This window comes from Zingiber officinale, chromosome 6B (assembly GCF_018446385.1).
Source record: "Zingiber officinale cultivar Zhangliang chromosome 6B, Zo_v1.1, whole genome shotgun sequence".
NCBI lineage: Eukaryota > Viridiplantae > Streptophyta > Magnoliopsida > Zingiberales > Zingiberaceae > Zingiber > Zingiber officinale.
Genome location: NC_055996.1, coordinates 1,571,918 through 1,644,006, shown reverse-complemented (window position 1 = coordinate 1,644,006; position 72,089 = coordinate 1,571,918). Strand labels below are relative to the sequence as shown.

At 38.2% G+C, this 72,089-nt stretch overlaps 3 protein-coding genes and 1 pseudogene across 3 annotated transcripts; 3 read left to right on the top strand and 1 right to left on the bottom strand.

Moving 5' to 3' along the window:
- The first annotated feature begins 23,885 nt into the window (after positions 1–23,885).
- On the top strand, positions 23,886–27,912 carry LOC121991673 (annotated as a pseudogene).
- Positions 27,913–28,496: 584 nt separating this feature from the next.
- LOC121991672 (eukaryotic peptide chain release factor GTP-binding subunit ERF3A-like) lies at positions 28,497–44,520 on the top strand. Its single transcript, XM_042545667.1, has 16 exons — positions 28,497–28,803; positions 30,024–30,077; positions 30,578–30,679; positions 30,807–30,918; positions 34,381–34,426; positions 34,600–34,671; positions 38,759–38,821; positions 38,904–39,058; positions 39,134–39,198; positions 40,857–41,007; positions 41,902–42,007; positions 42,094–42,229; positions 43,423–43,487; positions 43,566–43,754; positions 43,828–43,900; positions 43,980–44,520. Exons 1-16 carry the CDS (start codon positions 28,647–28,649, stop codon positions 44,042–44,044), a joined length of 1,611 nt encoding a protein of 536 aa, XP_042401601.1. The 5' UTR covers positions 28,497–28,646; the 3' UTR covers positions 44,045–44,520.
- Positions 44,521–45,888: 1,368 nt separating this feature from the next.
- LOC121991671 (formate--tetrahydrofolate ligase-like) lies at positions 45,889–65,998 on the top strand. Its single transcript, XM_042545666.1, has 5 exons — positions 45,889–46,304; positions 46,394–46,543; positions 63,445–64,620; positions 65,245–65,391; positions 65,549–65,998. Exons 1-5 carry the CDS (start codon positions 46,017–46,019, stop codon positions 65,822–65,824), a joined length of 2,037 nt encoding a protein of 678 aa, XP_042401600.1. The 5' UTR covers positions 45,889–46,016; the 3' UTR covers positions 65,825–65,998.
- Positions 65,999–68,132: 2,134 nt separating this feature from the next.
- LOC121989863 (protein indeterminate-domain 16-like) lies at positions 68,133–70,059 on the bottom strand. The gene is made up of 3 exons (XM_042544172.1): positions 69,670–70,059; positions 69,170–69,584; positions 68,133–69,076 (listed from the first exon to the last, which is right to left on the bottom strand). Exons 1-3 carry the CDS (start codon positions 69,767–69,769, stop codon positions 68,362–68,364), a joined length of 1,230 nt encoding a protein of 409 aa, XP_042400106.1. The 5' UTR covers positions 69,770–70,059; the 3' UTR covers positions 68,133–68,361.
- Positions 70,060–72,089: the final 2,030 nt, after the last annotated feature.

The window sequence follows — 72,089 nt, the reverse complement described above, 5'->3', positions numbered from 1 at the left end:
CTTGGTGTTGTGGCCGGTCATCCTCCCTCCCTCTCTTCCTCTTTGTGGTGGCCGAAATCTATCTCTTGCTTGGAGCTCTTGTGGTGGCTGGATACTACTTGGAGAAGAAGAAGAAGAAGGAGAGAAAGCTTGCATCCCTTGGAGCTTAGTTGGTGTTATTCTTCATCCTTGGTGAAGCTTTTGTTTTGGCCGAACCTAGCAAGGAGGAGAAGAAGGTGTGTTGGTGATTTCTCATCTCGGAAGATCGTTGCCCACACAACGTCCGAGGTTAGAAGAGGAATACGGTAGAAGATCAAGAGGTCTTTCTAAAAGGTATAACTAGTAATTTTTCCTTTCCGCATCATACTAGTTATTTTTGGAAATAAATACCAAATACAAGAGGCTTACGATTCTAGTATTTCGAATATGTTTTTCGATGTTGTGTTCTTTTATTTTTTTCTTTTCCTTGTGATTTGATTGTTCTTTTCGGTTAACCTAAAGTTATTTTAAGAAATTAAATATTAGTTTTCCTTAAAAGGTTTTGTCTAGTCGGTGGTGGTTGCTCCCATATCCAAGAAGGTCATGTGCCTCGTCACGTCAGTACTGGGAACCAATTTTGGAAATTAATATTTAATGGAATTAATAACTTAGGTGATTTGGATCAAACGTGTAAAGTTCCGCAGGAGATCCAAGTCAAAACCTAAAAGAATAAATAGATTAAGTTTTGGATCAAACGTGTTAAGTTCCGCAGGCGATCCAAAATTTAATTTAAAAGAACACATGGTAGCTAGGAAAAGGTTCAGACCTTTGTACTAAATTTTTGTGCAGTGGAACCTCTAGGTTTTCCGAGTAGCAACCAACATATACTACATATCCTTATGCTTTTCTTTCATATTAAATTTATTGTCATATCCTTGATCTCTTACATTGTCAATCTTAAGTTCGAGAATGCTCAAAATATTTAAGCTCTATAAACAGCCCAAGCTCAGAAGTTGCAAGAACTTTCAAAAATCCAATCCAAAATTCTTCGATCGCTACTCATTTTCTAAATCATCCACACATCTAATGACTAATGACAAGGGACATCTGTTCCTCGTGACTTGCATCTGGAGTGCAATCAAGTATCACAGTGAAATACTTTAGTGTGTATTTTTTGCAACAATTGAAATTCTTACTTCAGTCGTCAATATCTTTATCTCCTCCCTCTCTTTAGCATGTGAAAGTTTGATGAATCTATTGATTTCTTCTTCCTTATTTAGCGTTTTGTTGAATATGTTCATTTATTTTCTACATAATCACGTTTAAAACTAAAATAAGATTTTTTTTTTTTGATACAAATTAAGATATAGCTTATATTATCAACTACTACTTGCGGGCTTCTTAAAATGGGCTCATGAACATATTATACTTTTTTTTTTAATGATTTTGGTACCCTAAAATTTTTGGGACCTGAGGCACTTGCCTCACTTATTACACTACAGGTCTGGGCCTAGGCAGAGGTAAATTATGAAAATTTCATTCATCACAGTAACTCTTTGAATAGGTTAAGTGACTTATTGCAATACACATGTTGAAGTTCTTCTTTAACTATGTGACTTTATTGCAATAATATCCTATATATAAGTATCAACTACAAATCTACGTTATTATTTTCTTATCGTTATCCAAGCAAAAGAGTGATATCATTTATTCCAAATGGTTTAGTATCGTCGGCTCCACGATAAAATACAAATAAATAAATTAATTAAGGAGAATATATTACCCTAACATAGCTGCCCAAAAAGGGCACACACCCAACCCAACGAGGATTTTTTTTTGTTATCATTTTCATTGTTAGAGTGGCAATTTCCCAAAAGACGCACTTCAAGTATGGTTTTACCCAAAAGGTACATCCAAGTTTTTGAATTCTCAAAAGGCGCACAAGGTGCATCCAAGTTTTTACCTTTCTGATAACTGTTGACTTTTTTTTATTTCCTTCCTTCCATTTAATCTCTTCTCTTTTCTCTCTTTTAATCTGTCAATGCATGTAATATCTTTCTTCATTTCCGTTTCCTCTAAAAATAATTATTTAATTTTTAATCGGCATTCTAAATTTGTTTATTTTTTAAAAACTTTAATAAAAAATTTAACAAATATCGAAAATATTTTTTCCTATTTTTTAATACCTAATTATAAAATAATAATAAAATAAAATTATTAAAGCTCATTTTATTAATAAAAATAATAAAAAAAATGAAATAAAAAATCCTTTGGTGTTGGTATTCAGAAACCAGTACTATAGCTTAAATACTAACATCGTTGTGGTACTGATTTCTGAAAACCAACACTACAATGTTCTGAAAGTTTTAACTCATTTTGAGCATTATTGGAAGAGCCTTAAAATAATAAACGAGAACTTATTTGGATTCAGGTTTACCTAATAAATCCATAGGAGTAAGAATGAGTTTGATCAGATCTCTCTAAGTTCATCACTGGGTTTTGACCAAAATCCATTAATGTCTAGAGGACTCGGATTTCTGAAAACTTGAAATAAGATGGAAAATGTGAGTGTGCAGAAGTGAGATAAGATGAGAAATCTTGCTCCTGAGTCTCCTACACGAAGTTATAGACTTGTACCAATTAGCACAAAGTCTGAAACCTTCTAAACCTTCCGAACAATGTTGGGAATTTTTTACGATGATAACAGAGGGCACTCTTGAACTCTAGAGAACTATAAAACCTACAGGAGTTGGAATGAGTCTGATCAGAACTCTCTAAATCCATCAAAGAATTTTGACCGAAACTTATCGACGGACCTAGATGACTTGGATTTCTGAAATGTTACAATGAGATGGAAGTATGGAGTATGTAGAAGGTATATATGGTATCCAATCTTGGTCCTAATACACATAAGCGAAGTTATGATCGGTGCCAACTAACGCAGACTATGATGTTGGTTTCTAAATATCAGCACCATAGTGGTATTGGTCTTTAGAAACTAGCACCGCAATGTTGGTTCCGATCACACTATGATATTGGTTTTTGAAGACCAACACCACAGTGGTGTTGGTCTTCAGAAATCTATACCACAATGTTGGTTGTGGGTGAAACATATGAGAAGGGTAGAAGGGCATTGCTTGTGTTGGGACCTTGATCACCGATTAGAGGGGATAAATAAATGGTCACCTACTTCATTTATTTTCCTGTACTAGTTAGCACGACGGAAATACAACTAAATAAATATGAAAGCTAGCCCTAGATACAAGAAGAAAGAAAACAAACTCTAACATATTTGTTGCCGTGGTTCACAGATGATGCTCCTGTTGGATCGAGTCGCACGTGAGAGGGGAGATGAATCACGTGGTTTTGAAAACTTGTTCTTTTTGAATTTTAAAAGATAAGTACGCAGGGGAAAACTAAGAACTCGAATAAAAAATCAAGGAGACAGAATACGAATGCAAGCGATTTTATTTGCTTCGGAGCCTTCGGCGACTCCTACTCCAAGATTCAGGTCCTGTAGACCTATCGATGAGTAATTCACTAAAATACCTCTTCCGGTACCCTAGAAGAGGAAATTGAGTACAAGAAATTTTAGTACAAGTACAACACACTGTATTTGTCCTTTTGTAGTAATTAAGTACAAAAATTAAAGTTACCAAACACTTTTCAGAAGACGGTCAGCTCAAGTTTGGTGTTTGGACAACTTCTTGCAGTAGATGAGCGTAGCATCGTTATAGCAGAGTTGTAGCAGGAAGTAGGAGTATTCGGAGCCTCAATCGGATGCGTAGGAGCTTGTATATCAATTTTTTTAGAAGCTTGGGCAAGACTGCCTTATAAAGGGCATGGAAGGTGCCTTCCATAGCCATTGAAGGAGCCTTCAACGTAATAAATTTGATTCCGACTTCGTTGCACTTTATCCATGACGAGGTCCAAAATTTATCCCTTGGAAGGTGCCTTCAAGCCATTAAAGGCATCTTCCATGAACAATCTGAAGGCACCTTCCAATGCTTGAAGGCGCCTTCAAATACTGTTCATCCGAAGACTTTTTACTCAATTTGCCTTACAAGTTGTGTTAGTCCAAAACTAAAATATCTAACCTGTAAAATAAAGTTAGCACAGTGATAATACGAAGTAGTATTTAGTTCTTGTCATCTTAGGACTAGGAACTAGTCAAGGTCTCAGATTATGGATTCAAAATGGACCTAAACTGGACCAACGCCTACTGTCCCTCAATCGGAGCACGTCCTCATAGAGTCACTCTCCTCCAGTGACTTATCTTTACTTACCAACTTACAGTCGGTTAACTAACTTCTTGACCTACCAGGTCTTCGTGCTAATTGTCTGGTCTGCAGACCCAACTGGACTTCTACCGATTATCTGGTCTTGCAGACCCAACCAGACTTCTTGACAGATATCCGGTCGGCCTGTTGACCTATCTAGACTTCGCACAAACTATCTTGTCCCGTGGACTTAACTGGATTTATACCTGGTGTCTGGTCCTTCATACCATCAATTCCTATACACTTGGTAAAGTAATCAGGTCACGAAAACACCTAACTTAATTCACTTGTCATTCATCAAAATCTGAGTTAGACCATTAGTGCAAACTACACCAATAGCTCCTACTCCACGGCTGTCTGTACGGTGGGCGATCCCTCAATCCATCGGTGGATTAGTCCCTGAAACTCCAGCTAGCTCAATTCTCTTTATCAATGGAGAAACCTCACCACAAACTTGATCAAGAACTCTTAGATTGCTCTGAGCTATGAAGACTCTATTAGGGGTTAACTTCCTCTAATTTCGTCATCAAAGATAGTCAATCTAAGTTCCATTATATAGAGTTTACGAGAAAATACTCAAGCTGTGTTTTCGTCACAAGTTGACTGTCATACTTATCAGTCAACTAACATTTGTGAAATTTGACTATTACAATCTAACGGTTTGATCCTAGTCAATTGCTCATCATGGATTAATCGACTGGTCTTTATGGGCTAAGCGAACAGAAGTATTCTGTTTACTTCTAGTCAACTGTCCAATCGACTAAACCAGTTGATTAGTAACTTTACCAATCAACTACACCAATCGGCTAATAACTTTATCAGTCGACTAGTAACCCCATAATCTTTGGAATTTCATTCCAAATTTACTAATTCTCAACCACCAATCGACTGAGACATATACCAGCTGACTAGCTAGTAAACTTTAACTTAGGATTTTACCCCCGAGTACAATCACTCATGCACCCATCCTCGCCCGCACAACCTTGACATTGCCTTCTAGTCTCCTCCATCAGCCTTGCATCCCTCGGATGCTTCCTCATCTTTCACGTCTTGCTTTGAAGTAGGCCTACAAATGAATCAAGTTGCCTTGTGAGCTTTTCAAGCCGGCTCTAAAAATATTCGATTCGTATTCGAATTTATCGAATTCGAGCCAAACTCGAACATGTTCGAACTTTTTTCGAGCAGAACTCGAGCCCAAATTATATTGTTCAAGCTACTCATGAACCTTAATATTTATTAATATAAGTTAAATATATATTAAATAAATAAATTTCAAGCCTTTTGAACCTATTTTCGAGCAATAATTCGAATAGTTCGCGAACATGTTCGAATATTTCGAGTCAAACTCGAACCTAAGCCCTAATTCGAACCGAACTCGAACCAAACATTTTCAATTTTTCGAGCTTTGAATCGAGCTCGAACTCAAATATACATATTTCGTAAAAGAGATAAAACAGAATTATCAAAATTGACCGGATCAAATTATCAAATCAAATCATATTAGTATTTGGATTATTCTAATAATTCTGTTGATCCGGTAGCAAAGGAGAGGTTCCATACGGATAGAGGTTAAGGACACGTGGAGGTCAGTGTCGAGACGATCGATGTAAAAGGTGAGCCGAGCCGAGCGGCCGTAGTTGAAGGCCTACGAAGCGGGAGGTCACCTTTCCGAGCGGCCGCGGTAAAAGGTCAGGTCGGCAAGGAGATAACTCGGCTAAGGCTAAGGTTCGAGTTTCCGACGCTCAGGGATTCACATATGATAGTTGACTGGGCCGAGCGACCGCTCAGCTGGGTCGTAGGCTAACATAGGCATTATTCAGCCGAGCATATGAGCGAGCGGCCCACTTGCTCGGCCCGACCAAGTATGGCCGAGTGTCTCTCCCACTCGGTCTGATAAAAGACAGAAGGTGCAGAAGAGTACAAAGGGGATGGCCAGAGATATCCTTTTCGAGATATGTGTCATCGACAGACAGCATGGTCGGCGGCTGAACCACACAGAAGATCGTACAGTGAAGTTTCCACCGTCATGTCAGAGATATGCTCGGACAGTTGCGGTATGACGTCAGGCGTGCTTTTCTGACACATCCATTTTGAGGTATGTTTGGGGAAGCGCTCACGCATCGAGGAGCGTGCATGCGCCTCCCCGGGGGCCTATATAAGGACCTCCAGACTTCGACGGAGGTATGCAATCAGATACATTGTAGCTACAATTCTCCTTATTTCGCCTCATCTTTCTTCTCGCCTGACTTGAGCATCGGAGGGTCGTCACCGGGAACCCCTTCCCGGCCTGGCTTTGTTGCAGGTTCACCGGAGGTCCACGTCATCCCTGCGTACATGCGGAGTCAGCAGAGAGCGCCACATCCCTAGCTTCCATCAACTCATAGCTTGGACAGGATCATCTGTTATAATTATTCTCAGAATTATTCTTAGAATAATTCTGTTATTTATTAATTAGTTATTGACCAAGTTTTTTTGAACATTATATATTGTATTGTTCTTAGTACAAATATCAATGAACAATATATTTTATTGCTCTCATATTATTTCTTGCTCTCTCCCTATTCTTCCTCTTACATGGTATCAGAGTCATCTCTTTTTTATCTTCCCTCAATTTCTTGAGGCGGAGATCGTATAAACGGCTAATTTAAAAAAAAAAAAATCCCTCAAGCCTCTTCTTTTCTCCTACGTATTTTATTTTTTTTATTCTTCTCTATTTTTCAGAACAAACGAAAAATACTTATTTTTCTTCCGCTGCCAACCCCATTGCTTCTCTTTCCTCTGCCTTAATCTCTATTTTTTTCGTCTATGTGGTTTTTTATCCACTACCACCGGACAAGTTATTTTTTACTTTAGATGTCGAATACTCGACGACATCAAAGAGGCCAAAAGTAAAGTTTAGACCGATGTCAGATTTGTCACATCGTTGGTCATACTGAAAATATATGCCCTAAAAGACTTGATTGGTCTAGGGTAAAATATCAAATTTGTCTTGGAATTGGACATTTTGGTATTCAATGTCCTAGTTCATTTGATTCAAATTTCATTGGTGGTCCTACAACCTCAAGACAACCATCAATTTAACAAGTATATCCTAAAGTTCTTTCGTCTGTGCCTACTTATGGTAAAACCTTAGAGTTTTCATCTACTGATTGGTATATTGATATTGGAGCAACTTATCATGTCATATCAAATTATAATATCCTTACAGACGTAATACCATATTATGGCTTAGATTCGGTGCAAGTAGGCGATGGTTCAGGTTTGCAAATTACTAATCTTGGAAACACATATGTTCATTTATCTAATCGAGCTTTTCACATGCGCAATGTCTTTCATGTTCCATCTATCACTAAAAATTTACTTTCTACACGTCAGTTTTGTCTTGATAAAAATGTCATTTTTGAGTTTCATCATAATCATTATCTTATAAAGGATAGAGGAACAAATGCTATTGTGTTTTATGGGAGAATCAAAAATGGCCTCTATTATCTTCAGAGTTCTTCAATCAAAGCTTTTGTTGGTGAACGCACAAATAAACCAACTTGGCATGTACGACTTAGTCATCATTCCCTTCGTATTGTTCAGTCAATCATCAATAGGTATGGTTTACCTACTTCTATTACCTCCTCTCCATCTTATTCATGTAGGGCCTACATGGAATCTAAAAGTCATAAGATACCTTTTTCTTCATCTGATCATGTTAATTTTCCACTTAAATAATCCATTCTGATGTTTGGGGCCCTGTACCTATTTTGTCTAATCAAGGTTTTCAATATTATGTTACATTCATTGATCATTTTAGCAAATATACTTGACTCTATCCTATGAGAAGGAAATCTGATTTATTTGATATATTCTTTAATTTTTAAATTCAAGTAGAACGATCTTTTAATCGTAAAATACTCTCTTTTCATTCTGATTGGGGAAGTGAATATCAAGCTCTCCATCGTCATCTTATCTCTTGTGGAATTGTTCATCGAGTTTTTTGTCCTCACACTCCAGAACAAAATGGCTCTGCTGAGAGAAAACATAGACATATAGTTAAAACTGCCTTAGCTCTTCTTCATCATACATCGGTTCCGTGCAAATTTTGGGATGAAGCTGTTAGCACTGCAGTATATTTCATAAATTGACTTCCTACTCCATTGCTCAATCATAAATATCCTTTTGAAAAACTTTATAATCAAACCCCTGATTACACTTTCCTTCGAATTTTTGATTGCGCATGTTATCCATGGTTACGCCCTTATTCTAACACATAAACTTGACTCTCGTTCACTACAATGTGTTTTTCTTGGTTATAGCAATTTGCACCATGGTTATCGTTGCTTGCATATACCAACAGGACGAATTTATATTTCACGACATGTTACTTTTGATGAGTCTCTATTCTCTTTTTCGGTAGCATCTTCAATCTCTCCTCCGGATACAAGTGGCACTTTCTTAATGCCACCTAATATTATCACAAGTGATGGCATCCTAGGTCCTGCTCCGGAGCTCTCTAATAACTCTCCTATACCATCAGAATCACCTCAGGTTGCTGCTCCAATCTTAGAAGCTTCACCGATCGAAGATAATATGCTCTCTGGTTCCTCGGATAATGCAAGTCCGTCATCTACATCATCATGTCAGCCTACTTCCTCGTCGTCATCAACAAGTGATTCAGATGATAATGCTCCTCGTCGCATGCTTCCCATTAGTGATATTTATGAGTGTTGCCCACCAAATGCAACTCAATATCCCCTTCCACGAGCTCTAGAGGTCTCTTCAAAATCTATTGAACCAACCTGTTTTACACAAGCAAACAAGGATCCAAACTGGCGTAGTGCAATGGCTACAGAATTTGATGCACTTCTTCGCAATGGAATATGGACTCTAGTTCTGCGCACTCCCTCAATGAATGTTGTGGGCTCTAAATGGGTATTTTGTCTTAAGCATCGAGCTTATGGTTCTCTTGAAAAATACAAAGCTCGACTTGTAGCTAAATGATTTAGTCAACAACCAGGTATTGACTTTAATGATACTTTTAGCCCAGTCATCAAAATTACATCTGTTAGACTATTATTATCAATAGCTGTTAGTTCTAATTGGCTTGTATGACAATTGGATATTTCAAATGCATTTTTCCATGGTCATCTTGAGGAAACTGTATTTATGGAGCAACCACCTGGGTTCATTCATCCACAATTTCCATCTCATGTTTGCCAACTCAAGAAATCCTTATATGGTCTTTGACAAGCTCCTCGTGCATGGTTTCATCGACTATCTAATTGGTTACAAGCTCAAGGATTTTGTGGATCAAAGACTGACTCGTCTCTATTTCACAAATATAATGATGGAAATATAATATTTTTTCTTATTTATGTGGATGACATTCTGATAACCGGCAATGATCACAAGGGTATCACAACTTTATTAAGTCTTCTCAATCAAGAATTTCCTACTCGAGATTTGGGTATTGTTCATTTTTTTCTTGGTATTGAGCTTATTCCACATGAGGATGACTATCTTCTCTCTCAGAGCAAATACATTACTGGACTTTTTCAAATAGCCAAAATGGATGGAGCACGTCCGGTCTCTACACCAATTGCTGTAAACAACTTTCCAACTTTATCCTCTCCTGCTCTATTTGATCCACAGATTTATCGAAGTATTGTTGGGGCCTTACAATATGCCACTATCACACGCCCTGATATTACTTTTGCAGTAAATCGTGCTTGTCAATTCATGCATGCTCCAACTGAACAAAATTGGGATAATGTAAAAAGAATATTTCGTTATCTCAAAGTTACTATTCTACATGGTCTTCTTTTATATCGCCAATCATCTCGAGATTTACATGCATATAGTGATACGGATTGGGCAAGTTCTCCTGAAGATAGACGCTCTACTAGTGGATATGCAATATTTCTTGGACAAAATCTTATCTCATGGAATTCGAAAAAGCAACCTAAGGTATCTAGTTCAAGCACTGAGGCAGAATATAAAGTTATAGCAAATACAACATTAGAAATTATTTGGCTTCAATCACTTCTCTCTGAACTTCATCTTGCATCAAATATTGCATCAAAAATTTGGTGCGACAATATTGGAGCAACATATCTTATAGCAAATTCAATCTTTCATGCTCGTACAAAACATGTGGAAATTGATTTTCATTTTGTTCGTGAACGTGTGGCAACTCAGCAGTTATCCGTCTCTTATATTTTTGCTGAAGATCAAATCGCTGACATCTTTACTAAGCCACTATCCAGACAACGTTTCAACAAGTTAACAAACAAACTCAACATCAGAGATCTCCCGTTGAGTTTGTCGGGGGGTAAAAGAGATAAAACAGAATTATCAAAATTGACTGGATCAAATTACCAAATCAAATCATATTAGTATTTGGATTATTCTAATAATTCTGTTATAATTATTCTCAGAATTATTCTTAGAATAATTCTGTTATTTATTAATTAGTTATTGACCAAGAACTTTTTGAACATTATATATTGTATTGTCCTTAGGACAAATATCAATGAACAATAGATTTTATTGCTCTCATATTATTTCTTGCTCTCTCCCTATTCTTCCTCTTACATTTCGAGCCGAATTCGGCCTTCAATTTTTCTACATATTCGATTCGATTCTTTTACACCCCTACTTTCAAGAGCTTCCTTCGGTCTTATCCTTGTTGTCGAGTCCTCCTTTGCCAGCACAACCTTGACCTTACATTCTAGTCATCTCCTTTAGTCTTGCGTCCCTCGTAGAGCCATCAATTTGGGTTGGGCCAGTCGGGTTGGCCTGCCCCACCGAATAATTTAAATAAGTTGGGTTGAAAATTTATCAACCCATCATCTGGCGGGCCTAAATGCGTTAGCCCGCGCGAGTCGCAAGTCCGAGCGGGCCAACCCACGGTGGGCTCGGGTTGGCCCCCGGGCATGACAAAAATATCAATAACTATTTCTAAATATATTAGGACTTATAAATATTAATTAACGGTGAGAAGTCAACTGCCGAGTTAATACATTCTCTTTCTAACTCTCTAGTCTCTTCTCCTATTATTAATCTACTAACTACTGTAGTGATAATTATAAAACATAAATAGTACTTAAAACTTAAAACCCTATTTCTATTTTCACAATTTCACTTGACGCTTCGCCTTTGTTCGCCTTGACACCGACTGATCGACACCACCTTCCACCTACCTCTCACTCCCAGAGTCATAGCCTCGCACACACCTGCGGGCCTGCGGCCTGCCTCATCAGCGGTCGCTGGCCAGTGTCTCCCCGTGGTTGTGAAGAAGAACGACATTCCGCCTCACACATGTCTGCCTTAGTGTCTCCTCGAGTCCCCAACTCCCCGTAGGCACATGAAACCGGCAGAGACACAGAGTGCAAACAAACTGAAAGATGGCAGTCCAACTCCGATAGACGACAAGCTTGAATCCACTAATTCAGCAATCGCTAATCTCCCAACTCGAATCCCACAAGTTTGGTAGCCTCTAAGTTTCATTTGAGGTAAGATTTTTTGCTTCTTTTCCTAATTTCGTTCTATTTCCCACTAGTTTCATACTTTCGTAGTCCCTACTCAGCTACTCCCTAATGTTTAGCATTGTTATGCAATACCAGATTACTAGTTTTCTCTTTTAATACTCAACATATCTTGTGTCATTGTGTGTTTTGACTTTGGATTGATTTATTCTGCATTTGTTCTGCAATCAATAGGGTTAATATAAAAACTAAATTTAGGTTATTTTTCTATTGACATTTAGAGTTCTTGTTTGATTGATTTTATCAGAAACTAAATTTATTTATTCTATTTCAGATTGATTTTGAAATGGACTATAATTCTCAAAAGCAAACTATTATTTTAGATGATGAATTAGAAAGTGCTAAGCATGATGACAATGGGTCAATTAAAAGGTCTAAAGAAACTTCTGATATTTGAGAGTATTTTAAGAAAATGAAAGGGATTGATAGTATAGATAAAGCTGAATGTATTTGATGTAAAAAATAGTATAAGTGTGGGGGTAAACAATATGAAACTTCTACGTTGTGGCACCATCTTAAAATTTGCGACAAATTAAAGTTTCATGATGTACGACAAATGGTTCTTGATCAAGATGGAAAGATACGATCTAAGAAAATAAATCAAAAGTTTTCACGTGAGCTACTGGTTTGTGCAATCATTAGACATGATTTACCATTTTCATTTGTTCAGTATGATGGTATTAGAGCTTGGATGAAGTACATAAATCCTGATGTTGCTTGCATTTCTAGAAATACTCTTGTTTCTGATATTAACTGAATCTACTTGAAGGAAAAAAGAAAAGCTTAAGTGTATTTTATCTACAGTTCATAATAGAGTTTATTTTACTTCAGATTTGTGGACGGCGTGCACTAGTGAGGGTTATATTTGCTTGACTACCCATTTTGTTGATGATGACTGGAAATTGAATAGTAAAATACTTAGTTTTTCTCATATGCCCCCTCCACACTCAGGAGTTGAATTAGCTGCAAAATTGTTTGAATATTTGAAGGAATGGAGGATTGACAAAAAGGTTTTCTCTTTGACATTGGATAATGCATCTAGTAATTATAACATGCAAGTTCATTTGAAAGAGTAACTCTCTTTGCATGATAGTTTATTGTGTGACGATGAATTTTTTCATATTCGTTGTTCTGCTCATATATTGAATCTCATTGTGCAAGAAGGTTTGAAAGTGGCTATTGTTGCTTTGAATAAAATTAGAGAGTCGGTCAAGTATGTTAAAGGTTCAGAGGCTAGGATGAAAAAGTTTGGAGAATGTGTGCAAGCAGTTGGTAACATTGATACTAGTATTGGCTTGCGATTAGATGTGTCTACTCGTTGGAACTCAACATATTAATGCTGGATAGTGCCATCAAATATAAAAAAGCTTTTGCTTCTCTTCAATTCAATGACAAGAATTATAAATATTGTTCTTCAAGTGAAGAGTGGAAAAGAGGAGAGAAAATATGTGAGTTCCTTGAGCCATTTTATGACACTACTAATTTGATCTCTAGTTCTTCTTATTCTACATCAAATTTGTATTTTATGCAAGTTTGGAAGATTGAAGTTTTGTTAAAGGAAAACTTATCAAATGAAGATGAGGTGATAAGTTGTATGTGTAAAAGAATGATGGAGAAGTTTGACAAGTATTGGACTCAATATAGCACGATGCTTGCATTTGGAGCTATTCTTGACCCACGAATAAAACTTTCAATGTTGGAGTTTTTTTATTCAAAGGTTGAAAATGATTCTCTTAAATGCAAAAAGAAGATAGATCTTGTGAAGACAAAATTGTGTAAGGTTTTTGACCAGTATTCTGATACTAATCAAACAAGTTCTTCACAACCACAATCTTCTACCACACATACACATTCACAAAGTGTTGGAGTTAAAGGAAAGAACAAAAGAATTTTTTATGTAAGCACTCTAATATTTTTTTTCTTGTATTCTCTATTTTTTTTGTCACTACTATTCCAATTAATGTAGGAAATGATGGCATATGAGAGCCAAACAATTACAAGTGCTGGAAAATCTCAATTGGATCTCTATTTGGAGGAGCCAAAACTTGAATTTGCATATTATCAAGATTTGGATATTTTGGAGCATTGGAAGAATCAAAAGCAACGATATCCAACTCTTGCACTAATGTCATGTGATGTTTTAGTTATTCCTATAACTACTGTTGCATAAGAATCGGCTTTTTCCATTGGTGCTCGTGTGCTTACCAAGTATAGAAGTTGCACACTTCATGAAAAAGTACAAGCTCTTATTTGCACTCGCAATTGATTACATGGCTATGCTATTGGTAATTTTGTATTTTTTAGTTATGTTCTTGACTTAGTTGATATATTAGTTTATTGTTATTTTATTTTTTTAACTATCTTCATCTTTGTGTATTTTATATGCAGATAAAGATAATGAAGACAATGCAAGTTTCAAAACATCATTATCTATACAAGAATCAAATACTCTAGAAGAGGATATCGATTAAGAAAAAGGAGATAAAAAAGAAGATTTTGATATGGATGATGTTATTGATGAAATTTAAAAAATCTTATATTATTTGTTTAGGTCCCTCCATTCCGAGAGTATTAGAGATATTGAACTTTCCATTTCAATTTTATTTTATGTTTTTAATTATTGTGTAGTACTGGTGTCATGGTGTGTTTGGTACTTTGGTTATTGGTACTTAATCTCTTAAGTCTTAACTTTTAATTATTATGTGTTAGTGTTATGGTGTGTTTGGTTCTTTGGTTATTGCTATGTAACATATTAAATCTTAACTTTTAATATTTACGTGTTATAGTTTAAGTCTTGTAGTCATTGAAGAATGAAGAATCTGGTTCTGAATATGGAGTCTTCTTTGGAAATTTTGAATTTGGAAACATGTGATTTGGTGTTTTTCATGTTGATCGATTTTTTTTCATCTTTATCTTGATCGGTGGTTAGTATTTAGTATCAATCTAGTCCTTTTTGCAATTTAATTTTCTAAATAAACTAAAAATAGAATGAAACATCAATAAGAAATAAAATTAAGCAAAGTTACTAACAGTGTGCGGTGGGTGCTCACTGCTCAGACCACAAACCAAGGAGTCACCGAGTTAGGAGATTGCACCAAGTTCAAGGGAAATATGAATACCCCTCACTGCTGCTGTGTTGCAAGTGAACTCCGACCATGGTGGACCTGTTCCCAGAGTCCCAAGGGTCCCTTACAACCAGCAGATTGCTAACTGCTGTAAGGGAGGAGTGGATGCATCCTATGGCTAGGATCTTGCCGTTGCACTCAGACTCAGTAAGCTTATCTATTAAGAGTGATCATTTTTCATTGATCGGTTGTTTTTTATTTGTTTTATAGGCCCACGAGTTAGTCCGCCTAATCCGTAATCCGCCTTGAGTTGGGTCGGGTTGGAGATTTTATAGTCTGCCGGGATTGTGGGTCGGCCCACCCCACCCCGTCAAATGTTGGGTTTTTGGTGGGTTGGCCCGCCCCGCTCGGATTAGCCCGTTTGATAGCTCTAATCCCTCAAATGCTTCCCCATCCTTCACGTATTACCTTCAAAAGCTTCCTTCGACCTTATTTTTATTGTCGGGTCTTTCTTTACCAAGTTACACTTGGATTTACAGGGTCAAGCCTCAAGCTTGGATTTACACCACCAAGATCCCCATGCTTGGACTTCACCTTTGTCAATATCACACTTGGACTTTCCTTTGCACTTATCACCTGCACATTCAATAGCGCATATTAAATATGGATGCAAACCCTAACTTAAACCCTTTGTCTAAATATAAAAATCTAAGGGTACACTAATTGTTCCAACAGCTTGAGCATTACTTGTTCCCCTAAATGGAATCCTTGTAAATTAGGTAGGAATAGTAAAAGGATATCCATAGTTGTGCAAAAAATCCACGTACTGAGCATCATTTGCCACACCCAAATGCCACGCCCTTATACACTTAGAAACTCTCATTAAGTGAATCCTGATTGTGATTACTAATTGTAGGCATATTTTTGTTGTGATTGTATAAATAAGATATGGCAGGAGCTCTTTGACCATGTTGTTTTTAGTTACGAAAGTAAAACTCATTCATATTTCAACGAGTTAAAATGTAACCTTACAAGTTCTTTTGTTAGGTTTGCAACTGCAAATGCACGCTCTGATGGTCATCTTTTGCTTTGTGGAGGAAGGGAAGCTAGTAGTGTGGTGAGTGAAACATTTTAGATTTCAATTGACTTACTATATTACATGCAAAATTATGTTTTATTCTTTCATTGGTTTTCTTGTGTAGCACTATAGGGGAATCTATATTACAATTTGTTTGATGAAATGTATTGACACTAAAATAATAATTAGTTGATGTTTCTCTAAAGTACAGAAATTTTGGTGTGACCATTTTTCTACCCTTCTGACATGCTTCGCTCACAACCAACACTGTGATGTTGGTCCTTAAAGACTAACACTAATATGATGCTAATTTTTGAAAATCAATACCAACATCTGTTCTAGTTGACATGTGACTATAATTTTATCTAAGTGTCTTACGACAAATATTGGGCACCATATATACCTTCTATACATTAACACTTCTCATCTCATTATAAGTTTTCGAAAATCTAAGTTCCCTAGGTTCATTAATGGATTTCAATCAAAACTTATTGATGGACATAGAGATCTCCAATCGATCTTATTCAACTCATGAAGGTTTTTGCAGTACCCAAGAGTCCAAATGTGCCCTCTATTATCATCGTAAATGATTCTCAACATTGCTCAAAAGGTTTAGAAAGTTTCAGACGTTGTGCCAATTGACACGGGTTTGTAACTTCGTGTAGGAGACTTAAGGCTAGGATTTCTCACCATATATGTCTTCAGTATACTCCACACTTTCATTTCATTGCAAATTTTCGGAAATCCAAGTCCCCTAGTTCATTAATAAGTTTCGATCAAAACTTATTAATGAACTTAGAGAGCTCTGATCGGGCTCATTCCAACTTATGGAGTTTATGCAGTGTCTAGGAGTTTAAATATGCCATCAATTATCATCATAAAGGATTTCCAACATTGGTCAAAAGGTTTAGAAAGTTTTAAACTTTTGTGTCAATTGACACGGGCCTATAACTTCGTGTAGGATACTCAAGACTAGGATTTCTCACCTATATTCCTTCTACATACTCTACACTTCTATCTCATTATAAAATTTTAGAAATTTAAGTCCTCTAGGTCCATCAATAAGTTTTGATCAAAACCTACTGATGGACCTAGAAAACACTAATCCGACTCATTATAACTCCTATGAATTTGTTAGGGGAACCTGAATCCAAATAAGTCCTCGTATACTTTTTTAAATCCCTCACAATAGTGCTCAAAAAGATTTAAAGCCTTCAGAATACTGTAGTATTGGTTTCTAAAGGCAAGCACCACTGTGATGTTGATTTCTAAAGAATAGCACCATTGTTTCGCTAGTCTTCGGAAACCAGTACCATAATGTATGATCAGAACCTACATTGTGATGTTGATCTTTCAAAATTAACACCATAACAAGTGAAACTAGTACTAAAGTAATTTTTATTTTATTTTTAATTATTTTTTATAAATAAAATTAGTTCATGTTATTCATTTTAATTTTAATTTATATGCTTTTATAATTATATATTAAAAAATAATTTTAATATTTTATTAACCTCAAAATAAATAAATGTAGAGGATAATATAATTTAAAGGAAAATAGAGAAAGAAAATATATTATACATAAAGGAGATAAGAAATAGAAGAGAATAAGTGTTACTATGTAAATAAAGAAAAAAAAAATAGAAGAAAAAGATTATTACAGGTAAAAGACGTATGCTACTTTATTATTTATCAAATGATGTATTTTTTATAGTACTTTTTTCATTCTATCCTTTTGATAATTTTTTTATAAATTTTATATGTTATCTTTCTCTTTCTTCTCTTTCCTCCCATGCAACGTTTCTTCTGTTTTCTCTCCTTTTTTTTTTTTTTTTCTCTTTTGTATGTTGATTCTTCTAAAAATATTTTAACACATCTGAGAAGCCGAAATAAATAATGGATAGCATACTTCAGCTCCTTATAATTCTAGAAATCCACATGAACTGAAATGGGTGCAATCAGAGCTCTTTAGGTTCATCAGTAGGTTTTGATTGAAATCCACTAATGTACCTAGAGAGCTCCGATTGTATCCATTTCAGTTCCTGTGGATTTTCTGGAGTTGCAATGAGTTCAAATATGCTATCCATTGTTTATTTCAGCTTTTTAGAAGTATTAAAATGTAATAAGGAAGAATCGTCAAAATTCTCCACGTTAGGCCTGATATGGAATCATATCGGACCCAATGTGACCCTGATATAGAATAATATCAGGCCCAACGTGGAGAATTTTGGCGATTCTTCTTTATTACATTTTAACACCTTTGAGAAGCTGAAATAAATAATGGATAACATATTTGAACTTCTTGCAACTTCAGAAATACACAAGAACTAAAATGGGTACAATCAGAACTCTGTAGGTCCATATCGGTGGGTTTTGGTTAAAATCCACTGATGGACCTAGAGAGCTCTGATTACACTCATTTCAGTTCTTGTGGATTTCTGAGGTTGTGGAGTTCAAATATGTTATCCATTGTTTATTTTAACTTCTCAGAGGTGTTAAAATGTAATAAGGAAGAATCATCAAAATTCTCCACGTTGGACCTAGTATCATTCGATATCGGCCCAATGTGGAGAATTTTGGTGATTATTCCTTATTACATTTTTAACATCTCTGAAAATTTAAATAAACAATGAATAACATATTTGAACTCTTTGCAATCTTATAAATCCACAGAAATTGAAATGGATACAATTGAAACTCTCTATGTCCATCAGTGGGTTTTGGTCGAAACTCACTGATGAACCTAGAGAGCTCCGATTGCATCTATTTCAATTTTTTTGGATTTATGGGGTTGCAAGAAAATCAAATATGCTATCAATTGTTTATTTTGACTTCTCAGATATGTTAAAATATTTTTAGAATAATCGACGTGCAAAGGAGAGAAAAGAGAAAAACGTTGCCAGCATAGGAGGAAAGAAAAGAGAGAGAAATGAGAGAAAATATAAAGAAAAGTAATCAGGAGAGTAGAATGAAAAAAATATATAAAAAAATATATCTTTTGATAAATAATAAAGTAATACGTGTCTTTTGATAAATTTAAAAATCTGAATATGACTTTTGGTAAATTATCGAAAGGAAAGGGAAGAAAAAATCAATAATTATCTAGAGGTAAAATTGAAATTAAATGTACATTTTAGATATTTTTAAATTTTAGATGCATCTTTTAGAAAATTACCGTGGAGAGTTGGAATTAAGAGTGAGTAAATTAGGGGTGGAAAAATCTTTAAATACAGTCGCTCTTCGGATTTGACAAATCTGTATAATTATTTATTTTGTTAATGAAATTATATCGTACTATCCGAATACTATAATAAAATAGGAGAATGTTCTATAAAAATCCGAATCGTCATTGCACCTGTAGTTTTAAAATTATAAAAATCAGAAAAAAAAAAATGCAATTTATTATTATTATATTAAAAGAAACACTTTTACAAACTATCAAAACAAAACTCCATCTATAAATTAATTAAAATTATTGTTTCGATTAAAATTGCATTACCTTAAAGCTATTTTGACCCAAACTAGTTTACAATTATTTAGACCAAAATTATTCTAACTTTTAAGTTATTTTGATTTAGCTATCAAAATTACTCCAAGACAATTTTAATTTAGCATCATTTTGATTAAATTTAGATTAAAATAGTATCACCTTAGAGTTGCTCTAAAATGATATTGATGCGGTGATGAGGAGCTCCATCCTGTTATCATGGTGGAGATCAATGGAGGTCAAAGTTAAGATGATCAACGGATGAACGATTTTGGCCTATCGGGCAAGGCATATTCCGACCAGGGGTTAAGCATCAACCCACCGTCTCCGACGCAGAGTAATCAAATCGACGCTCAAGGGACGCACAGAAGCCGAGCCAAGCGACTCCTCTGCTCGGCCTAGCAACAGACTCAACATCAGCCGAGTACGCGGGCATTGAGCTGCCGGCCGAATGACTATCTCGCTCGACCAAGTAATAGAGCATTTGGACAGTGGGCTTCCGACCGAGCGGCTATCCCGCTCGGCCCAGCAACGGACGACACTTGGACAAGGGGCTTTCAGCCGAGCAACTATCTCGTTCGGTGCAGCAGCAGACATAAGGATATCAGAATCCTAACCAAGAGGTCATTCCGCTCGGCAAAGCAACAGACATAGCGGGATATCCCTCAGATATCCTTTTAGGAGCTAGCGTCGTTGACAGGCGGTGTGATCAGACAGAGGATCGTACGACGGAAGCTTCCACTGTCACTTTAGAGATATGCTCGACCCGTTAAGGTACTGCACGTCAGGGACACTTTACTGACATGTTCCTTCAGGAAAAGTTTGGGATAGCGTGTCCACTTTAAGAAGTGTGCACACACGCTACAGGAGCCCTATATAAAGGGAGGTCCAGGCATCGGTGGAGGTATGTTTTTCTCGTAATTTCTACTGTTGCGCTACAGTTCTCACTATTTCTTGCCCCACCGGAGACTGATTTGAGTGTCAGAAGACTATCGTCGTGACCCCTTCCCTGGCTTGGCACTGACGTTACTTGTGTTGCAGGCGGAAGCGAAGTCCATCAAAGGTTAGTAAGAGCACCACGTCCTCAACATCGGTTTCTCCGACTTTCGGACAGGATCAGATATGATTTTATACAAAATATTTTAGACAATACATTATAAATAAATCATTATTTTGATAAATTTTAAAATAGGAGTGTCCTTCGAAGATATGGAAAAGAGGATATTTTCTTTAAATTTGTTACTTTATAAAAAATGTAACCTTAAGGATTTTATTAAGCTGTTTTTAATTATTTATATTGTTAAATACTATAATATGATGATTTTAAAGTCTAATAGAATAAAATTATATATTTTCCATATTACAATTTTTTTTTATCATCTATATAAGTTTTTTAATTAGCTCGGTAAAATCGTATGGAAAGTGATTGATAAAAAAAAATATAGAAAAGTTAATTACTTAACCTTTGATTTGTATCATTTAGCGGAAAAAAGAATTTTAAAAATTGAAACAGTTTAAAAACATGATAACTTAATTCCTAGTTTACCTCACGCTTAACTTTCTTCTGAGATTATATATATCTTCTTTAAAATGTTACACTAATTGAAAATCTTCATTTTACCAATATGAAATTATGAATTAAATATAAAATATAATTTTAATTCTATTTCTACGACTATATATAAATATATATATATTCAATTAATGAATCATCCGACAATTATATCTGAACTTAACCAGGAGCACCCTCATATAGATACAGTATATCATTTATATAATAATTTTGTGTTTCATTGGGACGGTGTGATGATTAAAACATGAAATATTATTATATGAGATTTTGGGGGTGAAACTCAACGTGTCCAAATATACCTTCCCCCTAGGCCGGATCCTCTGGACTAAAAGCGATCCAAAGAATCTCCTCTCTCTTCTCTTTATATCTTATCATTTGTACTAATGATTAGTAATCATCTATGATTTAATTTTTTTCATGTTCATCTAAAAATAAGTTAACAGAAGTACTAAGAGTGAACAAATCACCTTTAGTCGCATTATTTCATATTGACATATGCAGAAAATAAATCACAGATAGATGACTATTAATCTTTCGAACCGTGACTAACACATGAAGTGGTGGATTTGTACAGGATAGCAATGGAGTGGGAAGAATTATGACTTTTTTCAAAAAGCCTAACTCCAAAAAATTATGAAGATTTATCTATAATCAAGTTATATTTTGAGATTTTTTTAATACTAGGTATTGAGATCTTATGACTTGGTTAATCTAAAGTGGACGATTCGGTCACACATTACTAAGTAAATTCATAAAGCATGGTAACTCCTGATGTTAAGTTTAATTTCATTAATAATTCAATTATCATAGATGTGTCCTACATAAAAATAAATTATAATTATTTGAGGAATACATCATATCTCTTATTACCATATTAAATCCCACCCTAGCGCCTCTCACAAATGTCCTACACTAATGAGAGAGAGTAAATCAAGAAATTAAAGCAAGCCATTACATGAGAGGATATTCATAGCAATTTTTTCGATAATCAACCTTACTCAATTTTGCAAACTTATATTTTAAATGTTGATGAACTAGGATTTGTCCATCTATATATAAATAATTTATATATTAAACAACATAATAGAACTAGTAGTAGAGTCATTAATTTAGATTGAGTCCGTCGAGTTGGCCTGTAGACTAAATAATTTAAGTACGTTGGATTAAAATTTTATCAATCCATTTAAAGGCGAGCCAAGTGGATTGACATGCCTGAGTCTGCGACTCACAAGAGTTAGCTTGCAATGGGTTTGGGTTGACTTGCGGGTTGAGAATTTTATTTTTCAATTCCTTAAAACTAAAATGAAAAATTCAATGGGCTCATGAGTTTGTCCCACTTAATCAGTAACTCAAACTTAAAATTTTTAATCTTTTATATAGTTGGGTCGCATTACCCTCAACTTGCTTTGGGATGAGTTGAGAATTTTCCAACTCACTAGGATGACGGACGGGTCGGCTTGTCCCGCCATGGGTTGGCCCTCCCCGTCACGGGCTGGCTTGCCCCGGCTACTAAATAATTTAAGCATGTTGGGTTGAAATTTTATCAACCCATTTAAAGGTGCATCTAGGTAAATTGACCTACTTGGCTTCGTGACTCGCATGGGTTGGCCTGTGATGAGTTTGGGTTGGCCTGCAAGTTGAGAATTTTTTTTTCTCCGAGACTTAAAACTAAAGTGGAAAATTCAATGAGCTCATGAGTTTGATGTTGGTGCAATGGAGATCGACAGGAGGGGGTGAATTACTTACAGAAATAAAACAACCTCTTTCTCGTTATTTGGACTTTGATTAGTAAACACAATTAAATAAAAAAATAAATTAAACTACTAAAATAAAGAAGAGGCGAGGATTTACTTAGTTAAAACTTAGGTGGTTGTTAATCCAAAGCAGATGAAAGCTCACTAAAATTCTCCTTTGTTGAAGATAAAAAAGTCTATTACACTCTTTGATAGCTCAGAAAGATACTAGGAAATAAATACAAAAGTTGCTATTGAATTCATACCTCTATAGGTCTTTTTATTGCTCCTGAAAGCAAGTAGTCGTTGCTTGGAGGCGCCTCTAAAGAGTTTCAGGTCGCCTCCAAGAGAATAGAGTTTTATCCACAACTAAACGATCGCTGCTAACAGATTTGCTTGATTGAAGGCATCTTTAATGAGTTTGAAGGCGTCTTCGTACTGTTCATGGAAGGTACTTCCCATGAAACAGATCATCCTTACATGCAAAGGCGCGAGGGCACCTCTAAGCCTCTTAGAGGCGTATTCAATAAAGCATATCAGTCTTTTAGCTGATCTTCTTTGCATAAGTGATGCTCCGGTTAACTGAAGTTGAGCTCATCTGAACTCAACTCCAACCTTCTCTTCGAGTAGACTTCCTCTTTAGCTTTTCGTCCCTCGAATGTCGCACACATCATTCTCATCCACAGGTGTACTCTTTTGTAGCATCTCGTCCCTCGGATGCACCGAGTCTGTCGACTTCTTTCTCGTGCCATCCTTTCGTTAGCTACGTATTCTACTTGACTTTTTGTGTTATTAAGTTCCTATATACTTAAACACAAGGATCAAATATAAAAAAATCAAACTTAACTAGGTTGACCACATTAAAATTATCACGAGATATTTATATTTGACTAACCTAATCCATAACCTAAATTTAAAATTTTTAATCTTTTATATATATATATTTTGTAATGGGCTCGTTAGTGGGGTCACATTATCCACAATCCGCCTCCTTGTGATGGATTGGGTATTCTATGAAACCGTTCGCATAAGAGCAGTGGATTCACACAATATCTCAACCGTCCATCTAAATCCTTCGTTATCTCTCTCTCCTTTCCAACCGCTCGATCCTTTCTGTTAACCGGTGTTTAACGTCCCCGATCAAGCTCCTGATCTCAGTTTCTAGGGTTACATAAACCAACCCATACTGCGCCGAACGAACAGCGGAGGCGAATTCATCACTTCCATTTCCTCAAAAAATGGCGACCCGGATGAGTAAGAAGAGAAAGGTCTAACCCAAGATGCCTCCTTTCCTAACGGATTTTTTCGCCGTGTCTCAGTTTCTTCGGTGTCGTCTCGGTGTCGCAGTTTGTGGCGGATGGGGTGTTCTTTGCGGAGTTGAACGAGGTCCTGACGAGAGAACTGGCGGAGGATGGATAGTCGGGCGTGGAGGTCAGAGTTACGCCAATGCCGACCGAAATCATCATTCGGGCAACTCGTACCCAGAATGTTCTTGGTTAGTCGTGAGATAAGTTTTAAATGTAATTCTCCTGTTTTGTTTGTTCTGAATGCTATTTGCCTGTCTGTTTGGCTGGTATAGGTGAAAAGTGTAGGAGAATTAGGGAACTGTTGTGCAGAAACGATTCAAGTTTCCTGAGAATGGGGTCGAGCTATATGCTGCGAAGGTGAACAATAGAGGGCTTTGTGCCATTGCTCAGGCGGAGTCAGTCCGTTACAACCTTCTTGGAGGACTTGCTGTTAGGAGGTTTGGATTATTTCCACACTTTTTTTTTTGTCACAGAAAGCTTCATTTTTTTTTTTTGGGTCAATTTTGCTAATTCTTGTATTCCATTTCATTCTTTCAAATTTATTTATCAAGTCTTAATTGTTTGACTATTTATAGTTATATTACACTGGATTTTTTTTGTGGTTTGTTATGGTGTGAGGTGTGATTTCACTTATTTGACAGAAAATTTGACCATTTCATTCAATTATTTTATAGCTTGCTCATAATGATCATGGTTTTAGCCTCACAAATTCTCACCCCTTGCATGATTATTGTCATCCATAAAACAAATAGGCCAATCAGTATCATATTTGTGTTGGAAGATGACGAAATATAGTTTTCCTTGGAGCAATTAGGTGCTATGTGTTTTTTTTAAATCTAATGGCTTAACCTCCTTGGTATATTCTTATAAATTTATTTCTAATTAATGTTTTGTATGTTTGCTTCTTCTATCTGAGTTACTGATTTCCAATTGAGCAAACCTGCACTTGTTTCTTTGTAACCACTGATGACTCGCCAAAGGTAATGAAGTAGGCTACTTTACCTACTTTGTGTAGTAAGATGACCCATGAATGGTTGTTGAGAGTGTAACACTTTTTGGTTCTAGCTTGGTTGTATTTTTTCCTCCTCCATTTTGTATTAAGATGAAAATTCTAGCCTGATACGTCTATCAGAGGAAGTTTATAAAGATATGAACACATTCCTCTTAAGTGCAAAAGCTTTTGAGTTAAGTGGTCACTCAAACATTTACTCCATGTCAAAATGAAATAATGTTTTCTCTCTTATTGATTGAACAATGAACACTACTATGTTTTCTTGATTTATTTTAGTTTTGCCTCCTTTTCTTTATTTTATTATTTTGTTCTTGAGCATTGTTGCTTATAGTGCTGCTAGGCATCATATTGTCTAATGGTTTGTTTTTATGCTCATACAATGAATTAGGAGTTTGTCAGGCTTCTTGTATATTATATATACTCGGAGTTTGGAATATGCTCGAACATTTTATTACAATGTAATGGTGTTTCTGTAGTTCTGCTATCAAATAAATTCCCTTAGATTCGTTTTAGTCTGACTTATTTAGTTTTTGAGTTTGTTACCTTAACAGCATTATCTCATTCATGGAGTGGTTAGTTGTGCTCCTAGTTAACTGACAGATTTTTTCTGCCAATGCTTATGGTCAAAGATGTATTCTTTCTTGAAATGGTCATCTCTCTAACTTAATCTATAAGACAATTGTTATCATTCATTCAAGAAGATATTTGTTCTGGCTTTTCTATCTTTGAATTTCCCTTCCACCGTCATGTCAATCTAACAAGGAAAGAAGTAATTTCTAGTTAGATTTAAGTTAATTTGCATTTGTAGTTGCAGCTGAATGGTGATGAGTCATCATGAAAAAAATTTATGGTCATTGGTTTTTCTGCACCTGATACTACAGCTGTTATCTCTCATCAGTTCTTGTGACTCTGTTCTTTGCTGATGTCATAGTTTCCATAAAAAATGACTTTATAATTTTTTTTAATCTTTATACATCATTTCCTTAATATCTCAGTATTTTTCAATTACCATAACTTCCCTATTTTGTTCTTCATGACATTGAACTATGAATATGGGTTACTTTTTAACTTGAGACAATTAGTTGTATCATGTACTTCAGCAATTAGATATCTGTCTTTTGCAAGGTTTAAAATTTCGACCCGTGCCGAGGTTTCGGTCTCAGATCGGAACAATACGGTTTCGGTATCGTATTGTACCGTGCCGATACAGTTTCGGTATTTTTTTATTTATCTATAGTAATTATAAGATAAATATGTTTATGGTGTATATAAAAATAAATTGTATATTGATTTTTTATAAGTTCTCAATTATTGAATAATTTAATATTACTAGAAAAATAATTAAAAATAGTTTTATTTAAATAGAATTGATATATCAATAATTTAAATTAAAATGAAAGTATCTATAATAATAATAATAATAATAATAATAAGTATATAAATTAATACAAGATATTACTTTATATTAATAATAATTATATAAATTAATTATTTATTCATTTAATTAATTATTAATTAAATAATATATATTTTAAATAGCAAAAAAATATCAAGTAAAAAAATTTAAAAAAATATCAGAATATAAATATAATTTATTAGAATTCTTTTAAAAAAAATAGAATTTTAATTTTTTTTAGAATTTTTAATTTTTTTTTAAAATTTAAATGAAATTTAAAATAATAAAGAAAATATTAGAATATAAATAAGAATTATTATATTTTTAAAAAATTTTAAATTAAATTTACAATATTAATTTTTTTCAGAATATTAATTAATAAAATTTATTTTAATTTTAAATATATTTTTATATATTTTATTAAGATAATTTAATTAGAGTTTATAAAAGCCTCTTCGAAATAATCCACGTCCTCCTTAGGAATTATTTAATTTAATTAATTAAATAAAATAAATAAATATTAAAAAAAAGAAAAAAAATCGCGCGTACGCGAGATCGCCTGCGATCATCGCGGCCGATCCCGCGGGCGGTGTTCGGCAACGCCGGAAGGGTCGCCGGAAGAGTCCGGCGACGCCGGCAGGGTCGCCGGAAGCTTTCGGCGACGCTTTTGGTGTCCCGCGTCTCCTCCGGCGCCGATGGAGGCGTCCCGCGTCTCCTCCAGCGCTGTCGAGACGGGGACGCCTCCCGTGCCGGTTTCGGCCGCCCGGCGGAACGGTAAAAATCGCCCGTGCCGGGCGGCACGGAACGACATTTCATACACTGGTCTTATGTTTCCTTTTCTTTTGATTCAGGGCCTGCTATGGTGTCCTGGGGTTTGTCATGGAAAGTGGCGCAAAGGGTCGTCTCAGCTATATACTCTGGAAATTTTAATTGATATCGAGATCTATTGCAGGTCATTGTAAGTGGAAAACTTAGGGCACAGCGTGCTAAATCTATGAAATTCAAGGATGGGTACATGATTTCTTCTGGGCAGCCAGTCAAGGAGTATATCGACTCGGCGGTTAGGCATGTTCTCCTTGGACAGGTTATCTTCTCCCTGCTTTTGCTTAACCATGACATTTGGTTATTTTGAAGTTCATTCTAAATTTCTTTACATCCTTCTCGGGTATGTCAAAGATATGCTGAAATTTTCTCCCCTGCCTAGGGTGTTCTTGGAATCAAGGTGAAGATTATGCTGGATTGGGATCCAAAGGGAAAGCAAGGTCCTACCACACCTCTTCCAGATATTGTTACCATTCATCCCCTGAAGGATGAAGAAGAATATGCTAAGCCATCACTTGCGTTGGCTCCAGAGATACCCGTGTTATGATGACTTTCATCATAGTTGTTTGTATCCTATGTGTGTGACTTGTATTTTTGACTCAAAAACTTATTGGCATATTTTTTGAGATTGGATTGGATTGGATTGACAAGTATTACAAGCTTACATATGGATGAGTCATGATTCATGGATGTTTGTGTATTTATTCGATTCCTTCAAGCACAGATTTTTGATCTTGACAATAGTCAAGAGTCATCCAAAGACCAAGATCTTGTCAATACACAGGGAGTTTCAAAATGGTTTACCAGACCACTGAAGAGGAATTAGAGTCTGTGCCAACTTCTTTACAAGGTGAGCTTTCCATTAACAATGATGCCAATTAGTTTAACAAGGTGAACTTTCCATTAACACTGATTCATTCGATAAGGAAAATGGCCAAGTAATAATTCAATTGAAGAGAAAAATGGTGAAGTTTCGTGTTGTTTCCTTTTAATATTTATGAGGTGAAACATAATTTATAAATCTTTTATACATTTATTTTTTTAAATTGATATCAAATATTCAGTTTATCTTGATTAATCTCGATGTCACATAAGTTTTTTTTTTTGAATAAATCAAAAAGTAATCAATCCGGGTGTGAATGACTAATTAAGCTAATATTTTAAAGTCAAATAAGAGAAATTTAACGGCTAATATTTTTTTTCCTTATTTTTTTATAGAAAAAAAATGAAACTTGTTGATACTCGTACCAAATGCCCCGGTTGTTCTGTCGCAAAGCGACCCCTTGGTTTTTTATCTTGCTCCAGCGCCGCAATATCACGTTTTACTCCCTCCGACTCTTTCCGGGTAGAAAAAACCCTAGCGATCGGAGCGGCGCAGACGAAGAAGTTACCCAGAAGCGATGGAGGACGAATCGCGAGTGGAGGACCTTCCTCACCAGCCTTCCGTCGTTGACGACGGTGTCACCGAGGATTGGAGTAAGGAGGAGGATGATCCTGTGGCAGAGGACCACCCTCCCTCAGCTGCCGCCACTGACCTGGCAGATCCTCAATCTCAAGGTGCCTTCTTTTGCTCTACATCCTGAATCTTAAGTTTGACATCAAATTCCTCAATATATTGGATCTCGCACGGCTTCCACCCGATGTTTTGGTTTCTCGCACTCTGACGTGCCAGCGGAAAACTTCTGAAATATGTTGGGAGTACAGGAATTAACAATTTTGTAAATAAAGACGGGTCTTTTTAAAACATTGTTCTGGCAACATGTGATCTATGCAAAGGTTCGTTTTTATTTAGTTTGAAACGGACGAAAATATTCATAAAACATGGAGACGAAGATCAGGGAAATGAGCTGAAAGGAAGAGAGAAATAAGAGAATTGAGACAGAAGTAGTTTGTTGCTACTCCTGTTTGCTGGTTTGAAGTGACAAATTAATTTGAGTTGCAAGTGGATAATAGATTTCTCAAATATAAACAACTCTAGATTTAAACTACCCCTTGGTTAATGAAATATACAAGCAGTGCGTAATTTGTGTTTGAAGTACAGAAGTCATCAAACAATAAGTAGTAAAAGCGGTAATGTGAAAAGACGCACCTAAACTATTGTAGCAAAAGGTGATTATGCTCACCTAGGTGCCCCTAATAGTCCGTTCCCAGGTTATGTGAAAGGAGATAAATCACTAGTTCCGCTTATAGTCAACCACCAAAAGACGCACCTAAACTTGATAACATATTAAGTGACATCAGAAGGTCCAACTATGCCTACTTAACGATTGCCCCTCTTACCTGATTTTGCAGTCTCTTCGTTTCCTGTCAAGTCTCATGTGGAACTAAACCGTGGCATCACTTTTTGATTAAATCATATGTGCATGCAGAGCATCTTAAGAATCTATAGTTCATAGGTTGGACTTGTATGTTTTAAGTGGTTGATAAAATACATAGTAATGATGGTAAATAGATTGTCCACTGAAAGCCTATCTGAAGTTGTTATATTTACCTAATTTAATGTTCTCCAGTCTTATGTAAATGCCCTTTTCAAATGATTTAGAGTAGTTATGCATGCCAATTAGTTTTTTGTTTGGTGACTAATTTTTGTTACATATATACAAGAACTGGTTTATACTTTTATTTTCATCCGCTTTTCATTAGAGTATAAGGCAGTTATGATTTGACTTTAAGCAGGACAACTTGTGTAATCTTTTCAAACTGCATTGCTTGTGCTTAGTATTCGTGCAAACTTGTGCATTTTCTGATATCAGATTTTTTTTTTTTTGTTTTCGTAGACACAACAGCAGAAATTCAGACCGTTATTCAGTCATTACAGCTGGAAACGGGAGGTAAAGTGTTTCATTATTTGTTTTATTCTATTTTGCAAAAAGGTCATACGCTGATCCCGGGTGCCCCCACACGGCTGGCCCATAGCCATTCGTAGAGAGGTAAATCAGGAAATTAAGCAGGTCACCACGTGGGAGGGTAGGCTTGCTTTATTCTATTGTATACAAGTTAGGTTGCATCGTAGACGAGCCACAAGCAAGACTTCAAATTCATCAATGCAAATTATTTATTTTGTATAAGTTATCTTTATAGTGATCTATAGTGAAGGCCTAAGTTATCCTCTTTTTGTTTGCTTTAGAAAAAAAAATTCTTCCTTGTATCTTTACTTGGTTTCTAAGTTTGCCGTCACAGTAATTGTTTTAATTAATCTGTTAATTATTTTTTCGTATTCTTCTTAGCCCTTCAACTAACTATTATTCTTATATTCATTGCACCTTAACAATGGTACCATTTTATTGTACTGTTTATTTTAACTCCCAGCTTATTATTTCCTGAATGACAGTGAAAGATAAGAAGGCGACTACAGATGAGGAAGCTGAAGAACTTGACGACAAAGAAGAAAACAAGAAGAGACACTTAAATGTTGTGTTCATTGGTCATGTTGGTATGTTTACATAAGTTGCATTAGTCCTCCTGTAAGTTGAGTATAAGATACATAAAGTTATCATGATTTAATAACAATGCTAATTATTTATGTTGTTTTCTCCCAAATTCTTTATCAATGAATTCAGATGCTGGTAAATCAACAGCTGGTGGTCAAATTCTTTTACTCAGTGGTCAAGTTGATGAACGAGCAATTCAGAAGTATGAAAAAGAGGCCAAGGATAAAAATCGAGACAGTTGGTATGTGAATGACTCTCTAAATCACCATTTACTATTTAATTTTGAGATACTGTTATGATACATATGTAGTAACATCTTCAATACACCAGAACAATTACTGCAGTGGTATGATAAATATTCATCATGTTGATCTATCATTCAGTCAAATATTGCTATAAGTTTTCTTTTGCAATTTCTTGAAGTTGTATGAAATTGTTTTGACAATCTGCTGCTATTTTCAAGTTGGTTTACTAATCCTTGGAAATACTTAATTGCTCCCCAAGAACCAGACCTAGTTGGTGCTTGGTCAATCCATTTCTAGTCTGATTGGCATGTATTATCCAGTCAGTGCCAAATAGAATTAAATTCACATTTAGTTGGTCTTGATTGATTGGCTTAGATCAAAGTTTAAAAAGCATATGTGGGTATTGATTGAACCATTCAATACAATCTAGATGTGGTTGTTTTCATGATTATAATTTTATTAGCGTTAATTAAAAATAGTTGTCAAAGTTTTAAAAAGTGTATGTGGGCATTGGTTGGACCATTCAATCCAATTTAGATTGTTAGCTATAAAATAATTGTTGTGTTGGGAACATAATCAATGTAAATAATCAATTAAAGTAGTTTATGCCTACCACACTATGAATAAAAAAAATGCAAACAAGATCTGAGTTTCTCAATGTATTCATATCGTGATTGAATCATTCTAATCATCACACCTCATTGATGAGATGACTTATTAGATTTCAAAGACATGTCATTAAATTTCACATAATTCTGATTCAGGTTTGATAATGATTTATTCATCTAATGAAGTCACTTGAATAAAACCTTAATTATCCTACCCTATCATCTCTCCTTTGTTGTATTATATATTTATCTAATTGTATTATGTGTTATAATGAGACATATGATGTTATTTGTAGCTGTTACATGTTTACTTAGTTAATTAGCACTTGTTTATTTTTGGTTGAAAATTTAATGCACGTTATTTGTTATAATTTACTCAATATATCTCATTGTCTTCTCTAACTATTGTAGACTTGCCTGAGTATAGCACATGTATCATAGACAATACTGTGATTAGTCACATTGAGTTCATTCCCTCACTATATTTTCAACTGTGAATTAAATTTGTGAAATCATCAAATTTAGTGTATCTGAAACCTTACAAAGGGAAAAAAAATATTTGATAGGGTGCTTGTTGATATATAGGCCATTTCTACTTGTTCTTCTATATTTAATTTTAACATCATCTAATGTCAATTGCCCAGGACCCTACCTTCCGCATAGGTGCTATGCAATGGGTCAATTTTAGCCACCAAGTTCTAGGCACGGCCTAGAGGTCGACATTACAATAATAATAAAACAGGAAGAGAAGTATATTAGATTTAGAACGACTAACATTGATATCTCTATGTGTGTGTATGTATTATAGTTGTATCTTTAATCAATCAAAACAAATTTATAATCATAAATATATTGGTCATAATAAGTAATCACTAAACATGTAACAATGGAAGGACATTTCATACTTTACATTACAACTATGATATACTGAATTTGTGAAAAAACATTCCAAGTGTGTAGAGCTTTAACGATGAAAAATTTAATAATGAATGAGGGCAGCCCGGTGCATGAAGCTCCTGCCAATGCGGGGTTCTAGGGAAGGTCGGATCACTTTGGGTCTATTGTACGCAGCCATATCTTGTGTTGTCACAGGCTGTTTCTGCAATCCATGAGCACAAGGTCATATGACAACAACTTTATTGTTGTGTCAAGGCTCCCCTTCAAAAATTTAATAATGAATGAAGGGGAAAAAATAAGAAAAGTGAGAGACCACACCTATGGAAGACAAGGCTGGAAATTGGTGCGAACTGCTAACATTAGATGAAAAGGGGGAGGTAGAAGTCACTTGGAATTAGAGGCCTAGACGAATAAATTTTGTTGGGTGGGCTCATGGATGAATTAGGATTATTTTCTAATATCTAATAAACTAACAATTTTTTTTTAAATCTAATTTTTCCCCTCTTGGATGCCTAAGCGGTTTGCGATTGTTGCATTTTAAAAGTGTTGCCAATGTAGATATGGAATAAGATCCAAAATTTTGAATTTAAAATTTAGTTGTTCGTTAATTAGTAAAGTTATTTGTTAATTAGCTTATTTTGGTTTTATTTTAATTTGGGTAGTCAATTAATTAGGATTAGTTTATTTATTTTCTAGAGTTTCTAGGATTGAATCTATTAAGTGTCTAAGTGCCTCATGTAAAATTCAACTTTGATTACTAAAATATTCTATTTTTGAACATGTTTTTTTCTTTGCATAGTTATCCTTTGCTTTGCCAATTTCGTCTTAAACTTCTGTGTGATTTGGGGTTTGATTTTGGTGCTGCACCAGCTGCCTAACATGGATCGCCCAGAAACTAGGTGAAAGCATTCCTTGTTGAAACTGTCTAGGTGGGGCGAAAACATTCCTTGTTGAAACTGCCTAGGTGGGGTGGTTGCCTTTTAGAAACAGAGAACAGATTATGCTCCTTCACATGCAGCTATTCTGTACACTATTGTAGACTTTTTAGATTCTTAATACTTATTATTTTATTTCTCAGTGATTCTTGAAAAATTAGTGAACTTGTAGGGTCTATAAAAGAGACCTCTGACATTGTTTCATTTATTCAAAATTTAATATATATGTATTTTCATAATCTCCTTCTCTCTTTCAAGATTCTAAGTAGGTATGCGAACTCCTGCATTATTGTGTTTTGTTTAGCCCAACAAACTCAATTGAAGTTTTGGAAACAGACTAGTATAGGAATATATATCTTTCTTAGTTTGGTTCAAGCAATGAATTGAATGCTTCATTCTCATTTCTATTTGTGGTTTGCAGAATTTTGTAAATAATAGGCAAGGTATTAATTTCCACTAGACCAGAACATCCCTCATACTACTTTCTTATTTTAGTACAGACTGGCTCTAAAATATTTTAATTTTTTAGGGTGGATAAATGCAATAACTAAGAAGAATGAAGAAAGAATTACAATTCTATCAAAACTTGGTATTTGAGGTTCATTTTGTAACCCGATTGAGGAATAACTATTTGTTAGAATTCATGAAATTTTAACTGAATTTGTTGTTAAAGTCTAATTGAGATGACATTGAAAATCTTGTTTCATAATTTTTGTTTTTAGTCTTAACTAGATCTCCTTGCACTGTTTAGACTAAATCTCCTTATGCTATCACATTCAAATTAATTTTAGCATCTTTTGTCTTATGTTCTGTGAGTTAGACTGATACGGCTTTGTGTGTGTTTGATTGCTGATGAACAAGCTACTTTGACTCTGTAGTGGGAGAAAAAATAATAATTTAATGATTTCTCATTGTCAATTGGACCAGGCCATATGAAAATTGTACTTTAAATACCCTATGTGCAGAACAAATTCATATCATATACAATAAGATATTAATTTAGCACTTTGTGTTCTAGGTATATGGCTTATATCATGGACACCAATGAGGAGGAGCGTGTAAAGGTCTGTTTCTATATTGTTATTTCCCTTTCTCATACTACACCTTCCGGATTGGCAATGAACCACAAGAAATAATTTGTTAATGATAACTGATAACTTTATATGCCAATAACTTATGGAATAGCTAGTCTGATACTAAAACATTTTTTTTACTCATTTCTTTATATCTTTCCCAGGGAATAACTGTGGAGGTTGGTAGAGCACATTTTGAAACAGAGAATACAAGGTTTACAGTTTTGGATGCCCCGGTAAATTTAAATTTCATCCCTTACCTCATATATGCCCTTAACAATTGTCAATATTTAGCAAGTAGTTTCAAATGTATATGGTGGGTAGCTCAACTTTTATGTGCTATGAGCTCTATTGTTTTAACTCTTTAATATTAGATTAAATTGGCATTAAAAGAACTTATGAACAACAAGTTACCTATATAGTCATTTGGTTTTATAACACTAATAATGCAGTAATTCAAATTTTAGGTGGTTGAGAAAATCCACCTTGCCATTTTTCCTCAAAAGCAAGAAAAAGAATTAGAATTTTCTTTTACAAATGGTGTGATGCAAATGATGCAATGTTTTTTCCGGCAAGAAGATGCAAATGATGTGATGCAGTGCCATGGAGGGAGGGGAAATAGAAAGATTTGAGGATCCTTACCTGTGGTTTTTTACTTGTTTGTTTGGCAACAGTGAAGACTGTGAACAGGATGGTGACATAGAGAGGGAGCAAAAGAGATGGTGGCTATGCCCTCGAACAGGGAACTATAAAGGAGATGGCTACATTCACTAGGTGTTTTGAGAGAATTGTAGTGGGCTCTGGAGGATCCTTACCTGTGGTTTTTGCTTGTTAGTTTGGCAACAGTGAAGATAGCGAAGAGGATGAAGTGGAGAAGCAGCAAAAGAGATGGTGCTATGCCCTCAAACAGAGGGGGATGAAGGAGGTGGTGGCTGCATTCACTAGGTGTTGTGTGAGAACTGAGGTGGGCTCCTCTCTTGTGTTGAGATTTGGAGTGAAACGAACTGTACATTCATGTGTGGGGCTTTGAGAGGGAGTTGTGAATGAGTTTTGGGTGCGGTATGGTGTGTTGTCAAAGTGGGGAGTGGGGATATTTTTATTTTCTTTAGTTTTTATTATTTTGATTTATTTGTTGGATGCAACATGAGGGCTGAGCTTAATTAGCGGAGAGACTGTGAGGGGAAGTGGGGAGTTGGGATTTTTTTAATATATATATTTTTATTTTTATTTTTTTTGATTTATTTGTTGGATTTGGGTTTAGCATAGGGTTGGATCCGAACCCAATAAGAGTGGAAATTGGATTATGCTTTTTAATTTGGAGTTTGATTATGGTGAATGAATTTTCAACCTTCCTCTTCAATCAATTTTAAATTCATGTTAAGTTGAAAGTTAAATTGGAATTAACAGAAGTAGCATAAGTCAGACACTACAAGTCCAAAACAAGTCAATCATAGCAAAATAAGTCCAAATAAGTCCACCAAGCAGATGTGCTAAGATAAGTCTACTCAGGAGGAGGAGGAGGAGGAGGAGGAGGAGGTGGCTCGAGTACCGGGTCCTCATCATGTCCATCATCTCTCATATCAAGACCCTCGTATCTTGAGACTCACGCGTAATTGTTTCCTCAAGTAGGGTCACTTGCTCCTCCAAAGTCAAAAGTGGGAGGAGGGGCTGGAGGAGTCGGAGGAGCTGGTGACCGATGTGGAGCATCCTCGAGCACTGCTATGATCTCATCAATGTCTGGTGGTCTAGGGGCAGCATTCCTCCCATCTTTCCATACCAAAGAGTTCTTCCTGAGGACCATCTTAGCTCATCTTTAGCTAAGGTGAAGTTCCTAAGTCCTATTTGCTCAAACTCGGTCAATACTTTGATGTTTCTGCTAGAAACATTGACAATACGGCATGTGGACTCGGCGACTGCTGGAGACAATTTTCATATAAAAAATTAATTTAATCACATGAATGATGTCAAGAATTAATTTGGAGTTTTCAAGTAGTTTTGAAAAATTAATTTCAGGTCTCAAAAATCAATAAATATTATTCAAAAATTAATTTTGAATTATTTTCAAATAAATTTAAAAATTGAATTTGAGATTTTTTCAGTTCCAAAATAATTTCAAATTTGCAATCAATTTCAAAAATCAACTCTGCTTGCACAAGACAACACAAGCTGCACATTTGCGACAAGTAACTTATAAGTTGAATTGTGATAAAATCGCGTCACTACTTGTGAGGTTAGGTTTATTCCTCTCATTGTCCCAGTTTAAGTCAGATTAACTCATAATTCCTGATACTTTCCAAATTTGCAAAAATTTTGATGTCAACTATTTCAGCATTTTCTTGACTCTTTTTATTGTAAAAAGACTAGCTCGATAGTGGGCTGAAATTTTTGCAATACGTGCATCAAATGGTGTTTGAGAACATACACTCCTTGATGTTTAGTAAAATTTTACCACAACCACTTGTCTGAATATAAGTTTAAAGTGAATTACTTCTTTTTAGTTGATTATGATTATCTTTTAAGAGGATGTATGGATGAATCTTGTAGGATTAAGCATGTTTGTTGTTGGGGCATCATCAAAATGTCGGGTCGAAATAGCTTTAAAATTAAGTTCCAAGTTAGTCAATGTCGTAGTTATTTAAAGCGTGAGGCACTCAAAAGTGTATAGGTGCTATGGGACCTGAGGTATAGGTGCTATGGGACCCGAGGCGTACTACGCAAGGCGAGGCGTACTCCTTTCTTTAAATTTTTACAATTCAATCATATATAGACAATTTCTGTCAAAATATTTTACTAATAAAACTACAGTTCATAAAATATTAACCAGTAATGTAAATATAAAATTCACTAGCAAATGAATACGTTAGGCGTATAATTCAAATTTAAGAAAACTTCAAATATCTAAAATTATCCAAATCTTCATTATCTTCCTCAATCATATCATTATCGTCAATCGTCATCATCAAATCTAAATGTTTTAGATTTGTATAGCTGAATCTTCATTGGTTTTCTCAAGACCGATTTCTTCTTCCTCTTCATCAATAAGTTGACTTGTAGAAGATCTTCTCTTAGTTCTTTTTGATATAGTTGCCCTTCTTATGAAGAAGATGAAATTCGAGATCTAAAACTGTAGGCATCTTCATCAACTCCAGAAGTTCATGCAACTTTACTCCAAGTCAAATCCCCTCATCAACCATTCATTAGTATCATCTATCTCATCCAAAGAAATAGGATCGATAGTGTCATGCATATCGTATTGACGACGCAAAGCCTTATTATACTTAATAAAAGCTAAATTATTTAGTCTTTTTTGCTTCAACCTGTTTCTTCTTTTGGAATGTAGCTTCACACAAAACAAAAATTATTTTAATTTTATTTTTTTTATAATAAATTTATTTAGTATTTCCTTAAATATTTATGTCACTAGGAAGGGGAGCCTTGGCACAATGGTAAAGTTGTTGCTTTGTGACCAAAAGGTCACGGGTTCGAATCCTGGAAATAGCCTCTTGCAAAAAGCAGGGTAAGGTTGCGTACAATGGATCCTTCCCCGGGACTCCGCATAGCGGGAGGTTCGTGCACCGGGCTGTCCTTTTTTTTTCCTTAAATATTTATACTTACATGTTCAAAAATACTCTAGTTTCATTTACAAGCAGAGAAATAAGTGTCGATTGAAAAAGTTTTTTGGACACGATTTGCATCTATATGCCTCATTTCAATAAGACAAAAAAAATTGTGCCTCAAGCAGGCTTGTTGCCTCTCACAAGGCGCATGCTTAAGGTGCAAGAGGCTCACCTAGTTGCCCCTTGAGCCTAGGCGCAGTCAGACAAGCACTTTTAATAACTATGGTCAATGTTCAAGAAGAGGGTGGCGGTGCTATACAAGGATGGGTAGAATCAGAATGACAAAAGTACATAGAGCTTTTGTACATTTTAATCCATCATTAACTATGCTGATGTAGCAACATGGATCCATATTCACTTGAAAAGGATCAACAAAAAAAAAGTGGTGATGTCTTTCTTAAAACCGCCGAAAGGGAAAGACAAAATTTTGAAGGTCTTCAAAGCTATTGGATTAATCATGAGTCATTGTGCAGTTCTTGTCTCAATTTGCAATTGCATTTCCTTGGAACTTTTGGGTGGATGAAGTAGACATCCTATTAGTATAAATATTTTTTCTTGTTAGGAAGTAGGCAAATACTAAATTGCTTTTATCAGTGGGTCTAAATTTTGACATCTCATGAATGCTTCTTGATGCCTTTTCTCTCCTCAGCTTAAATTACTGTTAACTGTCAAGTCTATATGCTAGATTTATTTTCCTTCCATGCAGGGCCATAAAAGTTATGTTCCCAACATGATAAGTGGTGCATCTCAAGCTGATGTTGGAGTTTTGGTACTTCCATAACTAGACTGAGTTTGTTTAAGATAAGTCATATTCCACTACAATAATCACATTTTGTTCTGTTTTGTGATAGGTAATATCTGCTCGGAAAGGCGAATTTGAAACTGGGTATGAGAAAGGTGGACAAACTCGTGAACATGTCCAGCTTGCAAAGACATTAGGTGTTTCTAAATTGGTTATCGTTGTCAACAAAATGGATGATCCAACTGTGAGATGGTCAAAAGAAAGGTTCGACATATATATATTTTTTATAAAATTTAATTCTTTTAGCCAGGTTCATGATTTATTTTCTTTGCTATTTAGGTTTGATGAAATAGAGTCCAAGATGGTACCTTTTCTCAAATCCTCTGGTTATAATGTAAAGAAAGGTAAATCAGCTTAACTTTTAATCCATTCTTGTTTTTAGTGAAATATGTTTCTCAAGTTTGTTCTATTGATTATTGTTAGCTCTGTTGAGACTTGAGACAATAGAGATCCTTTCTTTCCTTTATTTCTATGCAAGAAATTTATTTGGGAAAGGTTTAAAATATTGGATTGGCAATTTTGTAGAATATTGATATGAAGGCTTGAAGTCTCAATGGTACTGGTTACTTTTAGACTGATCCACATAAAATAGCCAAGTCCACTTAGTGAATGAAGAAGAAGGATAAGTAGAATAGAAAAGAAGAGAGTAGAAGGAAAGGTAATTAATCGAAGAAAGCAGTTTAAAAAAGAGGGGTGAGGTTAATGGGTATGGATAATTACTTTGCTTATTGAGTTTAATGGGTGAATTAGCAGAACAAGAGGTGGAAGATGCTTAACCACATAAAATTGAGTCTACGTGGGAATTGCCAATACCTCTTCCATGCTTATCTCCAAAATCACACATTTGTACAGTTTATCAGCTTTCTGGCCTTTGCAATCCAAAGTCAGAATCTTTCTCTATACCAGTAGTCCTGGTTTGGCCATTGTCGATTTGATTCAGCCGTTTCAAATCTTTCGCTACCATTCCTTGTCTGGGTGTCTAAGAATGGTTTATACTGCCTGTTTTAATCATCAAGAGCAAGATATTAATCCAATTGATATCAAGGATTGGTTAGGTGAACATTAGCACAAAAAGTACCTTTAACTTCTTTTAAGAAAATACAAACAAAATTCCTTCTCTTACCACCTGATTATCTTTCGGTTTGGTATGTTTACAACCATTTAAACAGAGGACACTAGTGGTCATAAAATCGATGCTAGTCTGGGATTTTGTTGCTTGTTTATTTGCCCACTTGTTCTTTCATGACCCATTGATACTGGTTTCTTATGGCATCCTTATCAGGTTCATAAAAAGTGTCTTGTTTGATTCATCATCTATGGTTTTGATTGAATCTTGGAAGTAAGGGAGTTGTTTGTACCTTTAAACAAAGGAAAGTTATTGAATTATTTTTTATTAGGAATAAGTTTTATAAAAAGCTTGCCATGCACTTTAAAGGGATACTATTCTCTACTTTTTTTTGATTTTTTGCTCCAAAAATTCATTGTTTTATATATTTTGCTGGAAAATTTTCTAGGCAGGAGTTATGTTCGGGTTTAGCAGATGCTTGTTTATAACTTATTATGATAGCAATCGCCCGACCTTTCTCAGTTTGCAACTGGAAACTTGTGTTATGAGCAAAAAATAATCATCACAATGAACATAATCAGCTTCTTGACTCTAGCACCACTGCCAACATGGCAGTAGTGTTATTGGCTTTATGCTAAACATCCATGGTTTAAACTCTTAGCTTGCACTGGTTTTTAAATTAAAGTGTCTGATTGTCCCAATTTGAAAATAAAAAGGAAACTAATTTACCATCTATTTTTTTTTGTTGTTTTTCTATTGTTTCTTTGACCATACCATGGCACTACCGATATACTAACATAAAATGATCCTATGGTAGGAGACTTGATGATCTGACATAGTAGTTGGGATTTGTTTTTCTTCCCAATTTTGTTTCCACCAAATGTTACTATAGCTTTATAATGTAAGCTTCTTCCCTTCTGGATGAACCCATTGCAGATGTTCAATTTCTTCCTATCTCTGCTTTGCTTGGTGCAAACATGAAAATCAGAATGGAGAAAAGCATTTGTGATTGGTGGTCTGGACCTTGTCTCTTTGAAGTACTTGATGCTATTGAAATTCCTCCTCGAGATCCTAAAGGTCCTGTTAGGTATGCTGCTGCTTTATTTACACCTCTTTCATGTATCTTTCTAGACAGTACCTAATAAAGTAGACTACATCTGATGGATCAAGTGAAGCTTGGTACATCATTCCAACAACTAGGTTCGTTACATGTCAGTAACTAAGTGTTTTTAACAAATACAGACTCATACATTTTAACATGCTATCCTTGTAATTGGTAGTTGCTCTATTCATTGGAACTCATTCAAGAGACTTAAGTCGTTCAAATTTTTGTTTTATGTACTCAACATTTAACTAGATATATTATTCAGATTCAAGCAATTGTCTACGGTAAAGTTGCTTGAATATGAAGGGGAGCCTTGACGCAACGGTAAAGTTATTGCCATGTGACCAAAAAGGTCACGGGTTCGAATTTTGGAAATAACCTCTTGCAAAAAGCAGGGTAAGGCTGCGTACAATGGATCCTTCCCCGAGACCCCACATGGCGGGAGATTCGTGCACCGGCTGCCCTTTTAAGCAATTGCCTACAGTCAAGATGGGAAGTCTGAAAAGATTACACGATTATTTTTTTGTGCATATATATCTGATTATATGTACCACTTAAATTTCTTTTCTTTCTAGTGATTTATAATATGGAGACTACTCGGAATAGTATGTACATGGTTCTAGTAAATTTGAGCTGTAGGTTCTAACAATATGATCTTAGTTGATGAACCCTTGGCTGAATCCTCCCAATGGTGGAAACATTAAGTTTTATGACCTTTATTAGGTTAGAACATCAATCTTCTTTCTGTAGCTGTATTCCACTTTCTTTTTACGTCTCCAAAAGATATATGGATGCATAGCCTGGTCCATATCTTTGCTTTTCCCTTAGAAAATCTCATGGATTTTTTCTTTGTTTATATAAATACTGTGTACACAGGATGCCAATTATTGATAAATACAAAGACATGGGAACTGTAGTGATGGGGAAACTTGAGTCAGGCAGCATCAATGAAGGAGACAACTTGTTAGTAATGCCAAATAAGGTACGGATTTCCTTTTTGACAATCTTCTTTGGTTATCAAATTTCTGTGAACTGAATTGATACCATGATCTGGTTGATCCTCTTCAGGCTAGTGTTAAAGTACTTTCTATAATCTGTGATGAAAAGAAAGTCAGACGAGCTGGACCTGGTGAGAATGTCAAAGTGAAATTGGCAGGTGTTGAAGAAGAGGATATTTTAGCTGGCTTTGTTCTTTCAAGTGTTGGTATGTAATTCTATATGCTGGAAAATTATCCTTTGCCATTTCTTGTTAAAATTTAATTATTTACTTGGTGTCCTAAACCTCTGATACTTAGTATTGAAGATATGAAGTTCAGATTTGCAAAGCTGTCAAAGTTAGCATTATGCAATCTATATGATTGTTTATGTTCTTTATCATGCATCAGATATTTTTTTGAATCAGTTGCACTAATAGTCTGTGAAGAATATATATCTATGCACATGGTAAGAAGTTCTCATGGCGTATGCGTTGAAGAATATGCAGCCATTTTAACAAAAGAACACAAATCTTTGGGGCAAATTGTTAAACTGACCCTACAACATAAACTTGTTGGGTTTCTAACAGAAAAGCAACAAATTATGCATGAAACATAACAAGTCTAAAAGTTTGAGTTTACCATCTAGTTAGAACTGTGATTAAAATCGCGAACTCCATCATTGCCATGGCGAAGTTGTAATGTTGTATAACTGTATTAATAAAGGGGCTTAATATAACTATTTGCCATTTTTTATATAAAAAAATCATGGTTTAATAGAATTATATTGTAATTTCAGTGTTTTCCAAGTAATGCATATGCATAAAAATTAAGGTAACACATAGAAGACCACATCTGCTAGTACAGATGCCTAAACATATGGCCTAATGCTAGTATAGATTGAGCTTAACAAGTCAAAACATATGCCTAATGATTTGTTATACGTATATTTTCTTGATCATTCCCATATTTTTGGGAAAGGATGGGCTAGCCCTTTTATAGATTGCCAAGAAGCGATCCAAAATCTAGTGACCTGTTATTACTAATGAATATTGATACAGGCCATATGGCCTCACCTAGAGGTCATTGGTTCCAGCATATGGTTTGGATAATGAATACTATATATATATATATATATATATATATGACCTTTTCTGTTATTTTTTTTCCTATAATATAGTTTACTTCTGTTATATTGAAAATCCTAAACTTCTGAAACCATTTGTTGACTTCCAATCTATTCTTATATTCATTCTGAAAGGAGATGAAAACTGTATTAATATAAACTTGCATGCATATGTTTCAACAACATCATGTTATCGTTTTTTCTTTGTTTAGGCGGATTCTTTGGGTTGTCAAACCTTAGTAAAGGGCTTTCAGTAGATTTTTTAGACAAGATTGGTGACACTATTTGTTCTTGCAGCAAAGCCAATAGGTGCTTTCTATGAATTTAATGCTCAGTTGCAGATTCTTGAGTTGCTTGACAATGTAAGTTTCCCTCTGCATTATGATTAATGACTGCTTGATAATGTTGCATATCTCCCAAACATCCTATTACTATTTCAGGCAATTTTTACTGCTGGATACAAGGCGGTGTTGCACATTCATTCAATTGTTGAGGAGTGTGAGGTCATAGATCTTCTTGAGGAAATCGATACAAAAAGAAGGAAAGAAGAAGATCCTAGAAAGAAGGCCAAGGCCAAGAGGAAGCCACTTTTTGTTAAGAATGGTGCTGTTGTTGTCTGCCGCATTCAGGTCTTTCTATATATTTACTCAAATCACAAGGGGAAGTTTGTGCACATTTTGGATATTAACTTTGTCTTTGTAGGTTACCAACTTAATATGTATTGAAAACTTTTCTGATTTTGCTCAACTTGGGAGGTTCACGCTCCGTACCGAAGGTAACTACGAGAATTTCTCCACAACAATAAGATCCTTCAATTATAAGCAAATTGTATTAATAGCCGAAGTCCTTCACAGGGAAAACAGTAGCAGTTGGGAAAGTAGTTGCACTTCCACCAGCGGGAAGCGTCACCTTTGCATAGTTGCTCATGGCTCCATCTTTCCACCAGGCTTTTCTTATGCCATTTGTTCATTCACATGGAATCTTTTTGCTATACAAGTTAATTTGTGAAGTTTAAACTCGGCATATCAAATTTTTAGATTCTTTCATGGCAAGAAAAGTAGGAGAGTTCATACAAAGTTTTGTTCCTGATCAGTAGACTATAGAACAAGCGCCGCCTTCAACTCATGAACGAGGTGTCTGCAACCTGAGTGACAAGTGAAATAAGAGCTCTAATGTATCTTAAATGGTCAGAGGTTATGCAGTTGATGAACCAAAGGTTATCTTAGGAAGACATGACATTCATGTCTGGGGAGCATTGCATCTATCATGGTTATGAATTATTTTTTGTTTTTCGACATTAGCATCATTTGTTCTACCGACATTATGGTTATTGATGAGATAAATTCGTGTAACTAAACTTTAAGTATAACGAACTTATATATTTCATTTTTGTTCGGCCTTTTTTTGTTGAAATGTTTGGATTGCATACTTGTAGTGAAATGCATTGATCGAAGGAGAAAAATGGTTCAAAGTATGTGCTAGAATGGGTGAACAGCGTGGTGCTAATCTTCGTTTAAAATTTGTTTTATGGTTTTTCAAAGTAAGCAGCGATATTAAAGAACATTTTTATATTTACTTGGCCTTGTGATATGGATGATCCATCATGTTTCTTTCTCAAAAAGAGGAAATGATCATACGTTTACGTTCCTTTATAATTTAGTTGTCTGATGTATTTGATCTAGTGTCAGGTCCAATTGACCTATTAGGACTTTAATAATCCTAATATATAGTCAATTTGACTTACTAGAGCTGTCAATTTAGATTGAGTCTGTCAGATTGGTTCGTCTTGTTAAATAATTTAAGCGGGTTGGGTTGAAAGTTTATCAATCCAGATTCATTTTACGGGCTGACCTATCTAGGCCCACGACCCGCAAGGGTCAGCCCGCGATGGGTTTGGGTTGATCCGCGGATTGAAAAATATATGTAGTTAATTTATTATCTTTATTTGATATAATTTTAAAATAAAAATAGTACTTTTCATCCCATATAATTACTCGTTCGTGTTTATTTATATTTAAAATACATGTTTATGAATATATTTAATTGCTGAAATTTTTTCGAAGTAAAATGTTGAAAATATGAAATATTTTTTCAATTTTTAAAAAGAATTTGATGGGTCCGCGGGTTGGCCCGTTAAACCCGTAGCCTGTCTTAAATTGGGTTTAGTTAGAAATTTCTCAACCCATCAAGTTGTTGGGTCGATCTGTCCTATCCCACCAAATAATTGACCCGCCATTGATTGACCCATGACTTACTAAAACTTTCCTTATTAAATTATCTGTATTTGATCAAATTTATTAGATCATAATTTAATTTAACTTTCCACCTTTTTCAATATCAAAATATACACGTTCAATTATTTGGTACTCCTACACAACACTATTATCCAATATTTTTTTCACAAACTATTTCATACTTATTTTTAAAACTTACCAGATTAGCTTAATTGAGACTTCTAATAAACGGGGATTAATATAGGACATTCATAAATAAGAAAAATAAAAACAAATTTAGGTAACCGTTCAAATTTTCTACTACATTTTATAATAATATTAGATTTTTAAATTGGTATTAATTAATATGCCTTTTGACTCGTCAGGCTGACCTGGATGAACCAAAGCCGTGCAAATGGCGCACGGGTCGAATCAGACCGGGCCGAATCCTGACCAACGGCCCGAGCCGGGCCACCAGCAGTCGCGTTCCGGTAAGATATTTTGCTGCATCAGCCGAAAAAGTGACACGCTCCCTCGGCTCTTCCATCTATCTATTTAAGAGTCCATTCCATGCAGTTGCCGTGACGCACAGGCCCAGATCGAGCATCGGGAGGCCGCCGGAGGGCACCGGGAACCGACGACGGTCGACATTCTCCTCCAGCACCCTCAGCTCCAGCGATGTACTGTCCGGTTAGGTGCTGCTTCACGATGTCGGTGCCGCCTCCACCAATCTCCATTACTATCCATCCAATCACAGAGAAGACGAAATTGGAGTATATCGGCAAGGATAATCGGGGGATGAGTTCGTTGAAGACCACACGGCGTCTGGATCTGGAGGTGCGCTCCCCGGTTCCGGCCGATATCGACATCGCCAACTCCGTCGAGCCCCTTCCCATCACCGACATCGCCGAGAGCCTCAACCTGCGACCTAACGATTACGATCTCTATGGCAAGTACAAGGCCAAGGTTTTTTTTTCTTCCCCCCAAACACTTCTTTATCTTTTCCCCCCCTTTTTATTAGATCGGCCATATATGTGTGTGTGGGTTTTATCTAGGTGCTGCTATCGGTGCTCGACGAGCTGCAAGGGTGTGAGGATGGGCACTACGTGGTGGTCGGCGGGATTACCCCAACGCCACTCGGAGAAGGCAAGTCGACCGCCACGGTAGGACTCTGCCAAGCGCTGGGAGCTTTTCTGGATAAAAAGGTACAGCTTTGCAGGCTACAGCATTCTGGATTTATCTTGTGTTTTCTAGGATGAAGGTCCGGGTTTTAATTTAATGATTATTCTTCAATTGATTAAGTGTTTAGAGTTTCTGCTATTCCATCTACTAAATTATCCGTTCTGAACTGAACAGATTCGACAGACCTTGAATAATTCTTATTCTCAATCCTCATGAATTAATTTAGGCTAGCGGCCTCTTATTCCACGACTAACATGATATAATCAGTTACTGATGGAGGAAAGAAAATGATCTAGTAGTGTTGTTCACGATCATAACTAGAAATTTTATGTGACAGTGAACAACTTAATAACTAGGATGATGGATTTCCCAGAACTAGCCTGTCAGTACAATTGAAAGAATCTAAAAAGGATGCATCATTTAGTAGTATTCCATATTTTTTAATTTTCTTTTGGGAAAAACAGCATGAGTGAGTCTTACTTCACTTAAGAATAGCATTAGGAGGGAAGAAAGAAACAGAGCTTAAAGCGTTGATGTTTGGCAGCATGCAAAACAATTTCAGCAAAACAACAAGGAAGCTCTCAAAGAAAGTAAGCCAAGACCAAAATTCACAGCCAAAGGTATCAACAAAGCAACAACTATAAAAGCAAAATGTCAAAAACTGCTGACCATGAGTTTCCATGAGCAAGTGCGAGACATGACAAAGTACTGCAGAAAGTCGGAGGGCTTCAGTTACACCCACCAAAAAAGAAGAAAGTCTGCACACCAAACAAGGTTGTGGAAGAGAAAGCTTTCCCGCTGAAGATGAGATCACTTCATGCTAACTAGATAGAGTAGAGCAAACCTTGAATAGATGCGATCAAAATCTTCTTTGCTAAACCCTGACATGAATACATCTGGATTTCAAAGCTCCAGTCTGGGCTAAACATTCTACGGAGCTTGAATAATTTTTATTCTCACTCCTTATGGTTAATTTGGGATCAGCAGCCTCTTATTCTATAACTAGCCTCATATAATCAACTACCAATAGAAGAAGCAAGGAGCTAATAGTGTTATTCATGACCATATCTGTAAATTTTGTATGATGGTTTATTGAAAATCATTGGCTAACTATTTATCCCAAGCTGACCTCCACACTTGCCCATGTGAGACTAATGGGTGTTGAACAACCCAACTTCAACAACGACGAACAACTTAAATAACTAGGCTGAATGATGATGCGGCGATAAAGGAGGGCCCACCGAGCATAAGTCAACGGCGAAGACAACAGTCGACGTGGATGTCAAAGTCAAGGAAGTCAAAGCCAGAGGACTAACGGGTTCACCAAAAGTGGGTCGAGCGATATTCGACGCCAACTGCCCATCGGTCTAGAAGTGTCCGATCGGCCAGTAGGTTCTCGTTTGAATGGGATCAGTACAGGCAGAACATCAGATGCTCACAATTGACTACGCGAGCGCTAGGCCGACTGGAGCTCATGTCCAGTCAGACCAGAAACCAAAAAGTAGTTGAGGTCGACTGGGTGGGGAATCCCTACCGAACGGCTACCCCGCTCGGCCAAATAGTGGGACCCCTCCCTTATCTCTTAATATCCCTTTGGGAGGTAATGCCGTTGACAACAAGGCATGGTTAACAGTAAAATCGTATGACAGAAGCTTCTACTGTCTTGTTAGGGATTTGTATGCCCCCATTAAGGTATACTGACATGTCTTTTCATAAGACGTTAGGAAAGCGTGCCCGTGCCTTAGGCAGCGTGCACATCACCTACTGTAGCACTATATAAAGGGAGGGTCCATGCATCGGCGGAGGTATGTGCTATTCATTATTCACTCTTGTGCTTTCACTGCTACTACGTTGCTCCTTTTGGAACCCCGTGGTAGTTTTGATGTGATCAATCAGGTTAAGTTAGGTCCTGTTGAGTTTGATCCTTGTGTCTAAGTGTGCAGGAGCTTAGGAACACAAGAAGTCGAGCAGAAGACGCGGCTAGCGAGAAGGATAGAACGGGAAGGGAGCTGACGTGCTCGGTGCATTTGAGGGACGAGGTGCTGTGGAAGAGTACACTGGTGGACGAGAAGGACGTGCGCGACGTTCCGAGGGACGAGAAGCCGGAGCGGAAGCCTGCTCGAGGAGAAGGTCGGAAAATGGGTTCGGGTGAGCCCTATTCCGGATGGCCGCGATCACCCAGGCGATCGGAGCAGTAGAAGAGCAAAAAGAAGATTGGAAATATTGCTGGAGGCGCCTTCAAAGGGAGTTGAAGGCGCCTCCATGCGCCTCCGCACCTTCACTGTGGAAGGCACCTTCCATGGCTGGAAGGCGCCTTTGATGAACAGTATGAAGGTGCCTTCCAGCCCTATGGAAGGCGCCTTCGACTAGGCTGATTTTGTCATTGCCAAAGGATAAAACTTTATCTTTTGGCGCCTCGCTGGAGGCGTCTTCCAGTCTGTTGGAGGTGCCTTCAACCTCTGGATAAAGTTTTCTAGGAGCTATAAAAGACCCCATACAACTCTTGTAATCTTTTCTTAGCAACTGTCTGAGCGTTCAACGATTGTAAGATACTTCTCCGCCTACACGAACAAGATCTTTTAGTGCTTTCATTGTCCTTGAATTAACAACCACCTAGGTTGTAACCAAGTAAATTCTGAGCCTCATCTTTTTAGTAGTTAATCTGAGTTATTAGTATTGTTGCTTTTAATTTAAGTGAAAGAATGGGAAAGGTGTTGTTTTTTTAGGGAATTTACCTCCTCTTGCCGGCCTCGCTGCGCTAACAGCTCCGCCTTCTTCTACTGTTTCGGTGATTGACTTGAGCGTCGGAGGGCCAACATCGGGACCCCTTCCCTGGCCGGCACTGACGTTTCTTGTGTTGTAGATCGAAATAGAGTCTTTATACGGTTAATCGAGGAGCCACATCCCAACCATCCTTCTTCACAATTTTTAGACAGGATCATATTGGCGCCGTCTGTGGGGATGTAGCCTGTATCCGAGATGTGTAGATGGAAGACGCTGGACGACTCACGACGGTGACACTAACAAGGAGGAATTAGACATGATGATACAAGCCCGAGCAGTAAAGATTGTGGAGTAGCAATAGCAGGCGATGGCTGAGCGACACGTAAATGAACCCGCGGCGTCAACAGCGGGACAATAAGCCGGATACAAAGACTGAGCGAAAAATATATCCGTTCGGGGGCAGAATAAGAAGCCGACCGACATATACGGGGATGCTCCGAATGTGCCGATCCCCTTTCACCGAGTGTTGTTCCATACCCTTTCGGAGGAACAAGGCAGAGCGGATAGGGAGCAAGGATCTTCTTCGGACGACGCGCCTGTCCTGACGGATAGAAGGGAAAGACACCAAAGGTCGATGATGCCCTAGAATAGGTCAACAGATAATTCTCACAAGGAATTCTGGACAACCCACTATCACGCCATTACACTCCACTGACGATCGGCGAGTACAATGGAATGATTAATCCGGAGGACCATCTGACTAGGTTTGATAATACGGCAATGCTCCATCAGTATACAGATGGAGTGAAGTGTTGGGTCTTCCTCATCACTCTCTTTGGATTAACACAACGGTGGTTTAGGTGCTTGCTGATCAGATCAATCTGCAGCTTCAGAGACTTCTGGATGACGTTCCTACATCATTTTGCCAGCAGTAGGCACTACCAGAAGATGAACATTAACTTGTTCGCTCTGAAGCAAGGGCCCAAGGAGGCACTGAGAGCCTATATCAAGAGGTTCAGCTAAGTGACCATGGATATCCCATCGACCTCTCCGAATTTATTAGTAAGTGCCTTCTCACAGGGACTTTCAGAGGGCGAGTTCTTTCGCTTGCTCATCTGGAGGCCGCCGAAAGATTTTGACCACCTGCTCAGGCGTGCCAGCAAATACATTAATGTAGAGGAGGCCTAGATGGCAAGGAGGAAGGAGGCACCCGCTGAACCTATCGCTGCCCCTGAACGACGATCGGATAGAAGCCATCAGCCCCCAAAGGGTCCCCGAGCAGGAGTTGCACAGCCATATCAGGAACCTCGAACCCATGTTGTGCAGCACGTAGCAACAGATCGGCCGAAAGCTACAAAAGGCAGGACTTGGACACCGTTGTTTTGCTCGTTTCATCAATCGACGACACACAACACTCGAGACTGGTATGACTTGAGGCCAATTTCAAGCTGACCGCCTCTTCCAGGATATCACCGTCGGTCACCATCTCTCGATCGACATCATCAATGCCGATCAGATGGGTAGCGGGAAGAAGAAAGAGCGGAGGCCAAGCGGCATTAACGTCAACCTCAACGGAGAGGTAACACAAGTCCCGCTCGAGCTTTTGTTGAGCGGACCAGACCTTCGACTCGGGAAGAAGAAAATCGAAGCAATGCCGCTCGAGGTGAAATCAGAATATTCGCTGGGTGGCCAACCAACGGTGATTCCAAGCGAGCAAGGAAGGTCAAGGGATCAGAGATCAATTTTGACCCTCAGAACCTAGAAGGAGTGGAGATCCCTCACGACGATGCCTTAATCATCCGAGTGGTAATAACTAATTATACTATTCATCGAACATTTATGGACACAGGCAGTTTGGTGAATATCATCTTCAAGAAGGCGCTCGACCAGCTGCAGATCGACTGGAGTGAATTGTAGCCCATGACGACCCCGCTGTATGGGTTTACAAGCAATAAAGTCTTGCCAATCAGCCAAGCTTGTCGATCGACCAATATCGGCTGGTCATATCTCTCGGAGAGGAGTCTCTTAAGAGGACAAGGACCACGAACTTCATCGTGGTTGATGCGCCGTCCGTCTACAATGTAATATTGGGTCGACCGACCCTAAATGAGTTTCGCGTTGTAGTGTCCACCTTCTGTCAGAAGATCAAGTTTCTGGTGGATAATGCGGTAAGTGAAGTCAAGGGCGACCAATGGCCACTCGACGGTGCTACGTCAAAATGATCAAATCAGAGGCAAAGACCGCTTGGAAGACTCAGCATTTGGAGGTGAACACAATCATGGAAGAACCACCGACGTTGGTCTATGATAAAAAAGAGGAGGTTCAGATCCAACCCAGCCGATCGAAAGCCACGACATTTGTTGCCGCAGACCTGACAGACGAGAAGAAGGTAGAGTTGGTGGCATGCCTTAGGTAAAACCATGGCGTGTTTGCTTGGTTAACTCACGAGTTCCCGGGTATCTCCCCGAGATGGCTTAGCACGAGCTTCACGTCCGACCGGACGCTTGGCTGGTGAAACAGAGGAAGAGGGACTTCAACTCGAAGCAAAATCAGATCATCCGAGCAGAGATAGAAAAATTGCTGGATGCCGGTCACATCCGCGAGGTACAATTTCTGAGCTGGCTAGCTAACGTTGTGCTAGTCTCTAATCTGGGCAATAAGTGGCAAGTTTACATTGACTTCTGCGATTTAAACAAAGCCTGTCCGAAGAACTTCTATCCCCTGCCTCGAATAGATCAAATGGTAAACTCCACGGCGAGCTGCGAGTTGATCTGCATGCTTGATGCGTAGCTGGGCTACCATCAAGTGCCGCTTGCCAAGGAAGACTAAGAGAGGTCATTACAGCCGATGGAACCTACTGCTTAATGTTATGACGTTTGGATTGAAGAACGTCGACACCCTTATCAAAGACTGATGAACAAAGTGTTCCGACGGTAGATCAGCCTTAACATAGAGGCATATGTCGATGACATTAATAAAATTTCTCCGAACCACTGACCTCTGCGCAGACATCAAAGAAACCTACCAAACCCTGAGGACGTACAGAATCAAGTTGAACTCGAGCAAATGCTTGTTCGGGATGAATAGTGGCCGATTTCTCGGGCACATAGTGACCGAGCGCGGAATAGAGGCAAATCCAAGTAAGGTGAAGGCGTTGCAAGACATGCTGCCGCCCCGTAACTTGAAGGAAGCCCAACGGTTGACCGGACGGATCACTGCGTTGTCAAGATTCATCTCTAAATCATCCAACCTGAGTCACCTGTTCTTCAAGATACTGCGCCGTGCGACGAAATTCTAGTAGGACGCAGAATGCGACAAGGCACTGGAGGAGCTCAAGAAATATCTCAACTCCCTACCTGTATTGGTAATGCCGGCGAGCCACTCTAGATTTATTTGTCATCCACAGAGCATGCGGTCGACTCGGCGTTGGTGCGGCAGAACGACTCTGAACAACAGCCGGTGTACTTTCTTAGTCATATATTGAAAGATGCAGAATCCCACTATATTGGTCTCCAAAAATTGGCGTACGCATTAGTACTCGCCGCTCGGAGGCTTCACCCGTACTTTCTCTCACATCCCATTGTGGTGATGATTAACAGCGTGTTGGGAAGAGTCCTCCTTAACCCTGGAGCATCTGGACGGCTGATTAAATGGACCACCGAGCTGAGCAAGTTTGACATACAATATCACCGCAGACGACAATCAAAGCCCAAGCCTTAGCTGATTTTGTCATTGAGGTCCAAAACGCCGAGCTGGACGCGACTTGGAAGATATATGTGGACGGTTCATTCACTCGGCAAGGCAGCGGAATCAACATTCTTTTAATATCGCCGCACGAGGATAGGATGCATTTGTCTGTATGGCTGGATTATCGGGCAACAAATAATGAGGCAGAATATGAATTATTGAATCCTTGATAGCTGTCCTGCAGGCAGCTTGACATATGGGAGCCACAAGAGTCCTCATTCATTCGGATTCTCAGTTGGCAGCCCGCCAGCTATCAGAAACGTTCGAGATAAATAACACACGACTCAAGATGTATATCGAAGCTTTTGAGAAATTGAAGATAAGTTTTCAAGAAGTAACTATACAGAAGATCCCCTGGTCGAAGAACTAATATGCGGACGAGTTGGCTAAATTAGTTAGTTCTTCATCTCTAATCATCCTGGATAAGTCGGTCGAACAAGTCTTGCCAGTGGCACACATTGACCGAACAGTTGGAATGACCTTCCCGAGCGGTTGGAGGGCACCGCCAATAGAGTTCCTCCGATTGGGCTTTACACCCGTCGACCGGGAGGAAGCTCGTTTGTTAAAAAAGAGGGTCAGGCGATTCACCCTAATTGGAGACCGGTTATATAAAAACGCTTTCTTAAGGCCGTTGCTTAAGTACGTCGGATCGGAGGATATTGAGTACATCTTGCAGGAGGTTCATCAAGGCTCTTGCGGTAGTCATCCGAGCGGCAGATCACTCACCCACAAGATCTTACCGGCCAGATATTTCTTGTCCACATTACAGAACGACGCCGCTTGGACGGTTGCCACTTGCCTGCCCTGCCAAAAGTACTAGAATATCCCGCACCGACCTATTGAAGAGTTGAAAGCATTCGCCGTGTCCTGCCCGTTTGACCAGTGGAGAATGAACATTGTTGGACCATTTCCTATGGCGACAGGGCAAAGAAGATTTCTACTCGTCGCGGTAGATTATTTCTCAAAATGGGTGGAGGCCGAGCGCTCGCTAAGATAACCGAGCACATGGTTATTAAGTTCATATGACAAAACATCCTATGTCGGTTCGGCATCCCTCGCCGGCTTGTCTCGGATAACGGCAGACAATTCATAGGGCGGAAGTTCAAGGAGTGGTGTGAGGGCTATGATATATTGCAGGCCTTCACCTCAGTGGCCTACCCTCAAAGTAATGGTCAGGCGGAAGTCATCAACAAGGAGATCCTCAGAGGGTTACGGGTTCGGCTCGATCAGGCTGGGAGTAGCTGGGTCGACGAACTCCCAAGCGTATTGTGGGCTTATCGCACCATATCCTGAGAGTCGATCGGCATAACCCCGTTCCATCTAGTGTACGGGGGTGAAGCAGTGGTTTCGGTGGAAGTTGGAGTAGAGTTCGACCGGGTGCAGTTCCACAACGAAGGAAACGTCGATCGGAGGGTCATGAAGCTCGACTTGGTAGATGAAGTACGAGATAAGGCCGTCATCCGACTTATGGCATACCGACAACCCATGAAATAGAGTTACAATCGGAGGGTGATCCCAAGATCATTCCAGGTTGGCGACTTGGTATGAAAAAGAGTTAAGCCGGTCGGCGATGCTACTAAATTAGAAGCCTCGTGGGGAGGACCCTATAAAGTTATTCGAAAGCTACGCTCGGGAGCTTATTATTTACAAGATGAGAATGGAAGAGATCTTGAGCGACCCTTGAGAGCGAACCATCTCTGGCCCTAGAGGGCTAGGTGATAGGTGCGTAATCGAATACCACTACAATTATAAGAAAATCTATTTTGTAATTGCAAGAGAACCATGAATGAAAATCCCAAGTGTCTTAGATTCTTGCGTTGATCAGCTAGGTTAAAAGCCGAGCGATTGCTATAAACCTGAGAGTCTACACAAACAAAAGCCGAGCGACGACTATAAATTCGGGAGTCAACGAATCAACAGTCGATTGACACTATAAACCCTGGATCAATAGTCGAGCGGTGACTATAAACCCCGGATCAACAGTCGAGCGACGACTATAAACCCCAGATCAACAGCCGAGCGGCGACTATAAACCCGAGAGTCTACGCCAATTAAAGTCGAGAAGCGATTATAAGCCTTGGATACGAAAGTGTTTATGTTAGAAAACCGAGTAGCAGCTATAATCCCTAGAGTCGACGACAACAGCTGAGTTATGACTATAAACTCAAGAAGAAAGTTATGGGACAATCGAGCAGTGACAGACCCCTGTTCTATTGCCGATTGGCAGATAAGATTTTTTATTAGAAAGGCAAAGAGACTGTTCAACCTACGCTGAAATGATCAGTCGGACGTCTTAGTGATTAGTTGCACAGAAGAGCGGAAACACAAGGATTCACACTTAGAATATTTCTGGAAGTATTACAAGATTGTAAGATGGGAAACCGGACAGTCTTATGGAGCCGAGCAGGGATGCATGGAAGGACACTCGGAACATTTAACATTAGTTGAAAAGCGCCGAACGGGCACGCGTTCGTTGACATTTAGAAAATTTACAAACTAGCGAAGGGAGTACAAAAAGCGGCCTGAAAAACTAAAAGAGAAGGTTATTCAAGATAGTCGAGCACATCATCCGGTAGCGACTCAGTGAGCTTCTCTCTGTTTATGATCTTGTTGGTTAGCACGGGAGAGAGATAGCCGCTATCCTTCAGCTGCTGGAGAGTCCCATTAATACCACAGTTGAAGAGGCGAAGAGCCTGATCGGTGAGTCTGTCATTGAAAGGGTCAGATCGGAGATAGTTGCGCTTGAAAACTTCAAGCCATCCGGGCTCTTCCTCTTGGTACATTTTGAAGGCCACTCGGGACGCCTCCAATTCAGCTTTCAGCGAAGTCAGCTCGGCATCTTTGGTGTCAAGCTGGAGTTGTGCGACCGCTTGCTCTGTAGAGCAGCTAGCTTGTTCGGTCTCGAGAGCAGCCTCCGCCTTCTTGAGATTTTAGGCTAAGACATGAGCCTCTTTATTTTTGATGTCTAAGTTCTCGATGGTTCGGAGCTTCCTGGCGTTGGCGGAGTTAATCTTGGATTCAAAACTATTGGCCTACTTGGTGAGCCGATCAATTTACAGGGCTTGATCATTATTCTTTCTCCTCTCTGTATTGAGCGCCCGTTTGGAGCTAATTAGCTACTCGGAGCTTCTCTCTAGTTCGGCCTTCAACTACGCCACCTCAGTTGTCAATTGCTCTAGGTGAGCCCCCCTCTGAGGGGTCGCTCGAGGCACGCAGTTGTTGCACCTCGTGCTTCAAAAAGGCTAGCCTCTGGCATATGGCCAGACTTTCGACCCAGAATTGCATTAAAAATAGATTAAGGATTGCCAATCGGGAAATATGCAAGTAAAAATAAGGATGATATACATACCCCAGTGGACTTCTGAGTATAGCCGTCCGTGAGCTCGCTAAGAGAGATAGTCGCTGCATGGGCCTGAGCATCAGCCCAGACTTGTGTCAGCGATCCTTGAATTATGATTCGGTGTTTGGGGGAGCACGGCTCGGTGTCGTCAGGATGGCGCCACTCATCCGTTAGTAGGTGGATGATGACAGTTATGTGTCTCTGGCCACTCGAGCTTGATGGCTCAGAGGTGGCTTGGCCTGTGGACTTAGGCAATGGGGAGGAGCAGATGGTGGACACTTGGGCGGCTGACAAGGAAGACTGGGGTGGCATATATGCGATGGGCGGCGCGCATATCGTCCCTGACGACAGTGCGGACAACGGAGGTGTTCGGTCGGATGACAGAGGAGTGGGATCTACGGTGGTCCCCTGTTCGGGAAAGGCGGGAGATTAAGTCTCACCCCGCTTAGACGACAGACGTGAGAAAGTAGGGGCGGGGGTCTGCAAGGCAGAAGTCGTCGAACGGGACGAACCTTCCCCTCGACGCCTCTTGCGTCTTTGGATTAAAGGCTCGCTCGAGGTTGCCGATTCCGAGGGCACTGCGATCGACAATAGTGAAGGCCGTTCGGGAAGGAGTTCAGCTGTGGCGGCCGTGGTGTTGCTAGCTATCGTCTGACTTCCTTGAGCCTCGCTAATCGTAATGTCGTCGGTCGGATTGTCAGATTGGTCGACCAGTTGTAAGCCACGACTCTCCAGCACGGCAACGCCGGTGGCGTTAATTGTCACGTCAGCGAGCCTGCTTTTGTCGCTCAGTCGTGCCCTCATCATAATTTGAGCTGCAAGAAAAGAAAAGAAATTAATTAGATTCAAAGATGGGGAGAAGAAAGAGCATACCTAGGGTAAGGGCAGCCACGTGCGGATCGAGCTCAATCTGAACACATATAGGACACTCTCCAATAGCAGTCGGTGGATATGATATTTTTGACCGGCCAGATTGGTAGGCTGCTTGGAGGCTCAATTCGATATCTCCCGAGCGATGGAGGCTTCATCACTTCCATCTGCCAGTCGGTCGGAAAGTCGGGCCAAGCGGGAAAACGAACGAAAAAATAATGCTCTCTCCAATGCCTATTGGAGGACGACATTTTGTCAAAAAAGACAGCGCCCACTTGGGCTTGGAACAGAAAGGTCCCTGACTCGGACAACTTAGGATAATAAAAGCAGTGGAACACTCGAGGGACTAAAGGGATGCTGTGCAGACGGAATAGCACGACCACCCCGCACAACAACCTAAAGGAGTTGAGCACCAGTTGGTGCAGAGATACAACAACAACCAAGCCTTTTCCCACTAGGTGGGGTCGGCTGCATGAATTCTTTTACGCCATTGAGCTCTATCTCCTATTATATCATCTATATTTAAATAAATTTTATCTTGTTTTATTGTTGTTAACCAAGTCTCTTTTGGTCTTCCTCTTCCTCGTTTGATATGTATGTTTATCATAGTTTCACATCGCCTAACTGGAACATTTATTGGTCGTCTAAGTACATGTCCGTATCATCTTAAACGTGTCTCTCGGAGTTTTTTCTCAATAGATGCAACTCCGACTTTCTTTCTAATACTCTTATTTCTTATTTTGTCCATCCTCGTATGTCCACATATCCACCTTAACATCCTCATCTTTGCAACTTTCATCTTCTGCTCATGTGCTCGAGTCATAGTCCAACATTCAGCTCCATATAACATAGCAGGTCTAACTGCGGTTTTATAGAATTTACCTTTAAGTTTAAGAGGTATTTTACGGTCACATAAAACACTCGACGCTCCCCTCCATTTCACCCATCCTGCTTGTTACCATTAATTAGTCTCTCGATTTCATTATCATTTAAATATGATATACAAATTAGTTCTACAACTAAATTTAAATGCCATATTAAGTTTTAAAACAATATAAATATCAATTTAAGAATATTATTATCTATTTAACAATTGTAATTATTAGTGTCAACTTATCATTAATTTAAAAATCTAATTATATTCTTTTTTAAACATAAATGTGGGTTTAATTATAGATCTAGTTATTCAATACTTAGTTTTATTTCGTAAAAAGATATGGACTTAGAGCAGATCCTTAATGTAACCCTATCTTTATAGGAAATGCTTCAGTTATTCCGTCAGAAGTCTTTACTCTTGTCGTTACATCCTCATACATATCCTTAATTGTTTCAATATATGCTAACACCTCTCTCTTCTAAAATTCTCCATATAATTTCTCTTGGACTATCATTAGCTTTTTCTAAGTCAATAATAAGTCTCGCTTCTTTTCTTGTTTGCCCGATATTTTTCAATTAATTGTCTAAGAAGATGTATAATTTCTATCGTCGACCTTTCACGCATGATTTCAAATCAAATTTTTCATAACTTTACAAAATGATTTGTCTGTTCAGTAGTTTAACACTATAGTTTGCACAATTTTGTACGTCTTCCTTGTTCTTATATAAGGGAACTAGAGTACTTATCCTTCATTGATCAAACATTTTTTTCGTTTTCAATATCATGTTAAATAATTTTGTAAGCCATTCAATACCTTGTTTCCCTAAGCACTTCCATACCTCTATTGGAATATCATCTTGTCCAATGACTTTTCCATTGTGCATCTCATTTAAAGTTTGTTTTATTTCTGAAGTTTGAATTCTACGATAAAAATTAAAATTTCTATGCTCATTTGACCTACTTAAATTACCTAAGTTAAGTTGGTCACCTAAACCTTCATTAAAAAGTTGATGAAAATACCCCTTCCACCGCTCTTTTATTTCTTCATCGTTTACTAATACCCTATTACATTCATCTTTAATACATTTTATTTGGCTAAGATCTCTTGTTTTTCTTTATCTCACTTTAGCTATTCTATAAATGTCTTTTTCCCCTTCTTTTGTATCTAATTTTTGATATAACCGTTCAAAAGTTTCATTTTTTGCTTCATTCACTACTTTCTTAGCTTCTTTCTTGGCTATTGTATATTTTTTTAAGTTTTCCTTGTTCTTACAAATATATAATTCTTTATAAGCTATTCGTTTTTCCTTCATCTTGTACTTTCTCATTCCACCACCAAGATTCTTTACTTAGTGGTGCATGCCCCTTTGACTCACCGAGTACACTCTTAGCTACTATTTTTAACTTTGATATCATCTTATCCCATGTTGTATTAGAGTCATCGTATATTTCACCTAATGTTTGTACTTCTACCTTCTCCTTAAATATATTTTGCTTCCCATCCTTTAACTTCCACCACTTAATTCTAGGAATTGTATATATTTTCTTTCTATTGATACTATGTTTAAGGCGTATAGCCAACACTACTACTCTATGTCGAGTAGTTAAACTTTCTCCAGGGATGACTTTGCAATTTTTACAAATCTTTCTATCATTCTTCCTAACCATAAGAAAGTCAATTTGCGATTTATTATTTCCACTTTTGAATGTGACTAAGTGTTCTTCTCTTTTCTTAAAAAACATATTAGCTAATATAAGATCATATGCTATCGCAAAATCTAATATAGTTTTCCCTTCCTCATTCTTCGTTCCAAACCCATAACTCCCATGTACTCTCTCATATTTCTCATTTTTACTTTGATATCACCTCCTATTAAAATCATTTCATTTGGTGGAATATTTTGTAATATTTCATCTAAGTCCTCCCAAAACCTTGATTTGGTAGCTTCATCTAATCCTACTTGTGGTGCATATACGCTAATTATGTTCATAGTTTCTTTCGTCACTATTATCTTAAGGGCTATAATTCTATCCCCTTTTCTAATTACTCCTACAACTTCATCTTTTAACAAACTATCGACAATAATACCCACTCCATTTCTTACTTTACTCTTTCCAGTGTACCATAACTTAAAACCCGAGTTCTCTATCATCTTTGCCTTCTCGCCTGTCCATTTTGTCTCTTGTACACACAAAATACTAACTCTTCTCCTAATCATCATATCTACTACCTCCATTGATTTACCAGTGAGAGTTCCTATGTTCCATGTTCCAAATCTTAGATTATTAGTTTTCCTATCATATTTGTTCTTATCTAACCTATGGTGTGAGAACTCTTGCCTATTTAACACTACACCCAAGTTCTCATGGAGATGTAGCGGTCCTTGCTGAGACGTTACAGTCGGACCCTGTAATGCAAACTCTTGCATATTTAGCACTACACCCGAGTTCTGGAGATGTAGCAGTCCTTGCCGAGACGTTACAGTCGGACCCTGCAACGCGTTCCTTCCGGAAAACAACTTAGCATTAGCACAATAGTTTAATGGATTCATTCATTGAATATTTGCCATAGTTTGACGCTGGCTGGCAACTTAACGCAACCCTCCTCCTTTATCCGGGCTTGGGACCGACCATGACTGGTCAGGCGGAGTTACCAGTTGGTGCAGAGATATATGGAAATATTTACATACAGCGGAGAAGAAAGGGTGAATGTGAAAACGGAGGCCGGCGCAGAATTGGTCCTTAAACAAAGGCAAAAAGCCGGCGGGAGGTAAATGGGGTCAGTCATAAGCAGAAGGAATAATGATTTGATAATCGGAGGGGAAACGATATGTAAGTTTCATCTAGCCAATTTCATCGCCATTGAACTTAGACTCAGTTGAAGTATACCACAACCCGGGGGCGGACACAGGAGGTTTGAGGAGGAGCGGCCATAACAAATAGAAAGGGAAGAAGATCAACGACGTGACTAGAGAAGGAAAAAAGATAGCCTACTGAGAAAATATCGTCGACGATGAAGAGGAAGAAGGAAAGCGGCAAAGCATGTACGCGAAGGAGAAAGACGACGAAGTATGGGAATGACGATGAGTAAGGGCTTATAAACCTAGTGGATGGTCGCTCCGAGCCGTCAGATCGAGGGTTATAGAAAACGAAGTCGAGCACCGTGGAATTCAAAACTGCACCTGTCACATCAATCGCGGATATCTGCTTGTCACATCAAGCGTACGACGACAGAGATCGGGACATGCGGCGGTTGGTGAAGGGGTGCATTAATGAGGTTTAATTAAAAGGCATGGGCGGCGGGCTCGGTAATAATGATCAATGATTTGCATAGTCTTTCAGAAAAGGGGATGACGTTAGCAAGCATTAAAAAACATTCATCCGAGGAAGTGGCAAGAAGTGGAAAATTCACTAAGTGTCGTCGCCTACCATCGCTATCGGCAAGGATCCTTAACTGAGAAGCGGTCGAGTGGAGACATTGTTAACATTCGGGATAGCCGAGCAGCGCCTCTAAACCAGGTCAGTAATTTAAAGTCGAGCGACGACTCTAAACCCAGGTCAATAATTGAAAGCCGAACGACAGCTCTAAACCCAGGTCAGTAATTGAAAGCCGAGCGGTGACTCTAAACTCAAGTTAGCAAGGTAAAGTAGAACGACGACTATGAAGATGGGGTGAGTAGATCGGCATCCCTATAACAAAGAATGCCTGATCACGGGGACATCATTGAAGACATTGCTCGGTCAGTCAGTTAGACTTACAGTCTCCTTTAACTAGACTTGAGGGGAAGGCTTATGATGCGGCGATAAAGGGGGGCCACTGAGCATGAGTCAAGGGTGAAGATAGCAGTCGACGTGGAGGTCAAAGCCAGGAAAGTCAAAGCTAGAGGACCAACGGGTTCACCAAAAGTGGGTCGAGCAGTATTCGATGCCAACTGTCGATCGGTCTAGAAGTGTCCCATCAGTACAGTCAGAACATCAGATGCTCGTAATTGACTAAGCGAGTGCCAGGTCGACCGGAGCTCATGTATGGTCAGACCAGAAACTATCTGTCGAACCGAGTCATTACGAAGAAAAGCAGCTGAGGTTGACTGGGTGGGGGATCCCGGCCGAGCGACTACCTCGCTTGGCCAAATAGTGGGACCCCTCCCCTATCTCTTAATATCCCTCTGAGAGGTAATGCCGCTGACAACAAGGCATGTTCAACATGCAAATCGTACGGCGGAAACTTCTACTGTCTTGTCAGGATTTACATGTCATGTTAAGGTATGGTGTCAGAGACACTTTCCTGACATGTCTTTTCATAAGACGTTAGGAAAGTGTGCCCTCGCCTTGGGCAGCGTGCACGTCGCCTACTGTAGCACTATATAAAGGAGGGTCCATACACCGACAGAGGTATGTGCTATTTATTATTCACGCTTGTGCTTTCACTGCTACTACGTTGCTCCGCCTTCTTCTATTGTTCTGGTGACTGGCTTGAGTATCGGAGGGCCAATGCCGGGGACCCTTTACTTGACCCGGCACTGGCGTTTCTTGTATTGCAGATCGGAGCAGAGTCTTCACACGGTCAACCGAGGAGTCACATCCTCAGCCAACCTTCTTCACGATTTTCAGACAGGATCAAATGATTTACCAGATACAACCCATCAGTGAAATCAAAAGAATTAAATAAAGGGTACTCCAATGATCCACATGCCATGCAATCTGTGAAATATGTGCATTGAATTATACATGGTGGCAAAAGACGAATACGCTCGCTCCCAGCGCCCTCGCCTACCCGTCTTAGGGCCAACATGGAGGAGGTAAACCACGGGCGGCTACTAGCCTTTGGAATAATGACTAGCACATAAAGGAGACATTTACCTCGACTTTGCCGAGATTCAAACCGTGCATTTAATTATACAATTTCTCTGTAAGGTGTCACTGTATTTCTATGCTCCGGCTTTTTGATACTATTATCTAATGAATTGTCTTGGATATAAATCCTTTACTTTGTTATCTGATATCGATCAAAAAATGGATTCTTCCTATAAACCCAGTGAGTAATCATTATCTATATGAAATATGCAATTTCCTATTAGAAGCACAAAGGAATTTAGAGTTCATTTTTTTTTTTACTGCAAATATTGGTGTAGCTTATACCATAAAAGACGTATTAGGGATTTATTAAAGACAGATTTTATTTGTTATATTCTCAATTTTTGGTTAATGTTGCTTTTTTTGATAGATTTTATTCCATAAACTAGTTATACTTGTTGAACATGTCAGTCACAATGTTGCTTCATATAAGATACCTCCATGTTTTTTTTTGTGTTATTCAAAGTCATTTACTTTGTCAAAATAATTCATCTTATTCTATCTCTAATCAGGTTGTCACTTGTCTCCGTCAACCTTCACAAGGACCCACATTTGGAATTAAAGGAGGTGCTGCTGGAGGAGGTTACAGTCAAGTTATCCCAATGGATGAATTCAATCTTCATCTGACAGGAGACATTCATGCAATTACAGCTGCAAATAATCTCCTTGCTGCTGCTATAGACAGTAGGATGTTCCATGAGGCATCTCAGTCAGACAAAGCATTATTTAATAGATTATGCCCACCAAATAAAGAAGGGAAGCGAACTTTTGCAGATGTTATGTTCAGGCGTCTCCAAAAGCTTGGCATTTCAAAGAGTAGTCCAGATGAGCTAACATCTGATGAAATTAAAAGATTTGTTAGGCTTGACATTGATCCTGATTCCATTACCTGGAGAAGAGTTATGGATGTTAATGACCGGTTCCTGAGGAAAATTACCGTTGGAGAAGGTACTGAGGAGAAAGGAATGATCAGAGACACTGGCTTTGATATATCAGTAGCGAGTGAAATCATGGCTGTATTAGCTCTCATGACCTCTCTTGCAGACATGAGGGAAAGGCTTGGAAGAATGGTGATAGGAAACAGCAGAAATGGCGATCCAATTACTGCAGATGATCTTGGAGTTGGAGGAGCTCTAACTGTTCTAATGAAAGATGCCATTAACCCTACCCTGATGCAGACTCTTGAGGGAACTCCCGTCCTTGTTCATGCTGGACCATTCGCCAATATTGCTCATGGAAATTCTTCGATAGTAGCTGACAAGGTCGCCCTTAAGTTGGCTGGAAAGGGTGGTTTTGTAGTTACAGAAGCAGGTTTTGGTGCTGATATTGGAATAGAAAAGTTCATAAATATAAAGTGCAGATACAGTGGTCTGGTTCCACATTGTGCTGTTATTGTGGCAACTATAAGAGCTCTTAAAATGCATGGGGGTGGACCTGATGTTGTTGCTGGGAAGCCTCTTCCCCATGCTTACTTGACTGAAAATTTGGCTCTTGTTGAGGCTGGTTGTGTAAATCTTGCTAGACATATTACAAATACCAAGGCGTATGGAGTGAATGTTATAGTTGCCATCAACAAGTTTGCCACTGATACTGATGCTGAGGTGAACGCTGTAAGAACAGCTGCTTTAGCAGCTGGTGCTTTTGAAGCCGTTGTTTGTACAAATCATGCACATGGTGGAAAAGGGGCGGTTTGTACTACTAAACCATCTTATTTTCAAACTTGGTATTTCTACTGGTAAAATTGAAACTAGTTATGAAGCAATATACAAGCATAATTCTAAGGATTAATTTGCTAACAAGATGTTTTACTGGCTTCCTGACATTTTCTCGTAAGTGTGTCGGTCACTATTTGAATCCCAGAAGAAGCCACATAAAGCATGCTCTTTGATGACAAAACTTGCTTTAAGCTATCTAGATTCAATTAAGATCACATATTTCCTGCATAGTTTACTGCATTTCACTCTGTAATTGATCATGTAATTCCTTTTCTGAATGCCTCCAGAGCTTTGTCTGGCCAAATTTGGGTAAGCAAGTTTACCTCATGAACCTTTAGTTCGTAAGTACTAAATTCTATTATATCATCCTTTATGCATTTCTTGCCATCTCATTAAATGGATATACCACGGCAAATTTATTTTCCGATGTGATTGTTCATGTCATCTTGTGCAGTTGGTTAAAGGAAAATCGATGATTGTCTGGATGATAGTTTCTACTGTCTCATTTTGCCCCTATAGGCATCAGCATAGCCAATGTCTAATATATGTTTACTCAAGTTTTCATTGTTTGAATCTTATTATTTGCTAAATATCTAGGTTGATCTTGGCTTTGCGGTTCAAAGAGCATGTGAGGGTCAGTCACAGAGGTTGAACTTTTTGTATCCTCTTGACATTGGTATTAAAGAAAAAATTGAGGCCATTGCTAAGTCATATGGTGCCGGTGCTGTTGAGTACTCAGAACAGGTAATTCATTTTTCCGTTACCAGATTCAAGATATGTCTTCTATGGTTTAGAATATGCTTGTATTACACCTTTTCAATATGTTGTTGCTATAATTTGGCAATGTATTCTTATAAAGTTTTGGATGACTTTTACTAACTTGATTATTGCTTTTCTTAAGGCGGAGAAGAAGATTGAGATGTACACCAAGCAAGGTTTCTCTGGTCTACCGATTTGCATGGCGAAAACACAATACTCGTTCTCGCATATCCCATCTCAAAAGGGTTGCCCAAATGGATTTGTTCTTCCAATTAGAGATGTGAGGGCCAGCATTGGGGCTGGTTTCATTTATCCTCTGGTTGGAACAATGAGCACAATGCCTGGTCTTCCAACTAGACCTTGCTTTTACGAGATCGACGTTGATGTCGCGACAGGGAAAGTCCGCGGACTCTCCTAGAAACTTCTCTTGTTCGAAAATTTAATAAGCTTTGCAACTCCCCTTTCAAATTTTAGGATTAGAATTGCATGCTTTATTTGTGTTTAAGAACTGCTTCAATGTGGCCGGTTTAAACAAGCCAAGTACTCATCTGAAATTTGAATTCAGGCATCAACTGTTATTTGAATTGGTTAAGAAAGACATATGAGTCATTAGGAAAGGAAGAGCACTGACAATCCTCACCACTGTACTCAAGTCCAGTGAGACAAAGGAAGGAGATGAAGCAAAACAAAGCAAAAGGCGATGAGCCATGCAGCCACCCCCCACCACTCGCTGCCATCGCCTGACCGTCTCTGCCACCCTCTGCACAAAGCGTCAAAGCCAATGCGCCACTCCCTGCCAAGCTTCAACTCACATAACCGCGAGGCATTCACCCAAGTGAAAAAGGCCAGATGCAAAGGTCAAAAAGAAAGAGGTGCTTTTAATTATTTACCTAAACCTTTCTCCTCCTCCTCCTCGCTGTTCATGCTGCTATTCCTTTTCAGAGTTACGTACATGAGCGAACAAAAAGAGAGAGAGAGAGTGAGTGGCACTGAAATCTATGGCATGACATTTGATGTTCTCGTCATGAATGATGCTGGACTGTGCTCGCTTGTAGTGTGTTGGTACGCTGCCCATTGAATGGCGTAGGGACCAACAGTAATGAAAAGTACCATGGTAAACTCAAGCAGCTCTGACCACCACACCATTAATACACAGGCACATTCATCACCAACACATTGACACATTCACCAGCTCTCTCTTTCTGCCTCCTTCTGTAGCCCAGCGAGACAATAGCAGCAGTTGCACAGTCGAATTGACTCTTGACATTTAAATGTCTCTTGCGATCTAGACAGTGGATTTGGGTCAGCATTGGCCCAGTCTTGTTGCCTTGCCTTCCTCCCTGTCTAGCTTTGTCAGCTAGCTGCCCCACACTCTACGTTAATTAGAAGCTATGTGTGTTTATACCGTGTTTTTCTTAATTCATCTCTTTATTTAAAGGACAGTTAATTTATAATTTTAGACTATTTCCGCGATTTGAATCTGATTTATGCAATGAGGCTGTTAAGGGACAAGATACTGTCTTAATCTATCCTTGTAACGCATCATCAATTCACGTCACTAGCCAATTGCTTAACTAAACTAAATGGCTTTTGTTCCATATATTCAGTAAGGAATCATTATTAAGAAAATTATTAACTAAATAAAAATTAATTATAAAAGTTACTTATGAAATGAGTGTCACTTGTTTAAATTAAATACTGAGACATAACTGAACTAATTAATTAAAATTATATGTTACAGCTCAGTAATAACAGCTGCAAATTAATAGAAAAATAAAATTATACTTAGAAATCACAATGTTTTAAGATTATTCATACTGATCATTTAGAATAATAGATTGAACATACAAGATTGTCGTAGTGAAGATTGGGCATAAAATATATATGATAACCAAATTGAATATCACAATAACGTGACCTTCTTGTTGGAAGTTTATTTCATAATTAAGTTGTTGGAGATTCAGGGAGTATATTCCGACTTAAAATTACAATGTACACAATTCAGATTTATTTATCAAGATGATTTGAACGGATAATTTTAAACTGTCTGCCTAAGCTCCAAGTGGACTTTCCGAGTGAGACACCTGATCATACCATCAGGGTTGAGTCGGAAGAAGATGATCAAGTCCTGCAACGATGCAATGTTCTTAAAATAGATTCGTCCTTTTCGGTGGTGCTACGAGATTATATTGAACATATGTTTTCTAGAATAAAACGACAAAATCCGATCATAAATTAACATAGGTTATCATGTCAAACTGAATATGTATCTGAATACTATCATGAATATCTACCGAGCAAAAGATGAAATGAGAGAATCATGGTAGAAGAATCTCTTATCTTTGAAATCTCTCCTTGCACAAGAACAACTCTTCTTGGAATCTCTCTCTCTCTCTCAAGAATGCTTTGTTCCTCAACCACTTGCTTGAGAATGAATTCTTGTTCAAGCTCAGCCATCCTTATATGGAAAGCTTTTTCTTGAGCAACCAGCAAACTTGCTTGAACAACCAAAAACACATGCCTTAATGCAATCTTTTTTGAATAATCAGAAACACAAGCAACGAACAAGGAAGCCTTCTTGAGCAACTAGTCAAGACTTGAGTAATACATCTTGTCGTTTTATCGAGCAATAAGTCTTTATCAAAGACTTGAGCAACAAAGAGACATGTGACAAACACTCTGGTCTACCTGAAATTAATTCATTCACACATAAGTGAGTTTCTCCAATCCGGATTATATATTTGCATATCGACAACTTTGTTCAAGTCTTAATGTCACTCAACTTCTAATGTGAGACTAATGCTTTATTCACATCAAAGTCTATTTCCATCCGCAACTTTCTTCATTCACAATTTTCCAACAAGTCTTCCTGAAATCATGCATCACCCCATAAAAAAAAAAAAAAAAAAAAAGGATGGATCATTCAGAGAATGAATGGGATTGTAGTAATTTGAGTTATGGCAATAGTTGGGAGATCTTTTCTCGATGTTTGTTACGGTGGTCGTTGGCCATGTCTTCCTCGCCCTCGGTCACCGCCGACGAGATGTGGCTGACGATGACGGAGTTATTCTCCTCGGAGGCACCGGCCGCCGGCGCTCTGAACTGCTGCCGGCACGCGTAGCACGTGACCTGCATCAGGGTGGCGTTGACCTGCCTCACGGCGCGGTCGCGGATGGCGTGCGCCCGGCTCAGCTCCACCCGCGCCTGCTGCCGCATCCGCCGCGCGTTCTCCAGCTCGAGCTTGGCCAGCTCCAACTGCCTCCTGGCCTTCTGCCACGCCTCGTCGGCCAGCGACTTGTCCGCCATCGCCCGCTTCATCTCCTCCTCGTCGGCCGGCGGGCCGATTGAAAGCTGCAATTTTGCGGCGTCTGCCCTCCCGTCTGTCGCCGGAGATAACAACCAGGGGGAGGATGGAGGGAGGAGTTGGAGCTCGCTGCGGTAGTACTGGTGCGGATGAATTACGGGCCGAGAGGAGGAAGGCCGGTCGGCGCCGAGATTGAAGACGGCGGGTCCTGCAGGCGACGCGGCGGGGGTGAAGTCGGCGTCGCTAGAGGGGCTAGGACTGGACGCCGTCGTCCGTGATAAACACGCCGGCGGCACCGGTAAGCGGAGCTGCATCCGGGCTCCTCCGGCGGTGCAGCTGTCTTGATGCTCGATGAAGCTCTCCACTCTGCATAGCCGGTCGGCCAACCCGTGATCATTAAAAAAAAAAAAAAATTGCGAGATAGATTTAAGGTCTCCGACGATCCTCGGAGCTAGCTACCGGGAGAAGACGCGGCCGCAGTCGCAGGAGTGGCCGCGGGTGCCGCAGGTCTTGAGGTGCGCCTTGTAGTCGGAGTGGACGGCGTAGGCCTTGGAGCACTTGGCGCAGGCCCACTGGCGGTGGGTGCTGTGCTTCCGCCTGAAGTGCTTCTTGATGCCGACCAAGTCGCCGAGGGCGTGGCAAGGGTCGTGGTGCAGGCAGCTCTGCTCCGGGCAGACGAACACCCGCTTGCGCACCTGCACCTCCGACGACGACGAAGCCTCCCGCTTCAGCAGCTTCCACGGCACCTTGTGCCGCCGCCGGTGCATCTGCAGGTTCTGCTCCCGCTGGAACCCCTGGTTGCAGATCTCGCACACGTACCGGTCAGACTCCAGCAGCGTTCTCGGCGACAGCGATACCACCTCCGCATCCGGATCTAGTCGATCATCATCAGCATCATCATCATCATCATCATCATCAATTCCCGAACAAGTCAAACATTTACACATATAGACACTAACCCGGAGTTCCCGCCGGCCGTCGCTTTTTCTTGCCCCCGTTGGCTGCATTGCATGCACCGACAGGAGGCGGAGGAGCCGGCGACGACGGAGAGCCTAACATTGACGATGGATCGATCGAAATAGAGTACGTACTGGTCGATCTAAGAAGAAGAAAATTAAAAGATTAATCTTGTTGTGTGTCTCGGGAGGGGAGGACAGGCCGATCTACACTGATATTTGGTGAAGGGATATGGAATTGGCCTCGTGAGAGAGAGGCGATCGATCGACTGGTAATCGCTGAGAGAGAGAGAGAGAGAGAAAGAGGCCCACCCACTGCGACGAGGGCGCATTGGGAGAACGAACGAACGAACGAACGAACATCCTCGCAAAGAAACAAAATTTTAAAGCTAGTGATCATAATTTCATCGCTACCAATTCCTACAGTACAAATTGCATGCATTAATGGAGGCTGGTCTCCGTCAATATGTCCTTAGGTCAACACGGAGGAGATAAATCACAGATAACTACTAACCATTAGTGCAAATGACCAAGACATGAAGAGACTAGTCCTTTCAAGAAACTCCAATAGTTGAGATATTGGATGTTATCACATAATATAATTAAGATATTAGATCAAAATTGTCTCATCTTGGCTATTTATGTTTTATCTCTTTCGAATTGAACTAGAGATAGAATTGGTAGAAGTCTTAGGACGAGCGAATCGTTTTTTTGATGTCCCATGTATTAATGCAGGCCTAACTCCAAAATACACCTGAGATCTCTTTCGCCTTCAAATTTTCCTTTCCTGATTTTTTTGTTTTTGTTTTCTGTTGTTTTGCTTTGTCAACAAAATCATGAGTTTTGTTTTGTTTAGCTGAAAAGAATATTTGATGATGCAGGATCTACATGATGACAAGCAAGGTGTATAATATAATTAGGGTCATAAAAATGAATCATATTTTCATGATCAAATTTGGTGTTCGAATATGATAAAAACTTTTTTATGTACTTCCACACAAAAGTAACAACTCGTTATACTTAATAAATAAGCTTGAATATATTTGTGTTGTTCAACTTGTTAACATTAATGATAAAGATAGATTGTGAATTATTCATAAATAATGTTTATGCATAATGTTCACGAATAATTTTTGTAAATAATGTTCATCAATAAAACTTTTATCAACATAGTAAATAAAAAATAATTTTAAAAATGAACAAACAAATTCAATAATTAATCAAATAAATTTAAAAACGTAAAAGTTTTTAAATAATTAAATAAATTTAATGGAAAGCTCAATAATATATAAATGAATCAAACTCAAGTTTATAAAAATAAAATTAAGCCAAACTTAAATAATAATTTTTAGTTTATTTTAGACTTGACTCAACTCAATTATCTTATCAAATAAGTTTGAATATCATAAAACTTGACTTAGCTCGTTTAAGACCATAAATGTAATTAACTTATCCTAAGTTCACTAAAAGGATTCAAACTTATATATTGTAGGAGATCAAGATGGATCAATATACAAATTCATTTGTGTTCTTTTGCGCAGAGTCACCTCATTGGGTGAATATTTATTAAAAATTAATTAACTAAATATTTAAATTAAAAATTCAAAACTATGGATAAAGAGTTTAATATATTAATTTTCCTTCTTTTAATACTCATTGAGCAAATGTTAAATGTCCTTGCTCAAGTACATCTTTATTTGAAGTCCTTCCTCTTTTCTTTTATTTTCTTATCAATAACACTCAATGTATAATGTGATATGAAAACTATGAATTCATAGAATTCAAATTTACTAGGAACTTTCTATATGGGACATTTTGTTTTATCTCTTTAGGTAGTAACATTTATTATTTGACATGATTGGATGTGTATCATCATTGATCAACAACAGACTTATGATGGAATGGTACTACACCAAGTCATTATTTTCTCCCCAACTATGATTTGTTTAGGAGACTTTGGAATCAAGAATATTCTTGTGGAGTGGATAAACAATCTCTAAAAAGATTACAATTGTTATAATCAACCATGAACATGCATCCATGATTTGTACCCCTATGTTGCATTTAATATGAAGTGTGAGATTACTTTTAATTTAAAGTGATAAAGTTTATCAAACTTTTTTCCATTAATATTAATATATAGGTTTAAACTCTTAAATTAATTATCTTTTTTAATTTTGACTTCTCAAATTTATTTTTATTTAAATAACATAATGAATATTCCAATCTATTATTGTAAGGATCTTGAATGCAAAACAACATAAGCGCAACGGAATATTATCAAGATCTTTCCTAGAAGATCTATGTAAAGGAAACCATATACTAGTTGAATTGAGAGTTCTTGCGTAAATATGAACTCCCGATAGTAATTTTATCCTTAATGGATCTCAGCATGATCAAGTGTCTCGGCCTCTTGTGGTATC

Coding starts and splice junctions, on each gene's coding strand:
- LOC121991672 (XM_042545667.1), top strand. CDS start 28,647: ATGGAGGACGAATCGCGAGTGGAGGACCTTCCTCACCAGCCTTCCGTC. Junction 39,059..39,133: donor GTGAGATGGTCAAAAGAAAG/GTTCGACATATA, acceptor TTTGCTATTTAG/GTTTGATGAAATAGAGTCCA. Junction 42,230..43,422: donor CTTTGTTCTTTCAAGTGTTG/GTATGTAATTCT, acceptor TTGTTCTTGCAG/CAAAGCCAATAGGTGCTTTC.
- LOC121991671 (XM_042545666.1), top strand. CDS start 46,017: ATGTACTGTCCGGTTAGGTGCTGCTTCACGATGTCGGTGCCGCCTCCA. Junction 46,305..46,393: donor ATGGCAAGTACAAGGCCAAG/GTTTTTTTTTCT, acceptor GGTTTTATCTAG/GTGCTGCTATCGGTGCTCGA. Junction 65,392..65,548: donor CTGTTGAGTACTCAGAACAG/GTAATTCATTTT, acceptor GCTTTTCTTAAG/GCGGAGAAGAAGATTGAGAT.
- LOC121989863 (XM_042544172.1), bottom strand. CDS start 69,769: ATGTTAGGCTCTCCGTCGTCGCCGGCTCCTCCGCCTCCTGTCGGTGCA. Junction 69,585..69,669: donor ACGGCCGGCGGGAACTCCGG/GTTAGTGTCTAT, acceptor ATGATCGACTAG/ATCCGGATGCGGAGGTGGTA. Junction 69,077..69,169: donor TGCGGCCGCGTCTTCTCCCG/GTAGCTAGCTCC, acceptor CCGGCTATGCAG/AGTGGAGAGCTTCATCGAGC.